Below are 72,089 nucleotides of genomic sequence, written 5' to 3'. Positions count from 1 at the left end.
TCGGAAGCCAAGAGATCAGTTGGTAATGACCTTTATTGAACAGTTCAATAGACACAACAGGTGAATACTCTCTCTACCTCGAACACAGTTAGGGAATCGAGTCTCTCGGGGCTCGATGATAGCCTGATGAATCAAGCACAGGTGACAGACAGATCCCGGAGGGAGTTGAAGAACAGACTCACTCGTACTCCGCAGGAGGACAGGACACCAAACGGCCACGAGGACGGACAGGCAGAACCCCGGAAGGGCGAAGGCAGAACTCGTAGTCAGGGACAGAAGGCGTAGGTGTTTTCCTGGGAAGCGGCGAGGAGGGATGGTCACGGGCAGGCAGGGTCGGCAACGGGAGATCAGACTGGAGAAGAATACTGGAAAGTCTTGCATGAGGTCAAAGAACAATCTGGCAAGGAGTGGAGAGTGGCTGCTGCTTATAAACCAGCTTGATTGCAGATGAGGAGCAGGTGAGTGTGCAGGTGAACTGGGTTGCCTGATGAGGGGGCGTGGCTGGCCAGCAGAGTGGAGCAGAGGCAAGGAGAGTGGAAAATTACTGACAGAGGGGAGGAGGTGAGCAGACTGTGACAGGTCCTGTATTTTTGGCACGGCCTTGTTGGTTTTCAGGGGCCAAATTTCTCAGCCATGGAAGTTGCTGTACGGTTTCATCAAATCTCACTAAAGCCTCATAGCCCAGGAAAACATTTGGGACCGGTCTAAGTCAAATATTTTGTGTCCCTTGTCCCAAAATGTCCCTTTAACAAGATTAAAATGAGCTGTTTTCATTTGATTTTTAAAAAGTCCCATTGGGGATGGTTTGAATTGAACAGATCAAATAAAAAAACATTAACAAGCTAAAGAAAAGACACGTACATCAAGATAAGAGTGTTAAGGCGGGTACACACTACAGGATAATTGGGCTGATCTTTGACAGACAGACAGCGTGTTACTCAGCATGGCTCATACCTGCACCTTGAACCGGAAGAACTGCAGAGGGCAAGGGGAGTCCACGCAGGTGAATATATCTCCAGAAACGTAATGCAGAGGCACAGACACATTGGTTTCCTCTAGCTGTGGGGCGTAACCATAGACATATAAAGAGTAGACGCTGCATCGACCGCTACTACCTATTGGCGCTGACGAGCCGTGGGGCCGCCATCTTCACTCCACTCAGTGTAATCTCTTTGGCAGGCGCAATTAAGTGTCAACGCATTTAATCAATCATAACTCGCTGAACACTAAACTGATTTTCATGCAGGTTTTTTTTTCTGCTAACGTCATACATGTAGGTATGATACGGGACACATTGTTTGACATATTTTAATATTCATAGTGGGTTTAACAGTAATAGAATATTCTGACATGTGATGTATGATAGGTATTTTGCCGCCCAGTGCTCTGGCATCTTGAAGTCTCTGCTGCTTCAGTTTATGTTTACAGGTAGGATCATGGGTAGGATGACTAGACCAAGATGGCGGCCATATTTCTTGCGAGCCAGCAGCCAATGTGGCGTCTTCTCTTTATATGTCCATCGGCATAACTGCTTATCAGCAGGTTACATGTGGCTACACCAAGCGGCAACCTCTGCTCTCAAAATATGAAGCCCATGCGGAAGTGTTAGAAACTGCAATTCGTCGAGAATGCACTTGAGGCTGGCTGCAGAAACACCAGAAACCACATACACAACAATTCAAAAAAGACGATCTTTGCAGCATTGATAGACATGTTTACAGCCTGGTTCAAATAAGGACATGACTGACTTGACTGACAGGCGGGAACACATAGCTGTTGGCTAGGAGGCTCAAAGCCAGCCTCTTTACGTCCATAGACTGTATAAAATATGGACGCAGTGTCCGTGACGTCACCCATCTGTTTCTGAAGCGCTGTTCTGAGGCCAATCGCGGCTGGAGCCATATCTTCAAAAGAGCGCTTAGGAACAGATGGGTGACGTCATGGATACTATGTCCATGTTTTATACAGTCTATGGGCTACACCAATAATTATACAAACTATAGTCTAGACTGGAAAAAGACTTATCAGTATCTACTGACTGAGAGGTCAAACTCACCCTGTTGCCTGATGGACTTTGATGGCTTTTTGCTCACAGGTGTCAAATTTCAGACGTCATCGGCACCACCTTCCATGGCCTCACCTGTGCTTGAAGTCCTGCTCGCTCTCAGTCCTCCAAAACAGCCACACCCCAGTCTTCATCTCAGCCACGTCTTCATCATATTTCCGTTTCCAGTTCTGCCCGGTGTGATCGAAACCAGTCACATCTGTAGCGTTTAACAACTGATCCATCCATGTTTTGACAACTAATTCTCTCTTCTCCATGGCTGGCATTACATTATACAGATGCGTCACCACAATAATAATAATTATCCGTTATGCTGCTCTCTCCAGTCAGCGTTACCGTGGAGCTGTGGTGATCTCTAGCAGACTGCCACGCTGCCTCTGCCTCGGTGTTGGCTGGATGATTGAAACATCCCATAGAACAGAAGTGACATTTAATCATTGCAGGCTTTCTAATTGAATGGTTGTAAATTATGCAATTATACATTCATTCAGTGGTTCACACACTCATTTAATTCTTCCTGTTTCCTGATCAAGACCATGTGGCGCTGAGCCAGGAAAATCCTCATGTTGTCTTTACAGCAATTGATTTTAAAATAGAGTGAAACATGCTGGGGATTAAACATTAATACACATGTACCAAAACACATCATTAATAACTCATTGTCATCCCATAACACGGAGAGAATTTGAATGAAACATCTGATTTCATTGTTAAACCTCTGGGTGTTGTGATTATTTTACACTGACTGTGAGGCAATAATCTCTCTAAACCAGAATCTCAGTACTGAAGATAAATCTGCAGCGTCTGAACCAGTGTGAGTCAAGACCTCTTAATACTTCCCCTCGTTGGTATTTCAGCTGATAAAGCAGGTGTATATTATATACTCCAGACACCTCCCCTAATAGCTTTCACCTTGTGACCTCATTTATTGTTAATACAGCACCCAAAGCCACGATGAAAAACTCAAATTGGTCAATTTATGGATGAAGAACCAGAGTGAGAAAAAGAGGGACATCAGCATAACGCCCTTGGATCATTTGACCCTGTAATTTCCTGCTCCCAGTGTCCTTCCGCGTGAATCAATCTCATCTATGGTCGCTTGGATGCACACGAAGGAGTGGGGAGCTGACATCAATACTGCTTCATTCCCAGAATTCAATATGTCAGCTGGACAAATACTTCTGTGTGAGATGATCCAGCTGCTGTTTGGAGTCTGTACAGTGGGAGGCGTGTTGCCCCATGCAGGATGTGTCTTCTGTTATAGGGGTCTTGATGTAAAGACTTAATCACTGAACGATGTGAAGAAAAAACAATGTAACCAAGCTAGGGCTGGAAAAGGATTTCTGGGTTTAGAAGATAAAATACCAACAACGCCACCTTGGGACTTTCACCCAAAGAGTTTTAACGATATACTTATTTTGTAGTTACCGCCCCTTTAACAGAGGGTTTCCCCTTTAACAATACACAGGTTAGTCCACAAATGAATACAAAGGCATGGTTTAGAAAAATATATATACAATCTTTATTTAATTGGCAGACAAATAGTTTTAAAACACAATAATTATTACTTCAACCATGAACAGACATACTAGAAATCAGTGTTAGAAGGACACCGCTAACTGCAGCCAGGTTATCTGAATCAGGCCTATGAACATGGCACACTCAATAACACACATCTAGTTAATAAGTTAGACGATGCAAAGATCATGAAAAAGCCTGACACAATAAACTGTAGCTACAGCCACGGCTGCTTACACAGCCTGGATGGGGATACTTTAACACTGTTACTGAGTAGAGTCTTTAAATCACACTGTTACTGAGCAGAGTCTGTAACTCAAGACAAAAAGACACCAAAAAGAGACAAAGACAAGCAAAAAGACACCAAAAAGACAAGCAAAAAGACACCAAAAAGGCAAGCGAAAAGACAACAAAAAGAGACAAAGACAAGCAAAAAGACACCAAAAAGGCAAGCAAAAAGACAAGCAAAGAGACACCAAAAAGGCAAGCAAAAAGACAAGCAAAAAGACACCAAAAAGGCAAGCAAAAACACAACAAAAAGAGACAAAGACAAGCAAAAAGACACCAAAAAGGCAAGCAAAAAGAGACAAAAAGACACCAAAAAGGCAAGCAAAAAGACACCAAAAAGACAAGCAAAAAAACAACAAAAAGAAACCAAAAAGGCAAGCAAAAAGACACCAAAAAGACAAGCAAAAAGACACCAAAAAGGCAAGCAAAAAGACAACAAAAAGGCAAGCAAAAAGACACCAAAAAGGCAAGCAAAAAGACACCAAAAAGGCAAGCAAAAAGACACCAAAAAGGCAAGCAAAAAGACACCAAAAAGGCAAGCAAAAAGACACCAAAGACAAGCAAAAAGACACCAAAAAGGCAAGCAAAAAGACAACAAAAAGGCAAGCAAAAAGACAACAAAAAGAGACAAAGACAAGCAAAAAGACACCAAAGACAAGCAAAAAGACAACAAAAAGGCAAGCAAAAAGACACCAAAAATGCAAGCAAAAAGACACCAAAAAAGGCAAGCAAAAAGACACCAAAAAGACAACAAAAAGGCAAGCAAAAAGACACCAAAAAGGCAAGCAAAAAGACACCAAAAAGGCAAGCAAAAAGACACCAAAAAGGCAAGCAAAAAGACACCAAAAAGGCAAGCAAAAAAACAACAAAAAGACAAGCAAAAAAACAACAAAAAGAAACCAAAAAGGCAAGCAAAAAGACACCAAAAAGGCAAGCAAAAAGACACCAAAAAGGCAAGCAAAAAGACAACAAAAAGGCAAGCAAAAAGACAACAAAAAGGCAAGCAAAAAGACACCAAAAAGGCAAGCAAAAAGACACCAAAAAGGCAAGCAAAAAGACACCAAAAAGGCAAGCAAAAAGACACCAAAAAGGCAAGCAAAAAGACACCAAAGACAAGCAAAAAGACACCAAAAAGGCAAGCAAAAAGACACCAAAAAGGCAAGCAAAAAGACACCAAAAAGGCAAGCAAAAAGACAACAAAAAGGCAAGCAAAAAGACAACAAAAAGAGACAAAGACAAGCAAAAAGACACCAAAGACAAGCAAAAAGACAACAAAAAGGCAAGCAAAAAGACACCAAAAATGCAAGCAAAAAGACACCAAAAAAGGCAAGCAAAAAGACACCAAAAAGACAACAAAAAGGCAAGCAAAAAGACACCAAAAAGGCAAGCAAAAAGACACCAAAAAGGCAAGCAAAAAGACACCAAAAAGGCAAGCAAAAAGACACCAAAAGGCAAGCAAAAAAACAACAAAAGACAAGCAAAAAAACAACAAAAAGAAACCAAAAAGGCAAGCAAAAAGACACCAAAAAGGCAAGCAAAAAGACACCAAAAAGGCAAGCAAAAAGACAACAAAAAGGCAAGCAAAAAGACAACAAAAAGGCAAGCAAAAAGACACCAAAAAGGCAAGCAAAAAGACACCAAAAAGGCAAGCAAAAAGACACCAAAAAGGCAAGCAAAAAGACACCAAAGACAAGCAAAAAGACACCAAAAAGGCAAGCAAAAAGACACCAAAAAGAGACAAAGACAAGCAAAAAGACACCAAAGACAAGCAAAAAGACAACAAAAAGGCAAGCAAAAAGACACCAAAAATGCAAGCAAAAAGACACCAAAAAAGGCAAGCAAAAAGACACCAAAAAGGCAAGCAAAAAGACACCAAAAAGGCAAGCAAAAAGACACCAAAAAGGCAAGCAAAAAGACACCAAAAAGGCAAGCAAAAAGACAAGCAAAAAGACACCAAAAAGAGACAAAAAGACAAGCAAAAATGGCAATCTGCAACAAAATACATGAACGTTAACCACTTACATACAACAATAACACACGGCACATTAAGATAACAAAACCCAGTTGAGGTTTACCTCGGCCGTCCGCGACCCTATCACGTCACTACCTCACGCTCGTACCGCGTACTATATGCGTTGCCAGCACACAACGATCCGCCAACCCGAAAGGAACACCGTCCTGGAATTAAAGTGAAAGTTACTCACATGTACGGACATTGAAAACACTTAACACATGCGGCTCGTACCTGCTCTCAACCCGGAGCTCTGCAGAGACTGAAGGGAGCTCCGTCACTCAATTTTATCCCCACAAACAACCGGGTAACCGCAGGTGATTGGTTCCCACCCAGCTGTGGGTCATGAGTGCTAATCAGCCGGTTACACAAACATCCACATTAATGTGTTACTCGGACCATATGAAACATCAGTGACATCACCCAAAATGATGCTTATGTGCTTTACTTGTATGCATATATTTTATCTTTTTAAAATCCAACATCTTGATGTGTTGTTGCGCAAACAGAACCAAACAGAGACCATTTTTTTTAAGTTATGTTCTGGCATTTTTGCCTTTAATTGATAGGAAAGCTGAAGAAAGACAGGAAATGTGGAGAGTAGAGAGTGGGGGAAAGCATAGACTGTATAAATAATGGACGTAGTATCTGTGACGTCACCCATCTGTTTCAGAAGCTCTGTATTGAAGCCAGTCGTCGGCGGGAGCCATATTGGAAATGCTGAACTCAACCTAACACCTGTCAAGCTAGTGTGAGGTAAAGAGGCGGGCTTTGAGCCTCCTCGCCAACAGCTACAGTGTTCCTGCCTGTCAATCAAGTCAGCTGTGCCTCTCATTATGGAAAACTGATGGCTTAACAATGTATTGTTTATTTATCTAGCCCACATGCAGATGGGCTAGATAAATGAATAATATATTGTTAAGTTAATGAATAGATACATAAACTAAATCATGAATAAATGGGTTAATATGAAAAACAAAACAACGAGAGATCAGCTGTCGAAAGGTGCCCACTGGGAAGGACTTGATCTGTCTCTCCACGCGCACCTGGAGCAGGTAATTAGAGCGTGCACTGTGAGAGCAGCATGTCGAAAACGCTGCATTTAAAAAAGATTGCTCTAGAGCAGGGGTTCTTAAACTTTTCAGCCTGCGACCCCCAAAACACAGGTGCCAAAGACTCGCGACCCCCACTGGTCCTCAAATTGATTTAATGTTGCTTCATTTAGCTGGTGTGCAGAAACTGATCCTACCTATATGAGCATGTGTCTGTGTTTCCTGTGCTGTTATGAATTAACCTGCTGCTACTGATGCTTTTGATAATTCACTGTTCATTAACTCTAAACTTAGGAGTCATCTGGAAACAAAGAAAGGCAGAAAACTCATTACACTTTCTATTTTCAAGGTTTTATTTACAGTTGAGCTACTACTTTTGTCGATATGTTTTACTTTAATGGGTAAAATTCACTATTTTAGATAACTGTTTAAGAAAAGAAACATTCTGGAAGACATGTCACGACCTCCCATTTGTGTCTCGGGGTAACGGCCCACACTTTTGGGAACCCCTGCTCTAGAGAGTAGACCTGTGGTGGAACTCTGCAGAGAGGACAATGGACTGAGGAGACATGGTATGGGAACTGGTTTTGTTTGGACCTCTTTCTGTTCATCCGCTGAGGATTGAGGCTGCGGCGGTGCCGGCTTGGGCACGGGCAGCTGATGATGTGTTTTTGTATCGACAGGTTGTTTATTTAAACTTTGCTTGAATAAATATGAATACAATTAAAATGATTGAAATGCACTTAATAAATATTTAATTGATGTCGAATTTAACTATTTCATTCAATATAATACAAATGTAAACATTTAAATAACGTTTTATTTTGATGAATTTCTAAAGGTTAAATTGGTGTATTAGTTTTATTGTGGTAAAAGCGATGACAGGTAGTCGTTTAATATGAATTGAGTTCATTTTTGAGTTCTTTTGTATTTTTCTATCTCTGTTCTACCGCTGCATTGTCATATGATTTGATGCAGGTGTATTTCTTTTAACTTAAGGTTTTAACCTAAATAGCTAACAGGAAGTTGCTAAGAAAACTCTGAAACGAAAAGGAAACTCAAACTTGGCGTGCTGTTTTGAACGAAGTCCAGTCATCTTTGGGACAGAATCAGATAACTTAAGGGATATAAAAGGCTCATTCTAAGTTAATAAAAACAAAACAAACTTTATATTCAGGTGATTATAAACTAATTTAAACAGAGGTATGAATATTATGTTCCATTTCTACCAACTCTGTTCTGCTAAATGCTGTAAAATATCACACACTGCACCTCTAAGTCAATACAGATGATGTATATTATTGTTGTTGATAAGCCCTTTGTTATCACCAGCTTCAGTGAGCGCTCGAGAGATCTTTGACCTTTTTTTGACCTTTTGTTCATTGAAATAATAATTAAATGTCACAAGAGATGTTGGAGATGATTCTTGTGCTCTTTGGGACAAAGCCTGCTGATGATGAGAGACAGCTCGAGCTGTCCAGTGTTAGTTTCAGCTCACTCTGTTTGCACTCCAGGGAACAACTTTACATTTAAAGGTCCAATAACAGGAGAAAGACTTTATCTAATGAGTGCAAGGGTGCAAAAATAAATGTAAACTTTACTGTGATGAGCTCTGTTTGATGCAGTGTTACGACCCAGCTCCTTTGGGGAAAAAGAAGAGACATAAAGCAAAGTGTTTTTGGTAAAAGTTATTTATTAACAAATAGTTAACTGTGCTGTTAACAAAGTAGAGTTACTAAGACAGACTGACATCAGGACTTCCACCAGATCCGTCTCCAATCTGCTGCGATCCAACTTTGTGCTCTTTGGTATGTCAAAACACACCAGTTGCGTTTTCAGATCGCAGCATGGAGCAGGACCGCCGGACAGCTGGAGTCATGTGACCCAGGTTTTCCCATGGCAATCACTGAATCAAGGGCTCTCCTCCTCCTCTCCTCATCCATGTTGTCTTTCTGGTCCTCTGAAAACCTCTGACCTGTTGACTCCAGGCCTGGCTCCACTCATCATGACGGTTTGTTGTTGTAGTTAAGTGAAATAGGATCTGGTGATAACACAGAGTGTTTTATTCTGAAAATTAACCGGATGTTTTCATTTTGTTTTGGTGCCTGACTTCCTGTCCCGCTCCATCTGCTCTGTTGAGATTGATGGGTCGTGCTCCAGCATCCGGCAAAAATAGAAGACTTGTTTATCTGATCCAGAGGACTCCGACCTGCTGGATCAGAGACGGCAACGGAGTGGATCCAGTGGAAGTTAACACATTGACTAGAATAGAAATCTATCAGATCTGGTGCTGTGACGGACGTGCTCCTAAGATTGACAGATAAGACTTTATTTATATATATATATATATATATATATATATATATATATCCTTGTTAAATTCTTGTACTGTACACCTTCTTGTTTGCTGCTGTAACTCCATGAATTTCCCCGATGTGGGACGAATAAAGGAGTATCTTATCTTAAACAGGACCCAGACCATGGTCCTAAGGGACACTGCTGTTTTTGGAGTCCGGCCCGAGGTGTTCACATTCTTACTGCACACTATGCATATCAGCTCCAGGAGTTAAAAAGTTCTGTTAAACAAGATTTTCCTGATATTTTTATTTGTCACACCAGAAACTGTAACCTTTGGAAACCATTAACCTGTGTAGTGTTTTGCTCAAGGACACTCTGACGTGCAGCAGGGACATTGAACCAACAAACCTCCAATCCAATCCTCACTGAATGTACTCCTGCTTGATCATTCCCTCGGGGCCGCATTATTAATTTCCTGCCTTTTTATGACGCACAGTCATTTGTCTATATTACACAACACTATTTGATCCATTGTTCATTGAGAGATATCGATAAGAGCAGCTTTACAGCAATAATGCAACAGAAGAAAGGACTCAGAAGAAAGACAAAGGAATAAAAAGAACACACTCAATAAATACGCTTATTTTAAGAGCTTGACGCCTCACAAGGGGAACAGTTGTCTTAAAGATACTATGAAAGCAGTCATTTGACGAAGCAAAGTGATGCTTGGTAATTTATGAAATAATGAAACAACATAACCGTGCAAGAAGTTAGGGTTGGAGCCTTTTTGCAGCCAGCATTTAGTGACGTTACCTTCACTTATGTGAGGGTTCAGGTTTAAATAAATGGATGTGTCTGCAGTTACAGCTGTAATCAGTATTTTATACATAATAAAGGGATTTATACATGAACACATGTAGAGAGAGGCAGAGAGTTGAAAGTACTAATCCATCACAATGATAAAGAATTTATATGAAACATAAATTACACTCTCAGTCACTGTTCAGTCTAAAGGAGCTCATACTAACTCCATACATAACTTATCAAACCCATTACAAATAGTGACACATGTATAAGTGCAGACCACGTTATTACTAAGAACAAGAGGTGGGTTTATATGCATGTAGCAACATGGTGGCAAAGTCTTCTTGCAAGGTCAAAGGTAGCTTCACTGTTTTGTCTGAGAAACATCAAACATTCACCGTCCTGTCAGGGTTATCTCTGTTGTTTTGGTTTTTAATATAATTTCCATCGATTATAACAATGAGAATGATTTTAACAGTAAAAACAGAATTCATAAATGTTGCATTTGGGTACTACATTTTGTTTCTGGATAAAGCTGTGAAGACAAAACCCTGTCCTGCATCTCTTTCATCTGCATGCTGTTTCTAGAGCGTCTGTAACACCTGCACCTCCTTCCATATTCTCACATTCATCACCAACCCAAGACCTCTTTTTCAAAATGAGATCAATACATGTGGCCTGTAAAAAATCTTTATGTAAAAAGCAATCTGCCTGCTTCAAATGCAAAGTTTTACTCGCTCTCTGGGATAGCACACAACCAGATGAGTCTCAGGGCCTCCGGATGATGATAAAATGCTGAGACCTGGCAGGACTTTGGATTGCAGTCGGCTGGAATCATTCAAAGTGTCACGAGTCGTCAGCTGAAAGCGACGCTGGTGTTTAGCATTCATGCATGGTGTCCTCCTGTTAGACTCTGCTCTTGGTCCAGGCTTCATTAGAGCAGCTCAGGGAGGACAATGACGCTTCAGTTCACAACTCCAGAAACCAAGAATCGGTGAGACTGCATCACTTCTGTTCACTCTTCACATTTGAGCTGCTTTCACACATTTACAACCTCTCTTTCTGCAGCTCTTTGCATTTTAAAGCCAATTTTAGAGCTTATGAGTTAACACTGAAAACACAGCATTATGTTATCTTTATGTAGTAAAGCTAAGAGGTCAATCCAGGTATCATTCCTGATTTACTCACTTAAATTTAACTGGTTACAAAGGGGGGACACAATAAGGTCGATAAAGTCTGTGAAATGTGGATTATGCTCAAGCACCTGCTTTTTATCTCACTGCAGTGCTTTTCCTATGCACACAAACCTTCCTCAGTGTTGCAGTGCTGACGGTGTAGAGATGACTCTGCCAAATAAAGCAGCTCCTGTGGAGAGAGTGACTTTCACAGACACGACATGGAGGCTCCACAGGTACACATTAAGCTGAGATTTCCTGTGATCACGCTGGCTCTCAGCAGCGTCATGCTGCATAATACCTCCAGTTTGGAACAGATGTTGCTACAGGATTTGGCACATCACACGAGTAAAAAACAAGAGTTCTGTGTGCAAAACCCCAAAATCAACAGCTGACCTCTCATTGCACAACGCCAAAGAGCTCTCGAGCTGTGTTTACGTTTGAATTATTGCATTATCCTTTGTGGATAGGAGCGTGCAAATGGGCTGATAGCCAATTCATGGTGCTCAGTATGGCTAAACCCACGAGGAGCCTGACTCTCTTTTATCTAGTATTAGTGGTTCAGTGGTTTATGTGTCATGCACTAGAAGAGTACCCAGCCAACACAGACTTATAAGCAGTGGTGGACAAAGTCCACGTCTTCATGACTGAAGTCAGAGTATAGATCCTCCTGGTCAAACATTACTCCAATACAAGTGAAAGTTGTTCAGTCAGATTATGACTTGAGTTAAAGTTCTGGAGTACATGCTTTTGAAAGTACTTTTTAAAATATCTCTAAACGTATTTTCACAAAGCATGAGTGCAGCCAAGAATGCATGGGTGTACATTCTGCTCCGTTCTGTTTATCTAGAAAACATGATTTCATATCTACAAAGTCTACCATGAAATACAAACTAAGTTACTACAAGCACAGACAAGTTTCCAATGTTCCTCTGGAATCAAAGCAGTATGTTAGCTCCAGACCTCCACATGCTTTCTCAGGTTAGATGCTGATGTTTTGGAGGCTGTGATGAAGTTTTTGTGGTGAACAGATCAGAGATTTACAACAATACAAACAATCATTCTTTATTTCAAAACCTCAAACGTGGGTTTAAAATATGGCCGTGGTGCTCAGGTAGAGAATCATCATCCTTCTCAGTCATAGCCATCATCACCACGACTAAATGAACGCACTGATCTGAAGAACGTTTGATCTATGCTCAACCCAGGTACGGCTACACCACTGAGACAAACCAAACACAAGGACACCAACAGTTTGCGGTCTTTGGGATCTGATTTCAGAAAAGAACATTCATCAGCTGACTTCAAAGATAGAGTAGAGAGTAACTAGAGCACTGATAGAAATGTAGAGGAGTCAAAGTATGATATTTGTCTTTAAATGGAGTAAAAGTAAAAAGTTCACCAAAAAATTATACTCAAGTAAAGTACAGATACTCAAAATATGTACTTAAGTACATTCACTTTGTTACTATCAAGCACTGCTTATAAGACACAGATTAAAAAAAAAACAGATAACATTTCCTAGCATCTTCTGGAATCAAGAGTTAGCATCAATGTAAAGATATGACAATATATTTCCTACGATATTCAAGTTCAGTGTATTTTGATGGATTGTGGTATCGGTCGAAAGGAAATTAGTTTTGAAATCTTCTTTGAGTTTCTCAGAGAAATAAAAGTGCATCTGTCATCAACAGAAGAACAGATAATAACACAACGCTGAGGATGTAACAGTGCTTTCCTCCAGATCAGTACACATGAGGGATGATTCAAATCGGTGAGATGAAAAAGTCAACAACCTACACAAGGTGTTCTCCATTGACCTCTCTCTTTACATCTCTTTGTGCACTGTTAAAACGAAAAAGCTGTGAAAACTCAAAATGTCAAGGCAACTGTCTGCAGTAGATTTTTGAGTTTTGAGGCTAACTAGAAATCTTACATTTGAGCTAACTGATACATTTTTGTTGAGATAACTTATCACTCATATGTAGTGTAACTTAAAGTTTTCAGTTCTACATGCTAAGAAGTGAAAGTTGTGCCAACTTATTATTGTTTGTCAGAAAATGTCCCTAAATGTTACTGCACGTTACTGCACCGTTTTCACACTTGCAAGGTACTAACTAACTAATCAAATTAAAGTGACATTAACCGGTAATCAACTCACCATCAATTGACCAACTGTAAAGCTAGAGTTTCAATACAATACTCAAACAGAATACTCACCTTTAGGGCGATCAAATCCACACAGGACAGGAGAGATGGAGCCACATGTGGGGAATTGAAAGTGTGGAAGACCCCTGTAGATTTGAGTTGGAGACCCCGTTCTTTGCCTGAAGCAGACTCAAATAATTTAGCCGAGCCTCAAACACATAGTTTCAAGTTTTGCCAACTTAACTTATGAAATGAGACCAACTTTACACAACAAGCTGAATACAGGTAGTCATGCGGACCTCCGGCGTAGGATACGCCATCGATTCGATGCAGAAGTACGAATCAGCCTTTACCTGACCCCTTCCTGCCAAACATGTCGCTTATTTTGTTGCATTTCACTGTGTCTGCAGTAAGAGCCTTCTTTCTAATCCCCTCCCTCTCTGCTCCACCTTTCCTTTCCTTCCTCACCACTTCACCTCCATGACCATCATGCTGTCTTCTGCTATGTGCATCATTAGGGATGCTGTGACATCATATTTTGCAGACGGTGGCCGTGACACTAGACAGCAACTGGCTGAGCACAATAGACCAATGATGATGCGTGCATTCAGAGAGGTCCATTCACTCTTTCTTTCTGTTCACACTGATTGCTCTCAGCAGGACACACAGACCCTCAGGCCACCGGGAAATGTCTCAGGGCTCCAGACGTACACTCCGTGCCTGCCTCAGGAGGTGCTAGTACATCAAATGTTTCTCCCAGCTATCATTCTTTTAGCTTCTCCTGTAAGTTCATGATCCTGTGGAAATACCTTATTGTGTTTTCATCAGCATGAAACAGCTAGCTTCACTCATTCCACCAAAAAGCTCCTCCAGTGAACAGGTTGCATGTTCTCTGCAGGATCTTAATAAAGGAAAGGTAAAACTGAAATAAACTACAATTACAGGTAAGTACTGTAACACAAACATCAATTAATATAATAAAAAAAAAACCTTTGACGTATAATTATATCATATATTTAATTCTCGGTCAAATCAAAAATACTACTTTCAGGCAATGCCAAAGGTAGTGAACAGAAGAAGGATGAGGACCAGAAAGACAACATGGATGAGGAGAGGAGGAGGAGAATCCTTGATTCAGTAATTACAGTGTGAAAACCTCGGTCGCATGACTCCTGCTGTCCGGTGGTCGTCCGTGCTGCATTCTGAAAACGCAACCGGTGGGCGTTGAAGGACGAGAGAGCATGGAGCCGGACTGCAGCAGATCTGAGACGGACTGGACACGGATCTGGTAGAAGGCCTTGGTAAATTCCCTTTGTGATGCTGGTCCCTCCATGTCCCTGCTTGACGCCCTTCATCATCTTTCCCAGATGATAGCAGAGAGGGTAAAGAGTTAGAGGGCGTGTTTCTGTGGGTTTATATTTTGGATTCTATTGATCCAATTGAGCCTTATTAGAATCAACACATTACCTGCTGATTCAGGTCATGCAGGGATATTCGTCCAAGCCTGGCCCCCTTCTTTTAAAAACCTCCAGCTTTAATTTGAAGATATGCCCGCCTTTTAAGAAAGTTGGAGCTCTTTAATAAATGAGTTCAATTGATAGGATGAGAGCAGCAAATAAAGAATTAGGCCTCAGCTTGCAGCTTTTATTTCCTTCAGAGGTAGACCATTAGATGGAAAGCAGCGGGTATTGACTGTTGTGCCTGAAGCAGGATACAAAGGGCTTTTTAAAAGCTTGCAGATTTCATTTGAAGAAGCCTAAAAAATGCAAAGGCATACTTGTTTGTGCCGTACTTTATTATCCGCGCAGTGCCATGAATACAAATAAACAAGCATTCCGGCAGCCATGTATCGTTTAATCCAGAGGATCACCAGATGAGATATTGGTAAATGAGACTGATTCCAGCAAACAGTGCCGAGGAAGAGATGAAGACAGAAGTTTAAACAGCAATCTGAAGGAATGTTATAAGCTGATTTTGCAACAAAGTTAGAATAGCATGAAAGTAAACTAAACTGATATGTGAGGCGAGAGAGAAACACACTGCTGGTAATAAATAAGGCCCGGGCAATAAGTATTAAAGAGAAAGACTTAGTGCAGTCATGGGAATCATTTTGTCTTTGTATTTACTTCTATGGCTTCGGATGTGCCTCCTCTAAGCCCCGCTTGCATCCATCTCTTCCAATTAGCCTAAGTCCTGCTGAAATGTGAGTTTCTGCAGCCTTCCCCCTGTTATGATGGTTGATGTTGGGATTTGGTTAAAGCACAAAGATTTTAATGACTCAGTCTGTCATTATATTAGCAGGGTGAAACGCATTCATCCATGTTATTTGCCATTCACTGCATGACTGGGATCCTCGCCGCCAGTGTCCACAGGTCGATTGATAAAGGTTACACAGTGACTCAGCCAGTGGAAGGTATATTAGTATATTCTGTCATTACAGATGGTTTATATTATTGTTGGTGATAAGCTCTTTGTTATCAGCGGCTTTGGTGAGTATTCAGCTGATCTTGACCTTTCTGCTGACCTTTGAGTTCTATGAAATAATTAAATGTCAAAGACAATGATAGAGACGATTCTTGTGCTCTTTGTGATAAAGCCTACTGATGAGATACACCACAAGCAAATCATTTATAGCTTCATGTTTGTACCCTGGAGAACAACTGGTCTTTTTACAGCCCGGCAATGTGAAGGAAAACTGTCTATTAAAGACAAAGTTAGCGACAAATGCTACTTTGTGTTATGCTAAATGCTGCAGTTCCCTGCAGAATCTAAATCTGATGTAATCTGTAAATAAAAGAACAACTACTGCAATATGTGTGAGTGCTTATGTGTAATGTAACAGTGGGACACTGTGACTCATTTCATAAATCCACTTGATGGACTTAATCTGACAGACAAAGTACCCTTTAGGAAAATTGCACCTGCTGGATATTTACCAATTGTGTTAAGATGAGTATATAATGGGTCCCAGGCACAGTGACCACAATAACAAAAAGAGCCATATCTGGAGAATAAAGGCAGATTCTCAAAGCAAGAAGAAACAGGAGCACTTGTATCTTTCTCCAGATTGCGTCTCTTTAATTTCTTCAACCTACATACATTTTACATTCAGTGCATTTCCTCATCCTGTTAACATAAAGCTCTAAAAACCTAAATAAAGTTCCTTTGCCACAATATGCATCTGTAACAACTCAAAACTGTCTGTTATCAATGCCTCAAACACTTTCAAGGGACTTACAAACTTGACTTATAGACCACATATGGCACCTTTAATCAGCACAACCAAAGTGCAGCGTTCCCAGGTGTAGCTCATACAGCTGATGTCCCCCTGCCAGGACACACACTCTGCACACACACACACACACACACACACACACACACACACACACACACACACACACACACACACAGCAACCAGACACATACAAAGACGCTGGTCTGATCAGAAGTGGTTGAAAATGCTTGGTGAGGTTTATTTAGTTATTTTCTTCTCAAAACTATCTCCCTAAGGGCCCGATCTACTAAAGGTTTGCATGTATAAAAACAAGTGCAAACTTGATAGCAAAATACTGGGAGGAGGAGATGCAAATGTAATCAATTAGTACACGCAATGTGATCTATCAAACCTGAAACAGATAGCGAGCGCTGTTTTTGCGTCTATATTTAGCACGTTTGAAAGGCAGGTGCAAACTGGCACAGCATTACGCACACATGGTCACTGAAAAGCTCATCATAACATTGCTTTACAACATGCCCACAACAGCAGGGCTTACAAGCATTACTAAATGTTTTAGTCAATCAAACCAAGAGAACAAAATAATGATAATAAAACAACACAAATTCAAAGCAGTTCAGCACCACGGATAGCGACCGCATCATTCTGATACCCACTTTAACTTTTTCATATAATGAGAGCACAGTAGGTCACTGTATCAACAGATATACAGTTTAGTCAATTGGCACAGCGGCCCACATCTTCACATACAAACAAAAAATCATTATGAAGTACTTGGCCTACTCACCACTGTCTGGACGAGCCTTAAGCTCCGCGGACTTGTCCACGATGCACTGTATGTCCATTTTCTTTGATCTGTCATTCTCAATAGATAACATGACATGTCCACTCAGTCTATTCTGTCCCATCGTGCTCATCAAGGGGTTTTAGTTAGTTTTAACTTGGAGAATGAGCGCTCACTGAGCTGCGCCAGGCAGCTCTGCGTAACTCCTCATCTCGTGCTTGCAGCAGTGTGTTGGGGTGAATTGACTCAAACATGTTCCCAGTTCCATTTAAGCTGGTGAATCTTTGGGACAGTTGCTGGATGATGATATCAGGCATTAAAAACGTTCACCCGAAAGTTGCTCTCTGCGTCAGTGAGGCGACTGTGTTCATCTAAGTGATGCATAACTTTTCTAGAGCAAGAGTGGCAGACTAAGCCTCATCAAATCTCTCTCTAAACTCCATCAAAACACTGATTGTGTTTTGGAGTAGAGTAGATGCGTTTATTTCATTGGCAGATCTTCTGTTTTTTTCTCACATCATTCACCTTTTCACAGATGGCCTCCAAAATCGCGTTTCTAACGCTGAGATGTCTCTGCTGGAGTTCACCGATGTGTTTATTTCCCTCCTCCACAAAGATCTCCAACTCCATGGCTTCAAACTTCATTTATCACTTAAGGCCACTCTGTTCTCTCAAACTCTCCATGGTGACGGCCGATAGCACACGCAAAATCCTCATAAAATAGGGCGGTCCGCACCACTTTTGCACTCGTTATCATTTGCGCAGTCTTAGTAGATCACCTGCAACACGCCCAGAAATAACACGTGCAAAATTATTATTTGCACACGCAAATTAGCGCTCGTTATTTTGGATCTTAGTAGATCAGGCCCTAAGTGTATGAAACTGTTTTTACACAAAACAGGAAAAACTCATTTATTTCCAGCTTATAAATCCTCCTCATTGAACACATTTTTACCCCTGCCAGGTGTGTAATTCAGAAGAAAACACTGAAGTGTGTGTTTTCTTTTTTATCGCTCCACAGCAGCTATGACATAAAGGATTTTAGTGATATGTCAGCTTTTAAAAACCAAGCAGTTATGTGAGTTTAATTATTATAGAAGCGTAACACACATTCATTACCTGATGCTGATTTTAGTGTATACATCCTATCAGTCCCTGTAAAGCTTTCCTTCTGTTTAAATGCTTCACTCATGTTATAAAGTTTATGTGTTATATAGATAGATAAGCTCCACTTTATAGAGCACTTAACTGTGTGAGCTGCCCGTAGAGAATGCTTTGGAGAACATATCCGGTTCTGTATAAATTACCTCCGACAGCAGCAGTCGGTCATAAAACAGCAGTCTGTCAGACATCCAGGCAGTGAATGCATCGGGGAAGATGGCTTCTAAAAACAACAATAAGGAACAGGAACCATGAGTCATCTGTGCTTTGGACCATTTCAAAGGAGATGAGTCGCTGTGAGAGAGGGATGTTATTAACACAGACATTACTGCGCTGTCAACATGAAGCAAAACCGTGGATGATTCAGATGCTTCAAAAGAAGAGATGCTGAATTCAAGAGCAGTGGTGCGCTGGCTGCATTGTCGTCTGGAGGTGTTCGGTCAGGTGGGAGTCTTCAGTTTCATCTCAGAGAGAAGAAGAAGAGACACTGGAGTCTAATCTGAGCTCCTTCAAAGCCTGCAGCTGCTAACAGACATCTATTCTGGCGGTGTGGTTTCAGTGTCAATATTAGTCTGACTTTACACTAATGCTTTGGATATCTATAGTAAGACAAATCATCATCTTTTGCAGTGATCACACATTATTCAGATAATGAATCTCATTATGAACATGAGGCTAAAACTGTTTTTTCAGTCCGTAGGAGTATTAACACCTCGGTGTAGTGGGGATTGGCAAGCTGTTATTTCATTTCAGGAGGTCAGGCAGTGTTATTCTGTTTCTCCAGAATAATTGCTTGGAGTTCAAGCCTGGGGCCAGGAGTGTGCAGGAAGTTGATTTGGTTGAACAGATTTAACAGCCCCCTTCTATTCAGTACAGGTAACATTTGAAAAAAGAAAACATGGTGAAAGCCTGCACGGTGGTGCAGTGGATAGCGCTGTTGCCTCACAGTGAGAAGATTCCTGGTTTCAGTTCCAAGTCGGGCAGGTGCCGTTCTTCTTGTGCATGCGTGGGTTCTCTCAGGGTACTCCGGCTTCCTCCCACAGTCCAAAAGCATGCTCATCAGGTTAATTGGTCACTCTAAATTGCCCGTAGGTGGGTGTGTGTGTGTATGTGTGTCTTTCCACGTTTGCTCTGTGATAGGTTGCCTTCCGCCCAAAGTCAGCTGGGATTGGCTCCAGCCCCCTGTGACCCCGAACGGGTGAAGCGATCAAGACCGTGACCCCTAATGGGATAAGTGGTCAAAATACTGGATGGATAGATGTATGGTTAAAGCCTGACATTTTAAACTAAAATAAAACATTATTCCCACCGTAAGAGAACATGTCTTCTGTAAGGATTAGGATTAAGATTTTATCAACGTCAATGCCATCGATTCTGCTTATCAATCCAATTTCTTATCAATTCTCCTAACGATTCCTGAGTATTTTATTGAGGGGAAAAAAGTCGTTCTTCAGTCTTCTGCACCAAAAGGAACCTTTTTCTTTTTTCCAAAATTATGTCTGCACAAAACTAAACGTGAACATATTCAACTTGAAACTACTAAACAATAGGTTGACCTCATTCTCGGCCGGGTGAGTCCGGACGTGGCCCCTCAAGGAAAAGACTTTGAATTTGGAGAGTAAAAACGCTTTTCCTCCAGGGGTCATCGCGGAGGTATTTTACCCGCTCTCGGTGCCTCATTTTCGGCCGTGTGAGTCCGTACGTGGCCCCTCGAGCCTGAGGGAAAGCGTCCCGACTCGAGGAGATGTTTGCAGGGGGGGTTCGCCTCCCCGACGCGAACATGTTCCCACGGAACCCTCTTCCACTTCGGCCCAATGCAAACCCCAAGCTTCGAGGCCGAGTCGACAAATGCTTCAGCATATTTGAGGTATTTGCACCTAGGAGTTCTGCGTCACAGACTGTGTGATGCAACATACCGCAACGTGATGTGACGTCGTGGTGGGAAATGAATCATTAAGGAGAATCGACAACATTTGAGGTAAACAATCCCGATGGAATTGATCAATTGGAACCTGTTCTATGTTGGATCTGGTGTTTGATTCCCACCCCTAGTAAGGATGCTACCCCAGTTTGAAATACCATGACCTGGATGACTGAGAGCTTTCAAAGACATTAAAATTCTCTGTTTCACAGATAGAAATGCTAACCCAGCCAATTGTTGTACTTCTCTGGAGATTACTGTTGGACATAATGTTATATTGATACCCAATATTTTGCACAAAAAAAACGTAGTGGATGCATTAGTGTTCCCGTCAACCCACAGCCATGCAAGCACAGATCTGTAATATGACAGTTCATTTTCTGCAGGTCATTTAGTGTGAATCTGTGGCTGTGGCTCAGTGGGTAGAGTCGGCCGTCTATCTATCAGAAGGTTGGTGGTTCAATCCCAGCGCCGGCAGTCACATGCTGAAGTGTCCTTGAGCAAGACACTGAACCCCGAATTGCTCCCTCTGTTGTTCAGAGGTGTGTGAATGTGAATGAATGAGATCAACTACTGATGGTCCCTCACTACATAGCAGCCTCTACCATCAGTGAGTGAATAAGGTGTGAATGGGTGAATGTGACGAGTAGTGTAAAAAGTGCTTTGAGTGGTCAGAAAGACTAGAAAAGCGCTATATAAGTACAAGTCCATTTACCATTTACTAGTGATGTGTCAGTCGCGAACGATCCGGCTCTTGTTTTTTTTCCTCGTCTTTTTCTGTGAAAGCCTCACGTGATTGGTCAAGACATGGTGGCGTCTTGACCAATCACGTGTCTACATTGAGCAGAACAGGGAGGGGAGGGGTCAGAGACACAGACAGCACAGTGAGCACACCAACAGGAGGGAGATGAGAGGGAGAACGTGCGCGACAGAGAGAACGCACTGGAAAGGTGAGAAAACGAGTGACTGCAGAAAACACAGTAAACTTTAGACACATTTAAAAGGCATAGACTGTTCAACGGCAGAGGGAAGACTGTGCAAGGTGAAAGTGTCATCAATCAGCAGGGTTCCCACTCTTTTCCAGAGATCATTTTCCAGGACATTTCCAGGACATTTTCAGTGATGATCAAGCTGGTATGACATTCTAAATTGAGTTCCTAATTTAGTTCATAAATAGTCTTATATGTTCCTCTCAGTGGAAGTCTACATGGAAAGACGTGCAGTCTATGGCTAGATGAAATCATCTCTTACATGCTTAAAAATGATGGCAAATTAATTATAGAATAATGCAACCACAGATGTACAGCACTTTATGAGTGCAACCAAGTAACAATGATGGCCAACTCTCATCTCAGCTTTCTCTTTTCTCAAAAAATATAAAATTAGCTAAGTAAAAAACAAAAGAGCCAGCAAAGGACTCTGGAAGCTGCCTTACTGAAATAAAGAAATAATAATAATCAGAGGATCAGTGCATAAATTGACTTAAATAGAACTGAATGACAAAAATGGCCACAAATGTTGAAAGGGGATGTGTTTTTTTTTACTTTGTCAGGTTCCACGCAGTCATGTTGGAATAATTTTCCAGGGCAATCTGTGATTTTCCAGGACATTTTACGTTTTCTCCCATTTTCCAGGTGTTTTCCAGGACTGGAAAACTGGTCAACTGTTTTCCAGGTCTTCCAGGACGCGTGGGAACCCTGAATCAGGGTTCACAAAAAACCTGCAAAGGCACATTAGAAGTGTCTGTGAAGGATCTCAGTCATCCAGGTCATGGACATTAGAAGTGTTTATCCATCAGTGCAATAAGTGAAGATTAAAGACAGTGAAGGGAACCTGCTGTTAATGAAGGTGTTTAAAAGTTTATAAATAATATACATACAATCAGAGATTGGACGTTTTTGTCTAATTGAGATGAGTCTTGTTTTTGTACTTTATCATTTAATTTCTGTAGAACTCTGCTCTGTGTTGAGAATATAAATAAAGCCTTTTAAATGATGCACATTTGATATAATGTAAGTTTTTTACATTAGTAATTCATTTTACATATAATTTTACATATTTTAGGTAATACAGTCATTCAAACAAGAAAAAATCTGAGGAGCCACTTGGGAGCCGAAAGAGCCGACTCTTTGTAGTGAGCCGATCCAAAAGAACCGTCTCTCTAAAAAGAGCAGGAATTCCCATCACTATCATTTACCGATCCTAAAATAATGGTGCCAGAGCCTGCTGACCTCCACTGGTTCTCAAGGTGGTTCAACATTACTCATAGCTGCGCTGAAGCACTAACAGACTAATCCAAAAACAGACATTAGAGCAACACAAAAAACACAACAGCAAAACCAACATAATATTTTAAATTACTTTAAAGAAGGTCGGAAGACGAATAAAAGCATTCATCATGTTGAGGCAGTCACAGAGATTTTAATTATTTCATTACAGTCGTTAAATGGAGCTTTTATCCCATCAGTGCTGCAGAGGACATCATGTCCTCACTAGGAGACAGCCTAAATGGAGATGACTGATAGAGTTTATACTTTAAACCAATCTAAAGGGACATTAAAGACCAAAGAGATTGCTTTGACAGATGTAACTTCAGGTATGTTTGTAATAAATATTATCCAAAAGAAAAATGTCCATGAAAATAATGATCTAGTAGTTCTATTCTCAGCAGCAATCATCCCCGGAGACCCTGCTATCCTGTGTTTATAAAATACATATTCATCGTACACTTTTTCCCCGGTGGGTGAGGATGGAGTTTCTGTACTTCCCACTGTTTTTATTTAAATGAATCTCTTTCCTGTTTCTAGTTAGATATCCTGCACTTAATCCTGTCATGGTTGGAAAGTATTCCTCCCACTTTTTATGCACCAAGCGTATTATTTGCATTTTTAAGAGAGAGCCCTCATTTTAAAAACATTTCATGGACAAGGCTGTGAAAAAGAGTGAGCATATTCGGGAAGTGTTAACATGGGTGTACATGTGCCTGAGTGACAATACACCAAAAAAAAACAAATAGCTGTGACAACATTAGACAAGTCGATCAGAGGGATGTGTGTCACTTGTGTTACGTGCCATACTGAGGTGTGTTTGTTTTGTTTTGCCTCTTTCTCTCTCTCTCTCTCTCTCCATCTCTCCTCCTGCTTTCAGATGCTGCTCCCACATTTCTGAGCGAGCACACCTGAAGTCACTGATGAACAGGAGCATAGAGAGCAGAAGATGGATGACTGCAGGACCAGCGGGCCATTCAGCTGTGTGTGTTGGTGGACGTTGTGTCACATTAGTAATGACTCCGTCTTAGGAAGGATTGTGTCCTTCCACGAGGGCTTAGTTTAAGAAACATCTTCCGAAGCACAACCTTGGACACATCATCAGTGTTGTTTCCTGGAGTCACTGGGTGTTTCAGGTCTTGCAACAGACACCCTCCTCCAAGCGACCCCAGACCCCAGCCTGTGTAAGAGTGGCTTTAACCAGAGCCATCTGAATGCTTTTTCTGCTGCCTCCACAGTGTTGTTGATGGCTCTTACCCAGTTGGCTCCTGTAATGCCTATTGTGTTGTAGGCCTTGCTGAGGGATTGAGTGGCAAATCCCAGACTGCCCACTTCCACTGGCATGCACCTGGTCTTCCACCCATTCCTCTGACAGTCCTCCACCAGCTCCTGGTACTTCTCCCTCTTCCTCTCATGAGCCTCCTCCATCCTTTCCTCCCAGGGCACTGTTAGCTCCAGTAGGATCAGTTGTCTTGTGGCCTCCGAGACCAAGATGATGTCAGGTCTCAATCTGGACTGGGTGATGTGTGGTGGAATTTTCAGCTGCCTCTTCAGGTCAACTGTCATCGCCCAGTCTCAGGCCGTGAAGAGCAAACCAGCAGAGCAGTCCCTTATGTTCTCTGTGGCCTCTGTCCTTCCTTAACGAAAGTTTAGGTTTATTAAACTTAAGTTAAAGTTTAGTTGTTTGTGTTTATGCTAGCTTCTCTGTTGTTTGTGTTTTTTGTCAACACGTCCTCTAAATCTTTGAATTTTGTTCCCGCCTTCTTTTCCCTGGGTTCATTTCTCTTGTTACTCCCCTCACCTCCTTTCTTTAGAGAATGTGACAATTTGGTGATTCCTGTTTGGTCAAAATTCAAAACCACAGGGATTGATTCTCAACAGTGTCACAGCAACACAACCCCAGGGATTCACGTCAGGTCCAGGTCTTCAAAGGCTTGGATGCCCGTGCAAACGTTGGGCTGCCAGCTAGAGGAAAATGGTAAGACATGAGATTACCCTCACGGCGTCATTAGTTTGTCAACTTTGCACAGGAACCTTTGACTTTGCAGTTGTTTAAACGTAAGGCACGTTCTGATCTGCTGGACGTTACAACATTTCTCCAGGATCAGCTGAGTAAATATGGCTTCATGAATATAAGACGATGCATCTGAAATGCATTTAAGCTGGCGACATGGTGACTCAAGAAACAATCAGACAATTGCTGTAAGTACTGGATCCACAGAGTGCAAGTGAGGCGCCGGATATCTCGTCAATTCAGAAAAACAGAGTCTTTCAATTCAGAAAAATGTTCTCTTAATTCAGAGGTAATTATCTTGGTAAAGAAAAACAGGGCAGGATTTTTTCATTCAGACAATATTTTCACGTTATGCTGAGATAATTAGCTCATTTAAAAAAACAGAGCCGCTTTTTTTTTCTCATGTGAATGCAATACACTTCTGTAAGTCTCTCCCTTTTTCTGTCAAAAATGGAGGAGGCAGCATTGGATGTGGTAAACAGAGGCTTTGATGGAATTTGACTGCAAACTCAGCTGGATCATTTTACTACATGGAGACCTGTCTGCAAACTTACAACTCATCCAAGGATCAACATGTGGAAGAGTGATGAGATGGATGTTGGTCTTTGCAGCATGCTGTAAGGAACATTTTCGATCTTTCAAAGGGGTTCATTGTCTTTGTAGTCCTAATAGTGTGTGTACATTAAGGTCATGTCACCTTTAAAACACGAGGTTCACCACTTCGCCTTTTTGAATAGAATGAAAATGAGCACGGCCCTGCAATTAATGCTGCGTCACAACCACTAAATCACCCATGCAGACACTTTCAATTAAGTTTCCCTGACTACTGAAAATAGGGAGGGAAAAGCCAGGGGTTTGGCTCAGTGGTAGCTTATACATTTTATATGATAAAGTTATAAACTTTACAATATGTCTGCAAGGTTGTTGTTTTTTTGTGTGTTTTTTCTTCAGTCCTTTTTTTTTTTTTTTTCCTTTTTTTTCTTTTTTCTTTGGATGTCTGCAAGTTTAATGCAGTCTTTGTAGCAGATGTGGATGTTGTCTTCTTCAAGGAGGGCTTTGGCGTTTTCAATCACCTTAAAGGTGACATATCATGCAAAATGGACTTTTTAATGGTTCTCTACCTGAAATATGTGTCCCTGGCATGTCTACAAACCCCCCGAGAATGAAAAAAATCCATTCTGCCCCTGTTCTGATTTCTACACCTTTCTGTAAATGTGTGTGAAACGAGCCGTTTCAGACTTCCGTGTTTTTGTTACGTAACAACAATATCCGGTCTGTCACGGAGTCAGAGCTCGGAGCTTGTTCAGCCCATAGACTGTATAAAATAATACTGAATCCCCCCTCCGTTTTTCATTACCTGCACAAATGTGTGGTAACAAGGAGCTTAGGAGGGAGGCATGCTAGTTGTAGGCTGTCTTAATAAACACAAAGGTCGGTTTTACTCCCCACGTCTGCAGATTTGAAGATCTAGTGGATGGTTTTTATTTATCATGGATAAGTGCTAGCGCTAGTTAGCATAGCTACATAGCTACATGTCGTAGCTGTAGCTGTGAACCAAGACACACGTCGACATACTGACAAATAAAACAACAAGAAACACTAAATCTGTGACCAATCCTTCAGGAAAGGTCCCGCTGCCTTTCTGGTAGAGGTCGGTTTTACTCTCCACGTCTGCAGATTTGAAGATCTAGTGGATGATTTTTATTTATCATGGATAAGCGCTAGCGCTAGTTAGCATAGCCACATAGCTACATGTTCGTAGCTGTGTACCAAGACACACGTCTACATACTGATAAATAAAACAACAAGAAACACTAAATCTGTGACCAATCCTTCAGAATGGTCCCGCTACAGGCGCCTCTCTATCAGGATCAGATTCTGGATCAGATTCAGAGGGTTGAAGTAACGTGATCTCTGAGCAGCCGTGTATATTCAGCCAACATGTAAACATTAGATCAACGCGCTGGACAGCCGAGGCACATCCACTTCCTGAGGGGGCGTGGTCAGAGAGAAAACAGAGTGTTCTGAGGAGGACTGAAGAAGAGGGCTTTTCAGGCATGCCAAAATCTGATTTCAAAGTGTTTTTTTTAGCATAAACTTTAAAGACATGTTTCGGGGACCTCTTAGACCAATACATATTGATGAAAAAAGCGTGATATGTCACCTTTAATAATAACAACCCTAACATTAATGAATTTTAGTGAAAATCCTGTTTTTTTATTGCATGTTTAAAGCATTTTTATTTTTTCTATTTTATGTTTGCATCATGTTCAGTTTTCAGTTTTTCTACTTTAGGTTTGTAGCATTTTCAGTTGTTGTATCTTACATTTGTAGTATATTCAGTTACTGTATTTTCTGTTTGTTGCATTTTTGCTGTTCTTGTGTTTCATGATTGTAGCATTTTCAGTTTTGTATTTCATGTATATTTTGTATGTTGTGTTTGTTTTATGTGGACCCCAGGAAGAGTAGCTGCTACGTTAGTGGCAGCTAATGGGGATCTGAACAAAGGAATCAAGGAATAAAGAGAACTCAGTGAATTACAGACTTTGTTTATCCCCGTGCAAATGTGCCACATAGAAAACTGGCATCAGTTCCTGAATCGATAGTAATCACGTGCAAATATTGCTTTACTTGGTAGCTGGGTAAAAAGGAGGATAGTGTATAATGATTGTGCTAATTAGTATCCTGACAGGGTGAGCAAGACCCTGATGAGAGAAGGAGGGGGCTTGTCTTCATTATCCCTCATTTATCTTAGTCTCTGTCTTCACTTTAGCCCTGCAAAATTGAGTATTTGAAGTTCTTTCTCAGAGATAAACACAATGCCCATCACAAACAGAGCTGAAACATAAAGCTCAACCTTTACCGTCTGGGTGCAGACCTCGTAAAAACACACTGCACAGAAATCAGAGGTATTGTCTTGAACCCGAGCGGTTTGACATCCAGGCTTTTGTCCAACACTGTGAACATGTGCATTTGCTCCTGGTTATGTGTTTCAAGAGGTCGACACAATGTGTGTAATGAGCGGACATCGTAGGGGAGCTCTGGGCCTCACATCTGTTCATTTTGATCTGGCAGGACGTAGATTGCGCTTTGCAGTAGGGCCACCTCCAGCACAAATCACCTTCCCTGGCACATGAAGACCTCTAATCAGTGAGGGCAGACTGATGTTACCATAGAGCACACACAGGAGACGAAGGTTCAATGGCTATGATTCAAGGAAAGGGAAATATATTCACCTCCTGGACAAAGGAGACTTTCTACATGCTACTGCAGCCAGCACTATAATTACAGCCCTTTGAGCTGCTCTTGTTTTGAAAGTGTTCTGCCATTGGAATTTAAAAAGCTTCTACTTAGTTCAAGTAGTAGGTTGCATCTACAACCTTATCTCAATTAGGCTCAATAAGTTTCATTTAAATAACTTGATTTACCTCCTTTCAAGACATTTGTGTTAAAGCAGGAGTGCATATCATAAACTGTATAAATAATGTAGTATCCGTGACGTCACCCATGTGTTACTGAGCGCTGTTTTGAAGCCAATCGTCGGAGGAAGCCATATTGGTAAATCTGAACTCATCCTAACTTAGTGTGAGGTGAAGGGGTGAGTTTGAGCCCCCTAGCCCAGGGGTTCTCAAACTTTTTTGGCTTGTGTACCCCCTTCCCAAAACAATTTCAGCCAAGTACCCCCTTGTATTGCTGAGAACATTTTTAATGAAATAATATGGGAAAATAACATGAATAAATGTATGCATGTGGTTTTACAGTGTCATAATAAGATTGAAATGAAAGATGACCCAAATTCTATACTTTTGTAGTGCAATATTTTTTAGAAATAATCAAAGATTAAAGATTGGGGCAACTGAGGATGGTTAAAGTCAACAAGTTTGATAGCTTACAGCAAGGCGTCATGTTTCAGTTCTAACATCGGACTTCCAAAGGTTCCGTCTTCGATCCGCTGCAGTCCGGCTCCGTGCTCTCTCGTCCTTCAACACCCACCGGTTGCATTTTCAAAACAGCACAGAGCAGGACCGCCAGACAGCTGGAGTCATGTGACCGAGGTTTTCCTGCAGTAATTACTGAATCAAGGATTCTCCTCCTCCTCCTCTCCTCATCCATGTTGTCTTTCTGGTCCTCTGAAAACCTCTGACCTGTTGACTCCAGGCCTGGCTCCACTCATCATGACTTTGGTTTGTTGTTGTAGTTAAGTGAAATACGATCTGGTGATAACACAGAGTGTTTTATTCTGAAAATTAACCAGATGTTTTCCTTTTGTTTTGGTGCCTGACTTCCTGTCCCGCTCCATCTGCTCTGTTGAGATTGATGTGTCGTGCTCCTGCATCTGGCAAAAATAGAAGTCTGGCAAAAAATAGTGTATCTGATCCGGAGGGCTCCGACCTGCTGGATATTCTAAATATTCTGATTGCCTGTGCAGGGTAGATTATTTTCCAACAATGGACACCTTCTCAACTTTTATGATCTCTGACATGATTAGGATGGCTTCAAATCCTTAAACTTTTGCAACTTGGTCACAATGAAAAGCTGTCATCCTTCTCTTTGACTCAAAGCTGTGTCATCTTATTTAATTTTTTTTAAAACAGCAGCAGCTGGGGAGAGGAGTTTCTTGGCTTCCCTGTGTGGCCAGGCTAAAAACTTTTAAAGTTAAAAGTACTGATAATAAAAGTTGCCAACAATGCCAGCTAGGATTTAAAATGGTGAGCCTAGGACTCGTTAAAATACACAGGTTCTTATAATCAGGGGGGCAGAGTTAAAAACCAGACATGAAACTAAAATGAACATCTAATCTATTATCTAATTTATTAACATAAAACGTTAATAAATAGAATCTGAAACAGGCGACAGGTGTAAGAGCGACAATAAAATACTATTTAACAAAGGCAAATAATAGTCCAAGTCCAGAGTGGAACGTTCCTTCCATGTCTCAGAACTTCTGATGATCCTCAATGCGGACGCCTCATGTAGACTCTTCATGGAGACCTAAGGGGACAGAACAACCTGGACGAGTAGTCTGTTCTACTTACTCAGGTAGAAATTGGTGTCACTCCAGCCCTTTAATATATCCTGGTACCGCCTACAATGTGGTCGGGATACTCACGGTTTTCCGGGGTCGGAGTTTGCTGACTGCCGGCCCAGGCCACCGTGAAATAGCTTTGCGGAACACTCGCTGCTCTTCTGACACTCCTCGATGGGGGATCCCTCGTCTCTGTGCCGCGTCGTAGTACATCCATTGAGTCTCGTCCTTCACCCAGTCTGCACCGTCTCTCGCTATACACCTCGCGTCCTGTTTCGTTTCCTGACCTGCAGCTAAGTTAGCTCTTATATTGTCCTCCTTCTGTGTGCAGCCTGCACCTGCTGCTGATTACCTCATTAAAAGGTGGAGGTGTGACTCACAAGGTCCCAGTTCATTGCTTGACAGTCTGATTAAAACAACATCTAAAACCCAATAAAATCAGTCAATAGAACAACTACCCAAATGCATAAAAACACAGCAATTAAATTAATAAAACACACATGCAAATAAAAAAGTAAGTAAAAACACACACACACAAAGAATCCTTATTTCTTTGACCCGGACTCGGATAAGCGGAGGAAGATGGATGGACAGCAGCAAAATGATCGGCTAACAATGAGGGTGTGCTGAAGTGCTATTAGATAGATATGACCAGGTGATGAGATCAGCTGATGACCAAAGGAAACAGGAGTGAGCACAATGATTAAAGTGAGATGAACGATAAAACAGCATGCAGAATATAGACTGTGACTGAACTTTCACTGAGCTTCACTTAAACAACTTGTCCCTCTGTCCTCTGTCCATTACTCTCTGTGAGAGACGATTTCAGGCGAGTCAGAAGAGGCACTTAACATTTACATATCTGTATGCTATCAGATGGAGTGCCCGAGCTCATTGTGGTCTTACCATGTTTATTCAGTCATCGCTTCTGGGAAATTAAAGGAGCCTCTGAAACATAACCATTAAAAGTACCTTCTCTTTTTTTTTTTACATCCCACAAAGTTTGGAGATATTACATTTGGTGAAAAAGAAAACCTGGTTCTTCAGATTTAGAAGAATTGCTGGTCTCATGTTTAATAAACTGTATGCAGCATTAGTGTGCACTAGGGAAAACAAAACAACAAACTACAAAAAATAAAGACTCCATTATCCGTAAAAGGTTAGGTGTCAGCAGGTTCAGTTCTTTATTTCCCCAGGCAGAGACCTCGCATGACAGATCTGACCCTGTGAGCCTTGAAAGGCCACATTAACACTGCAGCTTAGCATGTCCCAGATCTCATTTTTCTCCTCTATGCTGCCTTTTTTTGTGAGGTATTCAAAGACAGATTTTGCAAAGACTCTGACAACTGGTGAGGAAACTGGTCGGGGCTTTTACAAGAAGAGTGTTAAATCACAAGTGAGTGACAGCACCTCATTGGGTCCAAGCAACCAATATGAAGCCCACAAGTGCAATTCATCGAGTATCCACTTAAATGGACAGTGAGGAAGCTTGTCTTATGTGGAGGGGAAGCTCATTCCATAATTTAGGAGCAGCAACAGAAAAATATCTATCCCCTCTGAGCTTCCGTTTTGACCTCGGTACCTCCAGGAGCAGCAGATCAGCTAACCAGAGGCACCGAGCAGGAGCGTAGGGGTGATCTCCTTCTTCTCTGAGCTCTGCGGTTCACACACCTTTAAAAAGAAACTAATGTCCCAACTTTGAACCTTGCTGCTATCATCACAACCGCTCATGGTTTAAGTTTTAAGTTGCTCCACTCCTTCATCATATTGATGGACAGGATCCAATATGAAAATGTCTATAGCCTGCGGATTTAGCATGCTAACAGAAGCTAACGTTTTAGCCACATTGTTTTGATGCTAATGGAACCTAACGGTTTCACCTCACCTTACGGTCTATGGTGTCAACAAGCAGAAGCAAAATGATTTGATGTGACGTGTGATCAGTTTGCCTCTGGTGTTGCTCATGTTAGTGGAAGTTAATAACCATTGTCAATGGGTTTTGACCAATCAGAATCAAGCATCTTACACAACCGGAAGATAAGTTTTGATAATTAAAGGCTGGACTCAAATACATTCACTGTTTTTCTGTTAGTCTGTGCAATATGAAGATTTTCTATACTGTCACTGAAACACCAAGGTCACATGATCACCAAAACAGAGAAAACAAAGACACCTGAATGGTAATTGGTTAATTAACTTGTACTTGCATCTCTTTACATTCACTCACTGATGGTAGAGGCTGCTAATGTAAGGAAGCATCAGTGTTTGCTAATCTCATTCATACACAATCACACACCGCTGAACAACAGCAGGAGCAATTTGGGGTTCAGTGTCTTCCTCAAGGACACTTCGGCATGTGCTTGCAGGAGCTGGGATCGAAACCGCCAACCTTCTGATAGATAGACAACCGATTCTATCCACTGAGCCACAAGTGTCAGGCTGTCAAGTTTGCATAACAAAAAGCAGCAGGAGGAAAGTTTTCTGTTGATTTATTTGAGTGAGTGATTTTGGCGAGTGGCGGGAGGAGGGTTAACGAGCTGGAGGGTGTGCGCAAGGTGAGCAGCTTTGACCTTGTCCAGTTCTTCTTGCAGTAGTTTGTTCTTGTTCCCCTCTGCCTGGAGATTTGCTGAGACCTTGTCCAGTTCTTCTTGCCGTAGTTTGTTCTTGTTCCTCTCTGCCTGGAGATTTGCTGAGACCTTGTCCAGTTCTTCTTGCAGTAGTTTGTTCTTGTTCCCCTCTGCCTGGAGATTTGCTGAGACCTTGTCCAGTTCTTCTTGCAGTAGTTTGTTCTTGTTCCCCTCTGCCTGGAGATTTGCTGAGACCTTGTCCAGTTCTTCTTGCAGTAGTTTGTTCTTGTTCCTCTCTGCCTGGAGATTTGCTGAGACCTTGTCCAGTTCTTCTTGCAGTAGTTTGTTCTTGTTCCTCTCTGCCTGGAGATTTGCTGCGACCTTGTCCAGTTCTTCTTGCAGTAGTTTATTCTTGTTCCCCTCTGCCTGGAGATTTGCTGAGACCTTGTCCAGTTCTTCTTGCAGTAGTTTGTTCTTGTTCCCCTCTGCCTGGAGATTTGCTGCGACCTTGTCCAGTTCTTCTTGCAGTAGTTCGTTCTTGTTCCTTTCTGCCTGGAGATTTGCTGAGACCTTGTCCAGTTCTTCTTGCAGTAGTTTGTTCTTGTTCCCCTCTGCCTGGAGATTTGCTGAGACCTTGTCCAGTTCTTCTTGCAGTAGTTTGTTCTTGTTCACCTCTGCATGGAGATCTGCTAAGACCTTTTTGCTGCTCGTGGGGTCTACTTGCGTTGAGGAGGGTTAACGATCAGCTGGAGGGTGTGCGCAAGTAAATCCACAGCGTGCGGGCATGGCATAGATCAGCGTCACAGTCTCTTACCGGGTTGATCAGGATGAAGGATGAAGAAGTTTATGTACCAGTGAGTGACGGGGTGGACTTAGCTGCTTGTGCTAGCTTTAAGGATGGAAATAATTAGTGACGTGAGATGTTTTATGCAAAATATTAAAAGCCTGACGCCTGTCCCAAAAAAAAGGCAGGGTGATTTCACAGATTGAGACAAGTAAAAGCTGGTAAATATCTACAGATACAGTTACTGAAGAAGATTTACCTTGTAGTTGTAAAATCAATATGCTAACTTTGTTGATATGAATATAATAGAGCTGTTCTGTTAGCATTAAGCTAAAAGCAATGCTGCACCTTTACACACTATCACTGAGCCACCAGTGCTTCTGTAGCAGGCTAACTTTGACCTTCAGTATGAGATGCTTGTTAAAAAAGATAGACAGATGCAAACGGATCCAACACAGAGCAGTTTGGACTGTTTGGCACTGTGTAGCACATAAAGCCAACAGAGCTCAGGGAATGAGAGAGCAGGACTATGAAAAGGAAAAATAATCTTTTCTCTCACAAGTCTCAAGGACATGGAGCGTTTGCTTCGACAGCCACAGTTTCTCTTTTCTAAAACGAAAGGCCTTTGGCTCGGCTACTCGATAATAATGACATTCGAAACAATGTTCTGAGCCTTGATTGATCCCTGCCCTAAAAGCCCCTCAAATTCTCACAACCTTATTTTCATAGATTTTTTCAAAGTTATTCGACTCGTTGGGAGAGGAAAGTTCAGGACACGGTGCACAGAGAGCAGAAGAATTACTCATTTGTTATTTTCCATTTATAAACTTGTCTGAGCAAAGAGGACGCACAAACAGCTTTTAAAAGGCTGATATGACTTGGAACAGAAGTTTTAGTTCTCACATTTTAAATGCATAATAAATGTTTTTATCACCATTTTCAGAGAACAACATTTGAACACTGTTTGCTTTTGCTTTTTCTAATCCCATATTTTGTCTAAATTATGCTGTTTTCACATTGCAGGTAAATGAAACAGTCTTCACATTTAATCTAAACCTAAAAGAGAGGCTCTGATCTCCACAGCTGTCTGCAGAGATTGTATTAGCTGAGCCTCACCAGCCTGAAACATGTATCTACACGTTAACTTTTTTAAATTGAACTATAGAAATCTTACATTTGTGCTAACTGATTAGTTTGTGTTGAGGTAACTTATCATTTATATGTAGTGTAACTTAAGTTTTGAGTTCTACATACTAAAGGCTGATTTCTACTTCTGTGGTGAATCAACAGGGGTCTGTGTAGCTCCAGTACCTACACAGAGGCCTACGTAGCTGACGTGCACCTCCTCCAAAATGTAACTACACATAGGATCATACATACTGTGTATGTTTGTTTTTAAATAACCTGGTGCAATAACTTACCTATCTATTTATCAGATAGAAGTGTACATAGTGTGTATATATCTATAATAGTTGCCATATTTTATTTTATTTTATTATATTTTATTTTATTATATTTTATTTTACCCTTGTCATTGCTATCATTACTGTTATTATATTTTTTAACTATGTTAGTACATTGTTGTATTCCCCTGTCCCGTGTTGTAAGCTGCTGTAACAAAAGAAATTTCCCCCAACGGAGGACAAATAAAGTATATCTTATCTTATCGACACGGAACGCAAGCCCTGTGATTGGTCCGCTCGGCGGCTTGAATTTCCCGCATTTACAACACTTCCAGGATCCCGGATATCTGCCGTGTATTTCATCTCCTCCTCTCTATTCTTCATCTGTATGATAAAAAGCAACATGTATCAGCTGTAGATTGACATAACATGCTCTGAATCTCTGTCTGGGTTCCCACTCTTTTCCAGAGGTTATTTTCCAGGACATTTCTAGGACATTTTCAGCAATGATCAAGCTGGTATGACAGTCTAAATTTAGTTCCTAAATAACCAAGTAAAAATGATGGGCAACTCTCATCTCAGCTTTCTCTTTTCTCAAAAAATATAAAATGAGCTAAGTAAAAAAGAAAAGCGCCAGCAAAGGAATCTGGAAGCTGCCTTACTTAAATAAATAACAATAATAATAATATAATAATAATCAGAGGATCAGTGCACAAATTGACCTAAATAAAACTGAATGACAAAAATGGCGACAAATGTTTCTCAACTCAACTCTAACTCAAAATATACCTGCTGTATCATATTCATCCAGCAAAGCGGTCGATATGAAACAAAGCAAATGTCACATTCAAATAAAAAAATAAACGCACTCTGTATTTGAAGGTCTCTCAGAGAATTAAAAAAGTTTAAACTGTCTTCCTGCCTGGCGATGTCAACAACGTGCAGTTTTTGTGCAGCTCTTTTTGTTCTGTTTGTTTTCACTATCAGGAGTTTGCACTCTTACTAGCTACAGTACGGTAATTGAGCTCTCAGCCTGCAGGGAAAGTTGTGAGGCACAGACCCCCAAGCTCTCTGCCCGACTCCGCTGGTCACTCTTTAACTTAAATATAAGACTCTTTGAATCAAAGGAGCACTCCACAATGTTAATGTACCATAAAACATGAACAATATACCCCCGTTCTCTGTGAATGCATGATTATGACTAAGTGAGGGAGAAAAGCCGGACCGGTCTGTGTCGCTGTCTTTTCCAGCACAGTGTGCACTCAGCTTTCAATGAATGGAGATGTGTTTTCTTAATCATGTCAGGTCGCACGCAGTCATGTTGGAATAATTTTCCAGGACAATATGTGATTTTCCAGGACATTTGACTTTTTCTCCTATTTTCCAGGTGTTTTCCAGTACTGGAAAACTGGTCAACTGATGTCCAGGTTTTCCACTGGGAACCCTGTCTGGGGAAAAGTAAACAAGGATCGTTGTGGGACCAGAAGCAGGCGACCGGCTATCAGAGAGACCTCACTGCCCTCAAGCGTTTCGGCGGAGAATTGCTGCACGGCACGGACACATCGACGCACAAGAATGTGGTGCACATGTCCGCGTCGATCACTGCTGCTTAAGGGCGATGCAGAAGTATAAATCAGCCTTTAGAAGTGAAAGTTGTGCCAACTTATTATTTGTTGTTCAGAAAACGTCCTTAAATGTTACTGCACGTTACTGCACCGTTTTCACACTTACAAGATAGCTAGCTTATGCTCAAGGTGGCTAACTATTGGTAATGACCATGCCTTATTAAACTAACTAAACAAATTAAAGTGACAGTAACCGGTAATCAACTCACCATCAGCTGACCAACTGTAAAGCTAGAGTTTCAATACAATACTCAAACCAAATACTCACCTTTAGGGTGATCGAATCCACACAGGACAGGAGAGATGGCACCATATGTGGGGAACTGAAAGTGTGGAGGAAGACCCCTGTAGGTTTGAGTTGGAGACCCCGTTCTTTGACTGAAGCAGACTCAAATAATTTAGCCGAGCCTCAAACCCATCATTTCAAGTTTTGCCGACCTAACTTATGAAATGAGACCAACTTTACACAACACACTTAATACAGGTAGTTGAGATAACTACTTTGATGTAGGCCAACAGTTTTAAGTTTTCCCTTTTACCATGCATGAAGTAGAGAGTAAAGTAAATTGCTCAGAGTGAAGTGGCCTCAGTGTGATCTCCACAGCAGACACAGTGATAACAGGCTATCAGCCTATCATTATAATGTGGTCTATTCTTGTTGTAGCTAAGCTTGGAATATCACTGTCTCTGATGTTTACCACCATGCAGTCATTGGTCATCCACTCTTCTGCTCTAAGAGGCTTCAGGAACTCAGTGAACCAGGAGTAAGGCTTTAACAACAGGAACTTCTTCTCTGATCCACTGTTGTGTTTTATTACCACAGGCTAATGTCTTGACCTTCTTTAATTACACAAATTACTCGGCCATCAAGCTTTACTTCCAGTCCCAGAACGACCACCTCCATCTTTCTCTTTATAATGTATTACTGAGGAAGAGCTCGACAAGACGGAAACACAGGGCCTCAGCCACAAGGAGCACTCAGCACCGTCCCAGCCTTCAGAGATATCTTTCTTCTACACTTTCATTTATTCAAACACATGATTATTATGAGGAAGACTTCTATTTTCTTTTTTATGTGAACGTTCGTGTTTACATTTCAGGGTGTCAGGGTCAGAGGCTCTTGATATGAACACATTTGTAGTGGTTAATAGTGTAACCCCTTCACCACGGCTCGCTAAGTATAACACACTTTAAGCTCAAAATGGTCTAGTGGTGAAAGAGACATCCCATTGTAAAATAACTGTCTCTTCTGAATATATATATTTAGAGGCTACTAGAAAAATAGACAAATTACCTTAATGTGATTTAAGCAAAATCCTTACCAACTTTAAAGCATGCAGCAATAAACAACTACAAGGTATCATAGTTTTGCATATGTATTGGCAGAACTTGAAATGTTTCACAAGAAATGCAGAAACTATTAGAAACAGTGAACACCATATGGAGAAAATAAAATACCCGGGGTATTTATTTTAAAGGTTCTTTAGTCTGTTTTAACCTGAGTGCACTCTTAATTGTTCGTTTAGCAAGCTTGCATTTAGTTTCATTGGCGCGCTTTAATGTTGGAGCTCATGGAGAACACAGCAACCGTACCTCCTTTTGTGGAATGGAAACAACTCCTACCATGCGGAGGGATGTATTCCTCAGTCTCAAACAACACAGCAGCGATGGACAGCCAGGTAACATCACACACAGGAAGGAAGATGACGTGCTCTTCCCCCAGCCTCGGCACCAATGACACCCGCAGAAGCTCCTCGCGCCCATGGTCTCTCCTGTCGTCGGCCCGTGGAAGATCGGCAGCCCTTGACTCCTCTGATGGCGGCGGCGGCTGCACTCACTCAGCACTCACAATCCGTTGGCGCAAACAGCCATAAAACACACGCGACTCAGTGTGTTAACCGGCAACAGTTTACACTCCAGTAGGAGGAAAAAAACAAGATAACTGAGGTAAAGACGGATTAATTCTCCCGCGAGTCTACAGTCCACAGCTCCGTTGCGCCCACATTCTCCTCCTTCTAGTTCCTGTTTCTAGTCTCTCTCACAAGGTCACCTGAACTTACACTTCCAGGTCATTCACTCCCTAATGTACACAAAAAGTGGCCCAAGTATTTTTAAACCTTTTTTTATTTAGAGTATTTAAACACATGAAATATACATATTTTAACAGTAAATTATTAATATAGTTCAACATAATAATTATCTGTTCCTTCTTAAAGTTCTGTTAGTTTTACATCATTTCAATATGACAACTGAAAATACAATCAGGCATTTTATCCATAAAAGACACTCTTGTGCTTTATCAAAAAAATATATGTGATAATAATACTGATATTTATCAGGTTATTACAATAGTAAAATAAAAAAAGGGCCACACTTGTCTTTAAAACATAGCAGTGCTAATCTCCTTTTCAAGCTGACAACAGTAATCACAGCAGTGAGAAATATTTGTTACAACCTGCTAACCATACATTGTAATTGTCTACTTAAAGCTGGGGTTGGTAATCAGATTTAGATACACTTTTTGTCATACTGGTTAAAATGATCTTTATGTCCTGATGGTAATCAATACATAATGTGTTCCTAAAAAAGAGTGAAAAAAAACTGCTATCTACAGCTGGAGTAAACCTGGGAAAACACTAACCAATCACCGTTTTTTGGCTCCCCAAATTTTAAACCAATCAAATCCCGTCCAGCCGTTCTGCCCTCCTCCTGCGCGTACATTTCCCCGGCGTGCACTCCTCCGAGTCCCCGTCTCCTGCCTCTACTTCCCCTGACTCTATTTACTGCCCCTCTCGCTCGTCCTCGGGCCTGTCCCCTCTGACCTGATGAGGTGCTTTGCTCAGGACTGTAGTCCGGATCAGAGTCTAAAAAGCTCTCACCAACAAGCAGAATAATTAATGACGTTCAGTAAGTCCTACAGAAAATATAGATTTATTGTAGCGTCCGTCCGGACGCTGTAGTGATGACGAGCCGATTGGTGAACACGTTGAGTTTTAATAACCGGTCACTGTCGGCCGTGATCACGCCAACCAACAAAACAACAATCAATGTTTGAATGAATGAAGAACTTCTCCTTGTCTCTCCTCTCTCCCACTCTACACCTCTCCTGATGCCTTCACTGACTGTCAACACTGTAGGAATTAAGATCATCTACACTGAACACGTTTAACAAACAGTAGAGTTGTTACAGTATTATATATGTGTTATAACTTTTCTCCTGATATCGTGTCACTGGTACAACTGGATAATGCTAGCATGATAGTTGTGAGTACTAACAGCAGCCATGTTTGTTTGTGTTTTTAACTTTCACTATGATAATGTTTTGGTCAGGACCGGTTTTGAATCAGTCACCATCATATGGTCGAGAATCAGCAGCGCTCGTGCATGTGAGCGGGGGGGGGGGCGTCGTTTTGGAGGAACTCGAAGGGAGGAGGGGAGGGGTTAGACGGAGTCCTGAGGAAAAGCTACATTCAAATTCATGCTGGTTTTCCGAGACTACCAACCCTAGCTTTAAGATACACTACCAGTCAAAAGTTTGGACCATAAACTGTATAAAATATGGACGTAGTATCCCTGACGTCACCCATCTGTTCCTGAGAGCTGTTTGGAAGCCAATGGACGGCGGCAGCCATATGGGAAATTGCAGAACTCAACCAGGTAGAGTGTGATGTAAAGGGGCGGAGTTTGAGCCTCCTAGCCAACAGCTATGTGTTCCCGACCGGGAGTCCAGTCAGTCATTTCCTTATTTGGGCAAAAACTCGTAATCCTAATATCTTCTGAACCTTTGTGTTAAAAAAAATTCACCCCCTGTACAGTGTGTGCCATTAGAGAGATTAGCTACGTAGGGCCAAGCCGTTTTTAGAACCAGGCTGTAAACATGTTTATTTCTGCTGCAAAGATCGTCTTTTTCCCATTCATGTCTATGTGGTTTCCGGTGTTTCTGCAGCCAGCCTCAAGCAGATTCTCCATGTATTGCACTCGCATGGTCTTCATATTTTGAGACCGTAGGTTGCCGCTCGGTTTGGACTCACCTTCTCATTCAATGGTTTTTATTTATTTTGATTATTTTCAACATTGTAGATTAATACTGAAGACATCAAAACTATGAAATAATCAGATTTTGTCATAATCTGGATTACAACAGTAGTCAAATAGGGCTATCCATTGTGTACTAACCCTACCTCTGAACAACACAACTGATGGTCTCAAACACATTAAGAAGGCGAGTCATTCTACAAATGAACTCTTTACAAGACTCATGTCCATTAGAAACCATTCCAGGAGACCACTTCATGAAGCAGACTGAGAGAATACCAAGAGTGTGCAAAGCTGTCATGAAGGAAAAAGGGGGCTACTTTACACAATCTAAAATATAAAACATATTCTGCTTTGTTTAACACTTTTAAAAAAAATAAATAATTCCATATATGTTCTTTCATAGTTTGGATGTCTTTGGCATTAATCTACAGTGTTTACAATCATTCAAATAAATACAAAGCCTTGAGTGAGAAGGTGTGTCCAAAATTTGGACTAGTAGTGTATTCCTTTTATCCGCTTTATATTGTACATACTCAGTACAGATTATCTATGTTTAACTATAATTATTGTGGTCATTTGTCCCCTGTTACAGTGTGATTTAAGAAGTTACTCACAGCCTGAAGAGCTGAGAACTTTTCCAACACTTTACATTTGTGTTCCTTTCTTTAACCTTGAATATGTGACTCGCAGATGGAGGTCTATCAGAATCCTGGAGCTCTGGCCTTGATGGTATGAAAGTCATTTGTTCCTCTAAACTCTGCTGAAAACCTGCTGATGCCGATCGTGGAACACAACCCTGAATCGACTTCTGAAAGGTATCAATAATCCAAACTGAGCCACCATTTGGACGTCCCATTGTGCTGTAGAAAAAGCTTCAGGGTCTTGTGTACTGTCACAGAAAAATCAATTAGTAATTTACTATCTTTGATAAGATAAAAATGAGGAAGTGGTGGTGAAGGTGTGTGGGGGGACTGTCTCGGAGATGTCTTTGGAGATTCTTCCTCGCATATTTTTGATCGCCCTTGTGTCTGAATTTCTCCTCCTCTATCTTGTTCCTTCTGAAGGATCTTTTATTTCAAGCTTATGAATATGGAAACACATTCTGTGGGTCAAAGATGCCGCAGCGCCGCCTTTTGTCCTACTTCAGTGCAAGAACACGTCTGTGGGAATAAAACACCACCTGGAGCAACTTTGAAATCAAACACACACTATCATTAGATGTGCTGAAACAGGTTTGCATATTTTATCTACTGATATTCGGTCAAAGCTGAAGCTATTACTTCGATTGATTGATGTCATAAACTCACAGAGGAGCAATCTATCACCTGCAGGAGCCCTCAGAGTGTCAGTAATTACAGATACTGGAGTAAGCTTCTTTTAAAACGTGACAGGCTGACAAACATGATGTATGAGTAACACATATCAGGGTACATGGATAATTTACTTATTAGCATGCATATTCATAAAACATTCACTGAGTGTTCATCAATTCTTTTGTTTGCATTATTGCTTTCTCCATACGAGGCTCCAGATGACTGCATCGAGCATTGACTGCACTAAGACTGGGATGATAGAGAGGAGGACTCAGGCTTACATATTGATATAGACTTTCTTAATGTTCATGTTAGATTTTGTATGTTTCATCACATATATTCCGTTCAGAGTGAGGGCTGGCATGAGCGTTCGCCTACTTGCGCCCTCATGTGACGTCTGCCAGGATGAAAAGACGCTACCAGCTGAGCATTTTTCTTTCAAAGATTTCAGAGTAAAGGCAGCGACATGTTGGAGATTTAAGAGACCCATCAAGGAAAGGAAAGAGACAAGCTCAAACTTTAACAGACATCTGTGCAGGATGAACCCAGAGAAGTAAGAGAGATGCTAAAGTTACTGACACTGTTCATCACTTAACTGTGTTAGCATAAAGGTAATATTAGCGACTAAAGTGACCATCTGGTTTAAGTTGATTTGTTGGTTAAAATTCAGATTAATAGTGTTAGGGCTGAGTTTATTGGACACCAGCAGTGATCCCAGTGCAGCAGAATCACTGAACATGTACCCTCATTAACAGGAGCGCAGTGTACGCCATTTACGCACGACACACAGCGCTGTGACTTCATTCATAAATTAATCTCCAGACACACTGGCGAGATTTCTTTACAATCTAATTATAGTGGAAGTCAGACCTTGACAATTTACTAAAATCAAAACTGACAATCAAACCGGCCACGGGGAGAGTGGATCATACAGGACCAAACACATCGTATATGTTGAGGCGAAAACTGCAGATTAAACACAACTCTCAAAATAAGTACTGAATAACAATAATAATAATAATAATAATAATAATAATAATAATAATAATAATAATAATAATAATAACTTTATTTAAGATAAGATAAGATAGTCCTTTACTCGTCCCACAACGGGGAAATTCAAGTGTCACAGTAGCAAAGTAGACAGGGCAAAAAGAAAATATAAAGCAACAAGAGCCTATAAAATAACAGTTATTAAAAAGTTATTAGCAATTATCATCCAGGTCATGGACATTAGAACTGTTTATCCATCAGTGCAATAAGTGAAGAATAAAGACAGTCAAGGTAACCTGCTGTTAATGAAGGTGTTTAAAAGTTTATAAATAATATACATGCAATTAGAGATTGGACCTTTTTGTCTAATTGTGATGGGTCTTGTTTTTATACTTTATAATACATTTTTGTAGCACTCTGCTCCATGTTGAGAATATAAATAAAGCCTCATAGATAATACACATTTGATATAATGTATGTTTTTTACATTAGTTACTCATTTGACATATAATTTGACATTATTTTAGGTAATACATTAATTTAAACAAGAAAACATCTGAGGAGCCACTTGGGAGCCGAAAGAGCCGGCTCTTTGTAGTGAGCCAAGCCAAAAGAACCGGCTCTTTAAAAAGAGCCGGATTTCCCATCACTAGTCGCTGAAGGAGCTCCTTAGTGTTGTTATGGTCTCCTTATTTATGTTAACAAAGAGCTTTGACAAACAAAGCATGGTTTGAATGACAAAGTAAACCTTTTGACAGACAGAGAGGAGGAATTTTAACAATACAAAACAGAATACAACAGAAGAGGTTAAACATAATAAATTAAACAGAATGAAGTGGTGTGACAATAGACCAGTAAATCATTGTTTAAGAGGTTTTTCAAAAATAGATAAATAAAATAAATAAATAAAAATGTGAATAAAAGCATTAAAAGGACAATAAAAATGGTTTTCAGAATAAGAGGGCGAAAAGGATAAATTATGAACATTAAAATAATAAATGAAAACAATAAAGAATCAAATAAAAGAATCAAATAAAATTTAAAACAATTCATTAGTAGGATAAAAACAAAAAAATAATAAAATAGAAGTGAAAGCAGTTAGAAGGATCAAGTCACATAAAAGCAAGTCTGTAAAATTTGGTTTTAAGTAGAGATTTAAAAGATGTCACTGACTCTGCGAGCCTTCTCTCCTCAGGGAGGTCATTCCAAAGTCGAGGAGCTCTGATGGAGAAAGCTTGATCCCCTTTGCATTTGAGCCTCAACTTTGGAACAACCAAAAATGCCCCACCTGAGGATCTAAGGTCGCGAGATGGCTCATAATTTGTTAGCATTTCTGCAATGTAGTTTGGGGCGAGACCCATACAAGCTTTAAAAGTGGTCAATAAAATCTTTAAACCTATTCTAAAACGCAGAGGAAGCCAGAGGAGAGAAGAGAGGACAGGAGTGATGTGACGTCGTCTGTTAAAACCAGTTAGAAATAATAGTGCACATGACACTGCCCTTAATAAAAACAACAGCAAATAAATGACTTATATTAAAATAATGATGTACATAAAATGATGGAAATAGCTCCAACACTGATGTTAATGAAAGGAATGTTTCTACACATCCAAAAGGTCCCACACAGACAGTCCAGGTTCGAACAGTCAATATTGGATCAAAGCCACCCTCCTTGTAATAAATAGCCAACTATTACCAATGGGAACTCGACTCTGACTCGACTCAGATTCTGGTGACTTGGACTCGAACACCGAGGACTCGGGACACGACTTGGACTTGAGGTTTGGTGACTCGACTACAACACTGTGTTCAACACTGGGGCAGCTTATGCACTCACCCTACAATATTCAGCTCTCAGACGTCCTTACTTTTTTATAGAAACACATACTTAATGTCCAGGTAGTTGTTAAATAACGTCAAGAGTTGCTTTGTTATAACCTACTGTATGAGGAGCCGGATGAATGCATGCTACAAGTGGTTGATAAGGAATATATGTGCCTTAGTTTTAAGTGTTTAAGGAACTTTGCATAGTAAAGAGTAAAAACACATTTATACTTACTCTAAAATGTGTCTGCAGTTTAAAGGGGTAATCTCTCTCACAGACTGAGTGTGATGTTCCCAAAGCATGACTCTTTAAGGATCCAATTACATTTACAAAAGGCCTCAGGTCCCCCACAGTATTTCACTGTGTTTTCTGATGTGGGTAATTAAATCTGTCACCTCACCATCTCTGCACACATTGATCCCTGCGCTATTTTAACAAGGTACAGGTCCCCCACCTGCACACATTCATTTACAAACTGCAATTTCACCTTAGTTATTTGTTCCCCTGGAGACAGGGTGACAGTTTGTAGAATACTATTATAATTTCTAATAATCAGTTTGACTCTCTAAACTGAATCTATAAAGTAATCCTGTTTCTAAATGACCCTCTGAACATTATTAGCTGGACCGACTTCAAATAACAAAATGCAGAAGCAGCAGGTGATGCATGGAGAGTTTGTCCAGGGACTTTAAGCCATAGACCGTATAATAAATGACGTCACCCATCTGTTTCTGAAGCGCTGTTTTGAAGCCTATCGTCGGCAGGTGCCATGTTGGAAATGCTGAACTCAACCTAACTTCTGTCGAGTTAGTGTGAGGTAAAGAGGCGGGCTTTGAGCCTCCTCGCCAACAGCTACAGTGTTCCAGCCTGTCAATCAAGTCAGTCATGTCCTTAACTCTCCTGTTATGTTGCGGGTCAAATTGACCCATTTTAAAGTTCAAAAATCTGAAAAAAAAAAGAAAAAGTTTTTTTTCACTATGAAACTTCTTCTGCTTTGCTTAATTAGCGTAAATAACATGTTAAATCAAAAAGTCTTGCCCAAGGACAGATTGCCATTTGACTGCAGGAGCTTGGATCGAAAGGGACAAGCTGGCAGCCATGGGGACAGTGAGGGATAACTGGGTAGAGCAACTTCCACTACTCTATAACCCAGGTTCGTTTTAGGCAATATATGCCTTCCAAAACAGCTAAATACAGCATCAAAATATGGGCAGCTTGTGACAGCAGAGATGTTTTGTGTAAATTTATCAACATCACTTCATAAAAAATCCAAAAAATCAAAATGTAAAATAAGATTTAGTGAAAAATTGAGTGAGTTATCCTCATTGAACCATGATCTGTGAGAAATAAAGAACACCAATGCACTAAATCTTGATTTAAATGATTAGTAATGGAGTTAAAAATTTGATTAAAAACATCTTTATTGGGATTTTTTGGGTTCAGACTAGGGATGACCACAATTAATCGATTATCGATTAATTGATTGTTAAGAAATTACTCGAAACACATTTTTGTTATCAACTTTCCGTCACGTGGAACAAACATCACGTGGTCTCATATTACACTCATCTATCAGGGAGGTGTTTAATGTTTAAAGTATGTTTCGATGTGAATCAGCTGTTAAAGGTGTTGCGCACAACGGAGACGCTCAGCTGGCGGCTGTGCGTCAGGTCTCCACGTGCGCTTTTTAAAAGAGGATCAATACAAAACTGCTGCCAACAACAACACGGACACAAAGGTTGACAGCTTTAAACAGGATATTTCCCACTTTGGATACGAAGGCAACAGACAGGTGGGAAATTCTGGTACGCTACATTTACAGACCAGCAACATCAGAGCCGTCTGGGCTTTTCTCCAGCAGGACTGATTATGACCCGGTTGCGCTCCTGGCTGACGCCTGACCGAATACACATGTTTATTTTTCTCAATAAGAACGAGTAGACAGAAAACTGGACACTGTGAGTCTGAAGTACTTTTCTGTTAGTATTATGAGCCTTCACTTTATAAGATTATGTCCGCTGAGAATATTTTAATGAGCCTGATCGTTTATAATCTGCGTGTCAAACGTGTGCCGGTATTCAATCCCATCAGTTATATGCATTTTGTTGCTGTAGAAAATACAATTTAGGGGGAAAACAACGTATTTGGCTTTGTTTTTGACGTAAGAATAATAATGTTTTTTTTATCAATTAATAGATAATTAATCGTTAACATTTCCAAAAATCGATCACGGAAAATACTTAAAATGTACATCCCTAGTTCAGACACTTCTGGATCATTAAATATGGCCCGGGTCAAGTTGACCCAGGAACATTATTGCTGTCCCTAAGAAACAAACATAACAGGAGGGTTAAATGGGAAAAACTCGTAATCTTAATATTTTCTGAACTGTCACTGTACAGTGTGTGCAGATAGAGAAATGAGTCCTTCAGACCAAAGCCGTTTTTTGAACCAGGCTGTAAACATTTTTATTTCTGCTGCAAAGATTGTCTTCTTTGAATGGGTGTGTATGTGGTTTCCTGTGTTTCTGCAGCCAGCCTCAAGGACACTCCATGAAATACAGTGTATAACACTTCTGCATGGGCTTCAAATTTGGAGACCGGGTGTTGCTGCTTGTTTTACGCCCAGGATCCATATTTTTGACCTCTACCTCTTTATGTTCTGAAGTAGATTCTCGGTTTCCCCTTTCAGGACTCACTGTGATGTTCTCAGACGTGTTACCTGGCTCCCTTCATAAAAGAGATGCATTTAAGTTTAGATTCATAACTTGCATCTAAAGCCCTTTTGAAAGTCTAATAAAGGTCATGAATAAAATCAAATTATAGAAATGTTACCCAAGATTTAAATATCAATTGCGTCAGAGTTGTAACCTCAGTTTTGGAATTTTCTCACACTTGAACTTAATGTTGCAATCAGCAGAAAGGCTCAAGATTCAGACCGTCATTAACACAGCCAGCCGTGAGGATGACAATATGAGACATAAGATTTCAGCTACAGCTAAGATGTGATCAAACAGAGCTAAAAAAAAAATGAATATGGGCTTTTTTATTTCAAAAGTTAGTCTGCAGGCTTTAATATCTTATAAGTACAAAAGTGCTTCTTTCAGTTTGTAGAATGATACCAGTAAACCAAAATGAATGTTTTTTATTGATAGATGTAATATCTTTAAGTAATACAAAATCACACAAGGAAGACTGAGGGGGAAATTTACTAAGAAAGGGATGTGATTGCTAATAGCACCAATATGCATATTAACCTCTGTTCATGATATTCAGGCACCAAAACCCCTTACGGCCAAATTCCACTAGATCTGTGTCTCCAATCGGTCACAGCACCGGATCTAAAAGGTTTCTATTCTAGTCAATGTGTTAACTTCCACTGGATCTGCTCTGTTGCCTTCCGATTAATTACTGCAGGAAAACCTTGGTCACATGACTCCAGCTGTCCAGCGGTCCTGCTCCATGCTGCGTTCTGAAAACGTAACCAGTGGGTGTTGACGGACGAGAGATCACAGAGCCGGACCGTAGTGGATCGGCAACTGACCAGATGAGATCGGGTGGAAGTCCCAGGTCAGAGATTTGCAGCTTTGAGCAGCTTGCTCCTGTTTGGCGTCTGATTGGAGATGAGTTGTGAAAATCTCCCTTTTTCGTTGTGCGCTCTCATCCTGACTGCTCTTAACTTTGTCCACATATGCAGTATTACACTGGAGTCTTTTCATGGCTGATGTGACACGTGTGTAGATCCAGATTACTTCTGAAGCAAAAAGCAGCTTGTTCAGATAAAGAGTGTGTTGTGTTTTGGCAGAGTTCATTGATTCTGGTGTTAAGCTGCAGACAGCCTCAGACCGACTTAAACCCTGATTATTATAAAAAATTGCAATGTACAATGTTTGTGCATTGCAATTTCAAGGATAACCGAGCTTACATACATTTTGCTGATCATCCCAAAAAAATGTATTGCTTTAAAATGAAAAAGAAATGCTGACATTCCTGTTGGACTCCAGCCCTCTGAAATGAATAAATGTGTCCCCTTTGAGGAAAGAACGTACTGCCTGAAAAAAAGGAGTAGAGCATGCTATAGATATGGCAGCCCTATCTGGGCTAGATGTAAAACCTGCTATCTCATATGATGGACTGTGCCATCGTATAACATAACTGTACTTAGATTGTCTTGACTACATCACCTTTGAGGCGAGGAGTTGATTTGTATCTCTCATTGTCTAGTTTTGTAACTTTTTCTTGTTTTTTTATATTTTACATTTAAATTGTATTACTTTTTAACAACCTTCTTTCTGTATTTATCCATGCTAACTTTTTTCTTAGAGTAGTTTTATTTTTTTTTTTACTTTTTTTTCATTTATATAATATGTCTGTTTTTAGTCTCTGTGCCTAAAATTTGAAAAAGCAAAATAAAATTCCCTCCTCCCAAAAAAATGTCAATGTCATAGTTATATAAACCCAAACTGTATGGAAAAACATTAGAAATAAACTGAATTGTTGCCATGGTCACTGAAAAATTTGAACTTTACATCTCTTATAAATACTCCTGCGCACTCAACACCAACTCTCAGCAGACGATGAACATTTCTCTCTAACTGTGCAAAGCTGTGAGGCTCATTTGCATAGAAAGGGGTCCTTTCTGCTCCAAATGATCACACAGTGGCTCATCTACATGTATGCAAGCAAAACCTGAGCAGTGAAGCTGCTTGCCTTGCAGCACAGTATGTGGTGCATTCAACCGTTTGCGTGTGCTTCATGCACACCACAGACTCCTCCTGTTAACAGGTCCCTGATGTTCTTCTCCCTCTTCTACTCTCAGTCAGCTCAAAGAGCTCTGTGATCACAGGTCTTATTGGTCAGTAGGCTTTATTTTTAAAGATGAGTTTCTTATCCTGAACATAACGTAGGTCAGGTGTTCAGTAAAGGTACCACACTGAACCTCGTTCACCGTACTGAAAGTCAAGAGTTAATCCAGAGTCAGGGTCCAGGAGGGAAACACCCTCTCTACTCTTAAAAGTAGGCTTCAACCTTTCTTTTTTATAAAGCTTATAATTAGAGCTGGATCAGGATTGGACCAGCTCTTAGTTACGCTGCTATAGGCTTAGACTGCCAGGGGAACTGACACAGTGACACACTGGGATCCTATCTCACCCCCTCTCCTCCCCCTATCACTTACTTTAACACTCCTGTCCCATTAAAGTCACTAACCATAGACCTTCCTGGAGTCCCTGAGCTCCCTTGTCTTGTAGGTTTCCTCTGGATATCTGCTGCTGTGGACGTGCCAGACTCCAGCTGCTACAACTTCTACTATCCGTCTCACCACTATCAACTCTCTCTCTTCATCTCCCTCTATCCCTCTCTCCAACACGGTCTCAGCAGATGTGTGTCTAACATGAGTCTGGTCCTGCTGGAGGTTTCTGCCTGTTAAAGGAAGTTTGTCTTTGCCACTGTAACTGGACAAGAAACGGTCTATTATGAAGAATGGCAGATTAACAGGCAGTCTGTGCACGCTCCTGCTACCGCCATCCATCCTCTGCTGTTCATTAAAACTTCTTGAGATGGTCCATGTTCCTCATTTTAGTACAGGCTCCCGGCTACTCCTCTGCAGAGGTGGACACAGCTGGTGGATTAAGATAAGATCAGACTAAGTCCTGTCTGTAAAATGGAACTGGATCTTATCTTGTCTTGATGTTGGGTCTTTGTTAATAATAGAACATAGAGTAAAGTCTAGACCTGCTCTGTTTGGGAAGAGTCTGAGGAGAACATTTGTTGGGATTTGGTGCTTTAAAAATAAAGTTAGACTGAATCCTAGAATTATTAAACTGTAAAGCATGTTTTGTAGGACAGGCCCCAAAAGTTTTCAAATCAACAGGAAATAAAACAGCAAACTGCACTGCTAAGAAAACTTAAGAGACTTTAAGAACAGTGTAGTGTCGGTGTAGAGCTGCACTGTTTGTGAAGCAAGGTTCGAGTGATTGCATGGAGACTGATCAACATGTTTCTCTGTAACTTGTCCTTGTGCAAAGAAGGTATTTGATTCTCAACCTTTGAAAAAAAGGGGACTACATTTTTACTTTATTAAACAAGTATGCCTCCCATTAAATGACCAGAATCAGAAATAAAACGATTACCAGGAGGGATACAGGACAGAGAGACTGTAAATCTCTGTCGTCTTCTTTAACTCCATCTGTTTCCTGGAGGAGTGAATGAAGCTGCTGAACGCCGGCTCGACCCTGCAGACAAACTATTTCCACACAGTGTTCACGGAGCTCTTTCATGTTTCTGTAACCTTGCCAGACTGTGACTCCTAATGAATACATTTTCAAACCGGTGTCAGAGAAGGACCTTCGCTGTGGCACCTTGAAAACTCAAAGAGATGTAACAACATTATTATCTGGGCTGTGTCTGCTCAGTCGCCTTGAGGGCAGTGCGACAATGCAGAAGCTCCTGTAGGAATAATTTTGAGCATTTCTTAGGTAGAAAGTTAAAGTTTGACCAAGCATCTTTTCTGTGAGCGGGGTGATCACGTGGAGGAAGAAAAGCAGACATCTCACCGCCATAAACAAACACCTCCCTCTTTGTGTTACTGTGGTTTACTTCTTGTTCTGACATCTGGACTCCACAGAGCAACAGGACATGTCACTGGTTTAAACCATAGACTGTATACATAATGGACGTAGTATCCGTGACGTCACCCATCTGTTTCTGAATCACTGCTTTGAGGCCAATCGTCGGCGGCAGCCATATTGCTACTGTTGAGCGAGTGTGAGGTAAAGAGTTGGGCTCTGAGCCTCCTAACCAACAGCTACAGTGTTCCTGCCTGTCAGTCAAGTCAGCTGTGCCTCTCATTGGAAGACTTGTAATCTCAATATCTTTGAAATTACCGCGTTATGAAAACATTTGCCCCCCGTACAGTGTGTGCCGATCGAGAAATGATCTATCCAGACTACACTCGTCTTTTGTACCAGACTGTAAACATGTTTATTTACTGCTGTAAAGGTCGGCTTTTTTGAATTGGTGTGTATGTGGTTTCTGGTACTTGGGTTAGAGTTAGGCTGGAGCCAGCCTCAAGCGGATCCTCGATCAACTGCAGTTTTTAGCAATTCTGCATTGGACTCATATTTTTAGACCGGAGGTTGCCACTTGGTTTAAACATACAGTAGCCAGAGGGAAAAAACAACTCCATGCATTCGTTCCTTCTTTGAGCAAATCACCAGGCTGCAGAAACAAGAGTTCAAAGATGGTTCAGTCGCTCTGAGATGATCTGCACACACATTACCATTACATTAGTGAGTTTTATCGCTATAACTATATCAGATGTTATAAACCCCTTTACAGCCTATGTCATCGAAGAGGTGAGTGCGCATTTTGGCAACGGAAGCAGCGTTTAGCTCTGCTCATTCAGACGAGTTAGTGAGCTTTCAATAACACTGAATTAAAACTGTTGGCAGCATCAAAGTGTCTGGTTGTTCTGTGGTTGGTGGTCAGGATCAAACCTCCACCATGGACTCAAGCTCTCCAGAATTCAGACAGGATTATAACAAAGGGAGAGGTTCCGGTGGCTGGTGGTGAGGCTTTCAGCAGTGTGTCTGCCCCCTGGTGGCTGGCTGCAGTATAGGTCAACAAATCCGTCTCACCCATTCATTTGAATGGGGGAGCAGTCAAACTTTAAAAAATAAATACACGTCGTACGAATGTTTCTCCCATCCGTATGCTGTGGTGATATGTAGTTAGTTTTTGACTGTTTTGTGTTCAAGGCCTCTTTTTCCTGAAAAGTTTCTTTTTCGTTAGTTATTAGAGTTTAAAAAACGGGGTGAAACTTCCGGGTTTTCTTTGATTCACAGCCGCCGTGGAGTGAAACTTCAAAGGACACACAGCGTCTTGTGACGTTACGCTGTAGGGCGGAGCTTATTACAGTGGCTTCACCGGCTCTGGCTGCACAATGGCGGCGCACAGGAGAGGGATTTTTTGGCTTCAGAACCGTACAACGGGAAGAGGCGGAGCAACGCTGTCCATCTTTCTTTACAGTCTATGATTATAACCGTTTACGAGCAACCGGTGTTTTGGTGTTAAGAGTAACCGTGCTAACTGGTGACCTTCAACTGAACGTGTCAATGATTGTTGCGATTACAACAGCTGTTCAAACATGAAGAGCCCTGGCAAATGCATCCTAGTTTATTTCTTACTGTAATATAAAATAAACTCATCAGATATGTGTTTCATGCAAAACTAAAATAATTTGTGAGAGGTGCACTCGGCTGACAGTCACCAGTTAACAGGGTCACACTTTACACTGAAACACCAGCGGAGTCTGTGGCTGCGGGCTGTTAAATCTCATCTTTATTCAACCTCAGTTCATCAGGTTTGACTGTGATTAAAGAGTATTAACTGACGAACATTTGAACCCAGTTTTCACAGTGAAAAATACTTAGTTTTCTGGCTCGTTTGTTATGACCCAGGTCTCAGACGTAGCGGTCTTGTGAGCTTGTCTTTGGCGTGGGGGGATTTCTTATTTCTTGACACAAATTTATGAACAAAGGAACAAAAGAACATTGCAATAGTCCAACCTTGATGAAATAAATGCATCAATAAGAGTCTCAGCATCACTGAAAGACAGGATTTATCTTATCTTGGCAATATTTCTTAGGTGACAAAAGGACACTCATCACCTCTTTAATGTGAAGACCAAAAGAAAGAGTTTGGTCAAACACTACACCAAGATTTTTAACTCTGTCCCTGCAATGAATGGCACAGTCATCAAGTGACAGAGTGAAACCGTCATACAAATGACTGTCTTGCTGGGCCAACAACCATCATTTCAGTCTGAGCAGAGTTGAGAAGCAGGAAGTTTGACGACAGTTGTTAACTGTTTGTCAAAGTGACTTTGTTTAGGTAACAATTATGGTTTTGATGGTTCATTACCTTGTGTAGATTGACACTATTGTACTCCGCGGTACTTCTGTTGCCAGGATGCGCTCACAGCCGTAACTGTTCACAAACAGTAAAGGGGTCTATTGTTGCTTTAATTATTTCTGCCCTTCCTGATGGACTCATCTCTCTCTCTCTCTCTTGTTCTCGTTCTCTCTCGTTCTCTGTGTCTCTCTGGAAGTCTCTATCTCAACCAAGCTATTTGAGGGGAGCCAGACTTCCCTTGACTTGCATAATCACCATTTTAGTACAACTGCTGAGGGGATTCTTCTGTGCTGAAAAATTGCCCCTCTGATCGTCATGTGTTGGATGTTTGGTGAATCTACAGCAGTCGTGAATTAAGCTGCTTCTGTAACGTCTCGAGGAAGCCTGAAAATTGGAGAAGGAACCAATCAGATGAGACTATATTCATGCCACTGCTAAGGGGAAAAAAAACTGTTATTTGGTTATAAACCAATCAGATCATAGCATGGCGTTTCAATGTAACCAAACTGTAGTGGAGATAATGTTGATAACTTCGTCTGGACACTAGTTCGTGAAGTTTCACCAGGTTCACACAGGGGGTGTCGGCCAGAACACCACTTAAGGCCAAATCCTCAAGAGCATGAACAACACAGAGAGTTGGAAGTTGGTTGATTTGGGTTTTGCTTCTTGTGTGGGTGTGGTTTTCTACAAAGTAAAGGGACAACAAATATGTCTTAAACAGGTAAAGCAATAAACACACTTCTTTATACTATAGCTTAGCAAGAGAGTCTGCAAATCTACAAAATGAACACATGGAGAACATCTACACTCTAAACGGTGGCTCAATAACGGTTCACAGTGCAACATCAAAATAAATCAACTCTCTTATTACAATTACCCTTTGAGATTAATACTCACTCTTTCATTCACGCACATCCAGCATCTTATCACTCGTCTGACACTGCACCAGCTCTCATCACCGCATGGCCTCACTCACTCACAGTCAAACACTAGCTGGGGAAGCCCCTCCCACATTGAAAGTGAAAGCATAACTTAAACAGAACAGAAATGGAACAGGATTTAAAGGTGACATATCACGCTTTTTTCATCAATATATATTGGTCTAAGAGGTCCCCAAAACATGTCTTTAAAGTTTATGCTCAAAAAAACACTTTGAAATCAGATTTTGGCCTGCCTGAAAATCCCTCTTCATCAGTCCTCCTCAGAACACTCTGTTTTCCCTCTGACCACGCCCCCTCCTGGATGTGCCCTCGGCTCTCCGGCACGTTGATCTAATGTTTACATGTTGGCTGAATATACACTGCTGCTCAGAGATCACGTTACTTCAACCCCCTGAATCTGATCCAGAATCTGATCCTGACGGAGAGGTGCCTGCAGCAGGACCTTTCTGAAGGATTGGTCACAGATTTAGTGTTTCTTGTTGTTTTATTTATCAGTATGTAGACGTGTGTCTTGGTACACAGCTACAAACATGTAGCTATGTGGCTATGCTAACTAGCGCTAACACTTATCCATGATAAATAAAAATCATCCACTAGATCTTCAAATCTGCAGACGTGGGGAGTAAAACCGACCTCTGCCAGAAAGGCAGCAGGACCTTTCTGAAGGATTGGTCACAGATTTAGTGTTTCTTGTTGTTTTATTTGTCAGTGTGTCTTGGTGCACAGCTACAGCTACAGCTACAGCTATGAACATGTAGCTATGTGGCTATGCTAATTAGCGCTAGCACTTTTCCATGACAAATAAAAATCATCCACTAGATCTTCAAATCTGCAGACGTGGGGAGTAAAACCGACCTTTGTGTTTATTAAGACAGCCTACAACTAGCATGCCTCCTTCCTAAGCTCCTTGTTAGCACATGTGTGCAGGTAATGAAAAACGGAGGGGGGATTCAGTATTATTTTATACAGTCTATGGGCTGAACAAGCTCCGAGCTCTGACTCCGTGACAGACCGGATATTGTTGTTACGTAACAAAAACACGGAAGTCTGAAACGGCTCGTTTCACACACATTTATAGAAAGGTGGAGAAATCAGAACAGGGGCAGAATTATTATTTTTTTAATTCTTGGGGGGTTCGTAGACATGCCAGGGACACATATTTCAGGTAGAGAACCATTAAAAAGTCAATTTTGCATGATATGTCACCTTTAACATAACTTTGGGGCCTTTTCTACACAAACTGAAGTTAAAAGTTTGACCAAAACATCTCATCACACTCATGGCAGTTTGATGAGTCAAACAGCTGTGTGTTTCTGGCTTCATTGTGTTCTCAGTGCAAACAAACCACTTCAAGGTTCGATTGGAAGGGAGCTCATCTCTTATCCGAGATATCTGTTCACTTTTTCACTCTCCTAAAGAGTGAAATTACTCTGTCCTTGTGTGTCCAAACAACCCACGCCGAGGAGGTAAATGACCCCCCGTTTCAAAACAACTCCTCCAAACGAGTCAGGCGTGAAAGCCCAGGATCAAACCACTGATTGGTGGATGACCCACTTTGACTCCTGGTCCACTGCTGCCATTACCAACAGCTGTTTCTGAATATCAAGAGTAGAGAAGTAAGGGAGTTATGACGCATAACTTGTTCACAAATTCTGCTCAACAGTTTCCACAAAAGATTAAATCAAACCGGATTTGAATTATTAAAAATCCTGGCACTGTTCAGATGATCACAGGAGTTTTAATGTTCATGGAATCAACTTCTATGATTGAATAGGTATCTGTTCTGTTTCTCAGTGGACGAACATGCACAAAACATTTATTTTCTCCCAGTTTCCACTCTAAATATATCCAATTATACCTAATAGGGCTTTTATTAGGTTATTCAAAGAGTACTTTATAGATCGTATAGTGCATAAAGTGCAGGAGAATTATGAGTGACAAAATAAAGTCATATTCCCAGGCAATCCTTAGGTAAATATGTTTTAAATAAGCCACTGTGTGCTACATGGAGCAAGAAAAGTATGATGGTAAATTAAAAGGCAAGAACAAAAAAGAGATTGGATAAAGCAAGAGGAGAAATAAGAGTGAACACAGGGGCTGGTTTTTTGTGGCGGTGACAGCTGAAGGAGAGAAAGCGTCTGGAAAGCGAGGCCGTGGGTGCTGTGTATTTATGGACAGGTATTTATCTGATGTTTTGTTTGTATTTGTGTGAATTTGAAAAACTATGAGTACTTACAACAGCCATGTTTGATGATAACTTTAACAATATGGTAGCATAAGGAGTTTTCTAACGCAAACTCCATCACACATTAACTGTTGGGAGATTTGATATTATTGGGAGGTTTGGTATCAGACCCGTATAAGGCCATGAGCTGTAACATTCAGGCATTGTGTAATTGTTATCATTGTGCAACTGTTATAACCTCTTGTGTTCAAAATGACTGCTGGGTCATTTCGACCTGAAACCAGACATGTGTTGGCTGTAGATAATCATGTTTTTGGTTAGCCACAATAGCAGATCTCACGGGAAACTTGTGTGTTTGTGGAACTGGGAAAGGAGCCACAGGATGCTCTCGAAGGACGTTGTTCAATGTGGTCAATGGACCAGGACGTTGCCTAATATGGACCAGGACATTGCCTAATGTTGACCTGGTGTTCATTGAGACCATCACGTAGCTGAGATTGTGTAAACACCAGAAACCACAGACACACCCATTCAAAGAAGACGATCTTTACAGCAGAAATAAACATGTTTACAGCCTGGTTCAAAAAACGGCTTCAGTCTATGTAGCTAATTCGTCTTTCATCACACACTGTACGGGTGCTGAATTTTTTTCTGATGCGACGGTTCAGAAGATTTTAAGATTACGAGTTTTGCCCAAATAAGGACATGACTGACTTGACAGACAGGCGGGAACACATAGCTGTTGGAGAGGAGGCTCAAACCCTGCCTCCTTACCTCTCACTAAATTTGGTTGAGTTCAGCATTACCAATATGGCTCCTTGCGGCGATTGGCTTCAAAACAGCCCTCAGGATCAGATTGGTGACGTCACAGATACTACGTCCATTATTTATACAGTCTATGGTGTGTCCTCATGCTTTGGAGGCGTGGCTTTTGGATCGAGGCCAGAGAGGAGTCAGGGGCTTTATTAAAAACATAAGAAATATCATACTCCAGCTTTAAGCCACCTATTATTTCGGTCTGGCTTTTGCAGCATTGACCTTCAAATGTTAAATTCAGTGTTCATGCATTTAAAGCATATTTCATTGACATTTTGCAGTGATGACTTTAATAACACGTAGCACAATAGGCTGTATAATCCATTGTTAGGTATTTGTTGCTCTCTCTCATTGTCTTCGACATGCAGACTGAATCAAAAATGTTCCTTCTAATCATAAACCATCAGCTGCTCAAAGGAGTGTTTTATAAAGCGTGTTGAAGTATTGGGATTTCAGCTACAAATTGATCTCTTTGTTTTGAACTGTGTGCAAATAAGCCAACAGAATATATTTATACACACACATCACCCTGTGTATAATTTAGGTATGAAAGAAAGACCAGGTTGATACCACCAGGAAGAAAGACATCAGGGACTTAGTATCTGACGCAGTGACATACAGGCCTGTTATTATTGTACTGGTCTTTCCATCATCATCAGCAGAGATGTATTAAAATTGCTGGTGTACAACAGAATCTCATTATCACAACCAAGCAAGCTCCAAACAAATTACAATGTGATTTCTTTTCATCTGAATACAAACTCATTTTTGTACGATAAACAAGAGAAATTGCAATCTTGGGAAAATAAATTGACTTTCTACACTCCTATTCAGGCGGGGGAAAACGTGGGTGATGAGCCACAAAGTGACTCAAAGATGAGACAAACCGCTTTTCACAATCAATTACAAAGGGAAGTGAGCTGCTAGTGTTGAAGCAAGATTAAAAAAAGAGAAGATATCCATAAGTGGTTAAGTTCAAATATACCCACAGCACCTTCAGGGGGGTGGCCAGGGGTGGCATCGGCAGCTTTTGACATCCAGGTTACTGCCCGCAAATCCTAAAATACTGATTGACTTTTTGGCTTGCCAGAGGCCATATGTTAAAATAAATTGATCAGGGCCCGTTTACACGTCCAGCCATTAGTGATGAAAATGGGCTGTTTGTACTAATATTGAAAAAAATAAATTGATTAGGGGTATGCATGAGCCAGGTTAACGCTCCAACAAAGCATTACATTTAATAGAGGTAGACCCCACCATTACAGGCGCTAACGGCAGGATTACCTCACCTGTTAGGCTGTTTAAAGGATGGAGGACATCGTGCTTATGCGTTACCGTTTAAGACCAAATATGCAAAGGTGTTACCTTATGTTTTAGGTCTTCTTCTGTGCGCTCAGAAACACCACACACATTTACCCGGTTCAAGATCTGAAGCCAAACTTTCCCTTTCTCCTTGTTTGTTATCTTTGATGACTGACTTGCTGATAACAGCTGTTTGTTCATTCTATATTCTTCTCTTTCAATATATTTATTCTTAAATAAAGATTTCACAATACACAAAAACCCCACAAAGAAAATAAACCCATAATGCTCCCACAGAAAACATTATCAAAACAAAGCAAAACAGGACAAAAAAATAAAATAAAAGACAAATTTTTCTTTTACAGTGTTGGTACATGCAGCAAACACAACCTGAAACATGTACTGTATACATTTAACATTTTAATGTGATACATTTGATACCCCTATACTTATTACTCTTACCCATTCTTCTTTCAGATAAGTTGCTATTGGTGACCAGTCTGTTATAAAAACTTCAAGCGTGCCTCTGAGAACAGATAATCTCTCTAATGGTAAAATAGACGTGAGTTTTTCATACCACATTTTAATGTCAGGAGGCTCTTCATCCAACCATTTCTGGAGAATAGTGAGCCGTGCCGCATAAAGAGCAATCTAATCCCAATACAAAACTAAATGGGTTTAAAGGAACATCAATTTTAAATATCTTCTTAATTTCCATTTGGACAGATTGCCAAAAACTTTGAACTTTAGGACAGGACCACATCAGATGACTATAAGTACCACAGCTAGTTTTACATTTACAACAAAATGATGAGCACATGGAATCATATTTACTTCGAATAGCTGGGGTAACATGCAGTCTATGAATAATTTTGTATTGCGTTTCATAGGATTTGTTAGAACATGTCATTTTCTTTGCATTTAACAGAATATTTTTCCACATTACATCATCTAAGTGGGACCCGAAATCTTCGCTCCAACTTGTTTTACTCTTTATATTAGGAATTTTAACAAACATTTGAGTATATAAATAACTTAGAATGTTCTTCTATATTCTTTTAATCAAATGTCCATTTCTTCTTCCGCTGAAACATTGTTTTTTCTTGATCTTCTCTCAGTCACACCGGTACCACTCATGTTTATTGTTGTTTATGCGTAGTAGGCATGCGCAGTTTGAATTTGTTGGATAGTGGTTTTCCAGGAAGTTCCCTGGACATATGACGTTTTGCACCAGCCTCACATTCATGACGCAATTAGTTAATTGGTCAATAATTTGCAGTCGTGCATGCGGCTAACGCTAAGGCCAAATTGGCCATTCCATAATGGTACGTTAAGACTAATGGTCCTGTTTTTGTAATGGCTGGACGTGCATACGGGCCCAGGATTGTGTTTTAACGGGCTTCTGGGAGCTTTCTTTGTAGTTCATTTGTCGATACTATAAACAATAGAAATATCACACACCTGTTTCATGAGTCAGGCAGGATGGGAATCAGTCCATCAAAAAGACAGGCAAACTCCTTGTCAAACTCTGACCTAGAGTGAGGGTAGTAGGTCGAAAGGCTGACTGAAAAATGTGTAGTTTAACCTTTAAATGTAAAAAAAAGGTAGCAAGACAAAGTCCATTTGATGCACAAAAATGAGTGTTTAATTGCCCTTTAAAGACAGTCCAGGGATATGTGAGCAAATAAGGCAAAAATCCAGCAGAAGAAGAATATTTACAAAACACTGGCCAGAACCATCACTACCTCTGCACAGCACCACAGCCCTTCTCTGACTGATTAGGCAGTGTGGATCCCCTCCATTTAAAGGCTAAGCCCCTCCCACTCTTCTTCTTCTCTTCTTTGTATTTAATGGCAGATCGCAAACAACTTTTAGGTGCATACCGCCACCTACTGTACAAGAGTGTGTATCATCATGTCACTTTCTCATTAAATTCTTCCTATCAGTCTTGTGTCTGAGCCCCTCCCACTGGACCATACCATCTTTAATAGGAATCAAAAATAATCAATTCCACCACACAGGTTATTTTCCATATCAAAAACCATTACAATGTCTATTTACATTCATTTACCACACATTAAGGAAGTCATCAAAGCATTCGCCTAAAACCCAAGCTAGAAATTAATTTACAACCCCATTTAACACGCTGCATGCTCCCTACTTGTTACTCAGGCACTATAAAAGACAGCCTGAAACTATGCTCGGGTCCTTTGACACTGCCCAGCACCAGGAAGCACTGTGGTAAGAGAAGAGAACGATAATTAGATACAAACAACTCATGGTATACAATCGTTAAATAATAGAGTTAACTGAAAACCATAATAATGTGTGTGCATGTGTTTCTGTGAAACTCAAATGTTAAATGTAGTTCAATGTGTGCACCCACCAAACTTTTAGTAGCATGCTACATGCTAACATGTGGTATGTGGAGTGAGTGATGGTGTGGTGTGCTGGTTTGGTGTGTTACCAGTGGCAGGGGAAACTGCCACACTCCTGCATACTGTCTGTCAGAAAATCAGTTCTTGGCAGAATTTTGAAGAAGATGTGACTCAGTTACGTGCTAGCTTGCTTTAACAGGTAGGCTTCTACTGCAGCACAAATCATGTTAGAAGAGGTGAAAGTGAGATATCTGACCTGCACCACAAAAACAGTTTCCTCTTCAGTTTGAGAGTTTGGGGATTTCATAAAAGAAACAGGGTGTTTGTGGAGAACGTGTAACGCCGAATCAAGATTTTGTAATGACGCACGTGAAGCCGATAAACCATAACTTTAAAGATCGTTAGAGATGGATGTTGACATTTAAGCAAGTCCAATGTGTTTATTAGTAAAGTATATGAAGAAGGATGTTGCTCCAACCTTTGCTTGCCTTTCCATAATTTGTATGATAGCTTTGCTTTTGCCCCTGTGGCAGCCTTAGTGTGCACACATACTTAAAGCCAACTGTGCACACATACTTAAAGCCAACTGTGCATATGTCTCTGGAAGTCTGAACACACCCCTGAGCTCCTGGACTCTGGCTGAGTTCCTGGTAACTTGGTCTTTAAACTTTTCCGAGCACTGCACACATCCAGCAGTGTTGAGTCTCTAATTCAGCTACATCATAGTCCTTAAAGAACACTGAAAGCTGCATTTCTGTCCAGTACAAAGAAGTACACAACAAGTCATTGTTGGTTTAACAATGGGGAGTGTTTTCTTTGTGCTCTTCAACACTTACGGAGTTTCGGAGCACTTGTCAGACAGTCAGAGAAGAATACAGACCCCGTCTCTGATTGACTGGCTGACGTCTGTTTTGGATCTGCAGTCAATTAATCTGTCACTCTGTCGTGTAGGTGGTTTCACATTAGTAGGTTTTACCGTAGGAAGTCACTGATAAGTCGTGGATTTCCTGCTGTCACAGAAAGAAAAAAACCCCAAACCAATTACCCTCATGATGTGAATTTATGACTGAGACAGTGAAGAATGTTTGAGGGATTTAAAGTGAGCAACATCCTGCTTGATCTTCTTGTGATTATTCTCTGATAGGTTAAATATTGGTGGCTTTACATTATCATCTTATGAGCTCTTCACAGAGATTTCAACTCCCTTTCATGATCTAAACTCTGAAAACAACCTTTGAAAAGTGCTGCTGTGTTATTTAAAGCTAGGGTTGGTAGTCTCGGAAAACTAGCATGAATTTGAAAGTAGCATTTCCTCATGACTCCATCTAACCCCTCAGCCCCTCCCCTTGGACCTCTTCCAAAATGACGCCCCCGCTCACATGCACGAGCACCACTGATTTGAGTCCATATGATGGTGACTGATTCAAACCCGGTCCTCACCAAAACATTATCATAGTGAAAGTTAAAAACACGAACAAACATGGCTGCTGTTAGTACTCACAACTGTCATGCTAGCATTATCCAGTTGTTCTGGTGACACAATATCAAAAGAAAAGTTATAACACATGTAATACTGTAACAGCTCTACTGTTTGTTAAACGTGTTCAGTGTAGATGCTCTTAATTTCTACAGTGTTGACAGTTAGTGAAGGCATCAGGAGAGGTGTAGAGTGTGCGAGCGGGAGAGAGGAGAGGCAAGAGGAGAAGTTTTTCATTCATTCAAACATTGATTGTTGTTTTGTTGGTTGGCGTGATCATGGCCGACAGTGACCGGTTATTAAAACTCAACGTGTTCACGAATCGGATCGTCATCCCTACAGCGTCCAGACGGACGCTACAACACATCTACATTTTCTGTAGGACTTAGTAAATGTCATTAGTTATTCTGCTTGTTGGTGAGAGCTTTTTAGACTCTGATCCGGACTACAGTCCTGAGCAAAGTACCTCATCGGGTCAGAGGGGACAGGCCGAGGTCGAGCGAGAGGGGCAGTCAGTAGAGTCAGGGGAAGCAGAGGCAGGGGACGGGGAGTGAACGCCGGGGAAATGTACGCGCAGGAGACGGGCAGAACAGGACGGGATTTGATTGGTTAGAAATTTTGGACCCCAAAAACAGTGATTGGTTGGTGTTTTCCCAGGTTTACTCCGGCTGTAGATAGCAGCTTTTTTTCACTCTTTTTAAAGAACACATTATGTATTGATTGCCATCGGAACATAAAGATCATTTTAACCAGTATAACAAAAAGTGTATCTAAATCTGATTACCAACCCCAGCTTAAAAGGCAGCCTTTCCCTCTATTCTGCATCTGAACCTCATCATATCACCTCCTGCTGGCTCTAAAAATATCATTAAATTTGATCTGACCTATTCAGAATTTGCACACATTCTCATACTGTCTAACATTTGTGGGAAGTATTTCCAGAAGCGTACTTATCTATTTCTTATGTCGGCTTCAGGTCACACATGTAGTACAATGAACATGAGGTCAGAGGCGATGGATGCAGCTTTCACACAGGAGACCTACTTTTGCTCTTATTTGAATCAAGACGTAAATGCTTAGCTCTTCTGATGTGCTGACTTCATTAACTTTTAGGACTGTCAGCATTAACGTGTTAATTGTGATGTGATTAAGGTTCCAAATTAACTACTTTTTTAATCACACACTATTTTGTCCCTCCGGCACACTGTAGTATAGCCGCCACAGCTTTTTCCAGCTTGCTGCTGCTGTGGTGATGAAAATAACACCACTGCACTTAAAAATGACATGTCACTTAAAAAGAAAACCTCTCAGATGGCTCAGCTGACGAGTCAAAGATAATATGCACTTTGTGTCAAACAGTTAGCATATCACCAGAGTGATTCAAGTGTCTGCTGGTATACAGAGGATGCTAATTAGCATCCCAGACGCTAGCAGAGCATTGTACTTCTTAAAGAATATGAAATGCAAAATAAAGGTATTTTAACATTCAATGAATAATGGGATTAATCGTGATAATTTAAATTCTGGATTAAGGTGCCGTGTCCACTGCCACTGTTTTTTTTGTACTGGAAGCACCCACGACACTTTCAATGCTGCATTAACTGTTGCTAAGTTATGAAAGTTTTCCCTCAGCACTGCAGCTTCCCAAGTAGTGGCCGTTTTTTAAAATGCTCTGTATGCTTCATACATGATTTCATTCAATGACATTTTTTTTAAGTTATTTATATTTTTTTTTGGGGGGGATTCATTTGACAGGACAGCTGTAGAGAGACAGGAAACGTGGGGCGGAGACAGTGGGGGAAGACATGCAGGAAATGGTCGCAACGGAGTCGAATCTGCAATGGGGACTTTAGCCCCTTTCCGTGTGGCGCTTGGACGGCTAGGCCACCAGCACTCCATTCAATAACATTTCAACCATGAGCTGTAAAAACTATTGATAGAAATCATGTCAGAATTAGCAGCAGCTCTAAACTTACAAATTGTACTTCAAAAAAATGAGTGCAATAACTTTTCTCCTCAAATGGATCTCCACCATTGTTGTTGACAAAGCTGATATCAGAAGTCCCGCCCCTTCTTGATTATGATTGGTCAGTGATGAACGCGGCAGTGTTCCAATAGTTGAACCGTTTTTAACTGAGAGGGCTTGCGGCCAAATTCCACTAGATCCATGTCTTGTCTGTCTTCGATCCCTCAAGGCACCGGATCTGATAGGTTTCTATTCTAGTCAATGTGTTAACTTCCACTGGATCCGCTCTGTTGCGTTCCAGCTGCTTCTCTGATCTGGCACGCCGGAGCCCTCTGGATCAAAGACGCAAGACTTCTATTCTTAACGGATGCCGGAGCACAACGCATCAATCTCAACAGAGCATATGGAGCGGGACAGGAAGTCAGGCACCAAAACAAAATGAAAACATCCGGTTAATTTTCAGAATAAAACACTCTGTGTTATCACCAGATCGTATTTCACTTAACTACAACAACAAACCATCATGAGGAGCGGAGCCAGGCCTGGAGTCAACAGGTCAGAGATTTTCAGAGGACCAGAAAGCCAACATGGATGAGGAGAGGAGGAGGAGAATCCTTGATTCAGTGATTACCACGGGAAAACCTCGGTCACATGACTCCAGCTGTCCAGTGGTCCTGCTCCGTGCTGCGTTCTGAGACGCAACTGGTGGATGTTGACGGATGAGAGAGCACGGAGCTGGACCACAGCAGATTGGAGACAAACCTGACAGGGATCTGGTGGAAGAAAATCAGCAGACGCTGAGCTCTAGAAACGCTGAATCACATTAGGTTCGAATAGAAAATAGAAGCTGCCAGTGCAACAAAACAATGTTAGTTGATATGGCACCTAATTGCCATTAAAAAAATAATCCTCAGACTGCCTTGCTGGTCTTTGTAAGTCACTCACAGTGCCAAGTGAATTGGCTGGTATTGTGGTGTAGTGGTAAGCACTTTCCCCTATGAGCAAAACAGTGTGTGGTTCAAATCTTGCAGCAGGTTTTGAGTTTGGAAGTCCTCCACATGTTTCACAATGATCCGTAACTAAAACAGTACAGAATTTTATTAGCAGTAAACAAGTGTACGTGAGGAAATAACAGCGGTAATAAGACAAGACGTCACTCCTCAATCCATGCATCAACAGAACTGCTCACTATCCTGCAGAGCATGTGTGAGGCGCTGCAGGTCATCAGACCGGGCAGAGAGTGACGGGATCATCTAACTCATTGCTAACAGATGGTGATTTTATACGGATTTTAAAAAATAAAGAGAATGAATGTAAAACTGGTCAGAGATTATACTTTGCTCACCCAGGTATCAGCTGTGTTAGGGGAATTCAGGATACACTGAACCATCCTTTACGAGTGGAGGGAAGAACAAAAAACCCATAATTCTTCAAATATTTAAAGTGATGTTCCTCTCAACCATGCATGACAACAAACGATCAACATGACAGCAATTGATTTGAAGCCATCTCCTCCAGATTACACTATTATCTGAATCTATTCAACCTTATGATTCATGGGGATATAGATGAGAGGAGAGGAATGAGACGAGAGCGACACTCTCAACGTGACAAACATTTCACCATTGGTAACTTTTGTTCAAACGAGTGCAGTGAAAGTTGAATCCCTGCTGAGATGATGTGTGATGGTAACAGGGCTTAGAGTCGAAGCACGATCCTTTTTCTGCCATGATTAAAATAGAAAAATATTCATATGTGACAGTGGAGAGTGTTCATCATGCTTCCCACATTACTTACGAGCTGTTAGGAAGACAGATATGAAACCCTCCAGGTGCTCTCACATGTTCAGACCGTCACAGCCGCTCAGCCTCATTACCTGTAAAAACCTGAATGATGTCACACATCACTGAGCTTTCACTGTTTTGGTGAAAAAACAAGGTACACTTTTTTGTAGTCCATGTTGGATAGATTGTAGTTTTTACAAGCAGCAACCTCCAGTCTTAAAATATGAAGCCCATGTGGAAGTGCTTAAAACTGCAGTTCATTGAGCGTCCACTTGAGGCAGGCTGCAGAAACACCGGAAACCACATACACATCCATTCAATGAAGACGATCTTTACAGCAGAAATAAGCATGTTTACAGTCTGGTTTAAAAACGGCATCCGTCTTTGAAGCTTATTTCTCTATCGGCACACACTGTACGGGGGGTGGGGTGATTTTTTTTCTAACGCGACAGTTCAGAAGATTAAGATATTAAGATTATGAGTTTTGCCCAAATAAGGACGTGACTGATTTGATTGACAGGCAGGAACACATAGCTGTAGGCTAGGAGGCTCAAACCCCACATCTTTATCTCACACTAAGCTTGGATGAATTCAGTATTTTCAATATGGCTGCCTCCGCCGTTTGGCTTCAAAACAGCGCTCAGAAACAGATAGGTGACGTCATGGATACTATGTCCTTTATTTATACAGTCTATGGTAAGATCGTGCCACACTTTGTTGTAGTCCATGTTCGATAGATTGTAGTTTTTACAAGCAGCAACCTCCGGTCTTAAATTATGAAGCCCATGCGGAAGTGTTATAAACTGCAGTTCATCAAGCATCCACTTGAGGCTGGCTGCAGAAACACCATAAACCACGTACACACCAATTCAAATAAGACGATCATTACAGCAGAAATAAACATGTTTACAGCCTGGTTCAAAAAACTGCTAATTTTTCTATCAGCACACACTGTATGGGGGTGAATTTATTTATTTAAAGTTATATTTTTGGGGCCTTTATTTGATAGTACAGCTGAAGAAGGACATGAAATGTGGGGAGTAGAGAGCGGGTAAAGATCATAGACTGTAAATAAAGATGGACAGCGTTGCTCTGCCTCTTCCCATTGTACGGTTCTGAAGCCAAAAAATCCCTCTCCTGGGCGCTGCCATTGTGCAGCCAGAGTCTGTGGAGCCACTGTAACGAGCTCCGCCCTACAGCGTGGCGTCACAAGACACTGTGTGTCCTTTGAAGTTTCACTCTACGGTGGCTGTGAATCAAAGGGAACCCAGAAGTTTCCCCCCGTTTTTTAAACTCTAATAACTAACGAAAAAGAAACTTTTCAGAAAAAAGATGACTTGGACACAAAACAGTCAAATACTAACTACATATCACCACAGCATACGGATGGGAGAAACGTTCTTACAACGTGTATTTATTTTTTAAAGTTTGACTGCTCCCCCATTCAAATGAATGGGGAAGGCAGATTTTTTTACCTACACTGCAGCCAGCCACCAGGGGGCAGACACACGGCTGAAAGCCTCACCACCAGGGCCGTGTCCGGCATGCTTGGTAAAGATATGCAGGAAATGGATGGTGGCTGGGAGTCAAACAGACGACCTCTGCGATGAGAGGCCTGTAGCCTCTGTGTGTGGGGCGCTTAGACTGATAGGCCACCAGCACCCCTGAATTTATTTATACCTCTGTATATTCTAAGATATTAACTCATGAGTGTTGCCCAAATAAGGACATGGCTGACTTGATTGACAGGCGGGAACACTAGCTTTTAGCGAAAAGGCTAAAGGCCCGCCTCTTTACCTCACACTATCTCGACAGCATTTAGGTTGAGTTCAGCATTTCCAATATGGCACCCACCGATGATTGGCCTCAAAACTGCGCTTCAGAAACAGATGGGTGACGTCACGGATACTACGTCCATTATTTATACAGTCTTTGAGTTTTGAGCAGTAGATTCACGTGACATCAGTTATACTGCCCAGTGTAAGTGCAGTGGGATTCTCCAAGCGCTGATGTTGCTTTACATCTTTTCTTGTCCCACAGTTTGGTCCAGATACGCTCAGGTGGTCAGATAGACTCTGGGATTGATTCGAGGCCAAACACTCCCTCCTTTGCCATTTTGCTGTCTGCTGCCTGTGCTGTGTGTGAACCAATAGAGGATTTGAGGCTGGAGGTTGGACTTCATCCTTTGTCCTCACAGTAACTTGTATTTGGACACACTGGGTTAGTGTGGTTCCTGCTTTACCACTTTAGATCAATCAGATCTTGTGTTTGTGTCTTTATTTTTCTGTACTGGAAGAAGTCATTAAGTAGACTTTAATCAGTTTGGAGTTGATTCATTTGTCAAAACCACTTTGTTCAATCCTCCCCACATTTAGGAAAACCTTTGTTGTGTTTCTGTGTTAGTTGTTTTTCTTAGTGTAAACTGTTCTTTGGTTCCACCTCCTGTGTTTAACTTTGTCACTTTCTTTGGCTTTCTCTTTTCTTTTTTTTATTAACAGAGACATAAACCAAAGCAAACCAAACTGTGCCAGTCATTTTAAATCAAACACATGCTAATAACCGATGCTTACTCTACAATCTGTTTTGAGGAAGTCTCACCAGATGTTGCATTTATGGAATTGCTGACTGCACCGAGCTGTCCTGCCTTCGCCAAAGTGAGCCTGTGTGGTGTCTTGATTTCTCTGTTTGAAGCTTGGGCCTCAGATCAAGCAGCTGTATTAGTTAGAATGTGTGTAAGTATGGTTTGTTTGCATGTGCATATTTTATGCATTTAGCCCCTGGTGCATACAGGTAGATACTGTGACTGTGCCATGATAATGTGAATGCATACTTAGTTTTGCGAGCATCGCTTTGGACGACTCCAGTAGTCGTCCATAATGGGAGGTAGAGATGACCTGAATCATCGTTTTCTCTTCATTCTCACGTCCCCATTCACTGAACTTGCCAATGCAGGGAATGTCAACGTAAAAATGCAATTAACCTGATTGCTTTGTGTCTCTGATTCTCCGACAGCCTTCATTAAATGTGTCCATTACACACTTCTATGGCTCTTTAACAGCCCCCATTCTGCTAGTTCATCACATTCTGTGTATAAAGCATCATGCAGTGAAGTCTCAGTAATCGATGATGAATGTCAGAGACATGATGGGCGATTCATTTAAAGAGCTTATGTTAGACTTTCTAAAGAGCTGCATGATACAGGAGGGTGTGAAAATATTTTTCCAAGGACACAAACCTGGAGACTCAGGATCACATCACTGTGGCCTGCCTTCTTTATAGTGACAAGTTAACTACAACCCTGATCCCACATTCATGGACATAACTTTAGAAGACCACTAAGGCAACTACCACATGTGTACGGATATTTTTAAAACCATTTTTTCCATTTCTCTCTTTTAAAAAGCTCCTGTCCACACCAGAATTGTTTTTTTTGTCCATACCATAGACACTAGAAATAATGGATGCAGTATCCATGATGTCACCCATCTGTTCCTGAGCGCTGTTTTGAAGCCAATCATCGGTGGCAGCCATATTGGTAATGCGGTACTCAACCAGTCAAAGTGTGACGTAAAGAGGCGGAGTTTGAGCCTCTGAACCAACAGCTATGTGTTCCGGCCTGTCAGTCAAGTCCTAATTTGGGCAAAAACTCATAATCTTAATATCTTCTGAACTGTCCTGTTAGGAAAAAAATCACCCCCCAGTACAGTGTGTGCCGATAGAGAAATTAGCTTCTTAGACTGAAGCCGTTTTTTGTACCAGGCTGTAAACATGTTTATTTCTGCTGTAAAGATCGTCTTTTTTGAATTGGTGTGTATGTGGTTTCTGGTGTTTCTACAGCCAGCCTCAAGTGGACACTTGATGAATTGCAGTTTATAACACTTCCACATGAGCTTCACATTTTGGGACCGGAGGTTGCCGCTTGGTCCATATGACAACAGAAACGGTTAAAAACATTGGCATGCCAGGCCAGTAGGCTGTGTCACTACCCGGCTCATGGACAAATATGAGCTTTCAAAACAAAAGGAATCATTTATTTACAAAAAGATAAGTAAACGTAACTAAAGATGTGTGAGTACGTGTCAGAATATACCATAGACTGTATAAATAATGGACACAGTATCCATGATGTCACCCATCTGTTCCTGAGCGCTGTTTTGAAGCCAATCGTCGATGTCAGCCATATTGGAAATGATGAACTCAACATAACTGCTGTCAAGCATGTGACGTAAAGAAGCGGGCTTTAAGCCTCCTCGCCAACAGCTACAATGTTCCCGCCTGTCACTCAAGTCAGCTGTGCCTCTCATAATGGAAAACTCATAATCTTAATATCTCAGAAATTGCCGCGTTATGAAAAAATTAACCCCCCCTACAGTGTGTGCTGATTAAGAAATCAACCTACCAGGCTGTAAACCTGTTTATATCTGCTGTAAAGATCGTCTTTTTTGAATTGGTGTGTATGTGGTTTCTGGTACTTCTGGAGCCAGCCTGAAGTGGACGCTGGATGAACTTCAGTTTCTAGCACTCCTGCATTGGCCTCATATTTTTAGACCGGAGGCTGCCGCTTGGAATAAACGTGCAGAATAGAAGAGAAGAAACCAGTCATCAGATTGTGCGTGTCAGAGAACCAGAACCAGACCCTGAATCAACCAGAGATTCAGAGAGAGAAAGACGTAGACAGGAAATCTTTTATAGCCTGAGTGCACCGTGCCCAGGTGCAGCTGAACCAGCTGATGACCGCACGCACACACGCACGCACGCACACAAACACACAAACACACAAACACACAAACACAGAGTGGCCTTGTGGCAGGGTTGTCACAGTGTTTAGAACTCCATCATATTAAATACTGTAGAAGTGCATTGTGTGCGTTTTTTGGGGCAAGAGGTATTTGTAAACAGCATCCTCTACATTTTATTACAGAGTGGCGAAAAAAAATATTGGGCTTGATATATTTATTCGCCCTCATGTCGCAATGTAATCAGACGTAAACAAACTGGTTGCTCGCCACCTTTAGACATGTGCAGTGCATATAAACAACAACTGGCAGGCACCTCAGCATTTTCCAAAACTTCAGTTTTTGCTGTTCCCATGAAAAACACTAAACTGAGTATTAAAAATCTCCACCTTGGGAGGTATTTTTGAAAACCTCTCTTTTCAGTGAACTAAAACTCTGTTAACATGAGAGTGTTAGGCCATGAAAGGGAGAGAGAAAAGGTGTGGACGAGGCCTAACACAGTTGAAAGAAAGAAATAGAGTTATATAAATTTCTCTCTCTGCGTTTCTTTTTTCTATCTCAGAACCGAACTGTGACCCTCGATCCATAGATTGAATATTTGTGATTTGTTACTAAGTAATGTTACATTAACCTCAGTATGCCCATCCGTTGTTGCTTGTTGGGCTTGAGCTGTCTACTTTCAGCATAGCTTTTTGAGCATGCAGCACCTTTTGGGTTATTCTGGAGCATTTTGTGGACATCATTTGTCACTGTTTTGGATGCTGCAACAACAGACATACATTTGTGTAAAGAAAGCATATTTCCTCATTACCATGTTGATCAGAGTTATAAAAACTTACCAGAAATATTCCTTTAAGGTACATTTACAAGAGATAAAAATGTGTGATTATCCAAGGTTGATGAATGATTAATCCAGTGGTTTTCAAACTGGGATGGATCCAGGCATGGAAATACTTTCACCTACAAAGGGGGGCCCCACAGAAAACGTTTGGGAACCACAGGATTAAATGCAACTTCAAAAATAAATTGTTTGAAAAACCCTTATTTCAATCAGGAGAGATTGGGCCCATTTTGAAGATTAAAGGTTATTTATTACATCTTAATGAATAATGAAACTTGTCAGAAATCTTTGGCGTAAGGACTCTATGGGGATAATTTTGTGAGTGTAGAATGTGTGAATTTGGCAGCAGAAGAAATCCTCTAGAGTCCAGACACTGGTGGTGGTGGTTGATGAATCCTAGGAATTGAAGACTTTGCAGAGACCAGGTGGAGATGGG

At 41.1% G+C, this 72,089-nt stretch overlaps 1 protein-coding gene across 1 annotated transcript; it reads right to left on the bottom strand.

The window, feature by feature from the left end:
* Positions 1–32,256: 32,256 nt before the first annotated feature.
* On the bottom strand, positions 32,257–34,247 carry LOC117828306 (moesin/ezrin/radixin homolog 1-like). Its single transcript, XM_034705345.1, has 2 exons — positions 34,235–34,247; positions 32,257–33,050 (listed from the first exon to the last, which is right to left on the bottom strand). The coding sequence occupies exons 1-2, from the start codon at positions 34,245–34,247 to the stop codon at positions 32,257–32,259; spliced, it is 807 nt and encodes a 268-aa protein (XP_034561236.1).
* Positions 34,248–72,089: the final 37,842 nt, after the last annotated feature.

This window comes from Notolabrus celidotus, chromosome 16 (assembly GCF_009762535.1).
Source record: "Notolabrus celidotus isolate fNotCel1 chromosome 16, fNotCel1.pri, whole genome shotgun sequence".
Taxonomy (NCBI): Eukaryota; Metazoa; Chordata; class Actinopteri; order Labriformes; family Labridae; genus Notolabrus; species Notolabrus celidotus.
The sequence above is the reverse complement of the archived record's forward strand: the minus strand, read 5'-3'. Positions and strand labels throughout refer to the sequence as shown.